The sequence below is a fragment of the Schistocerca gregaria genome, chromosome 1 (genome assembly GCF_023897955.1).
Source record: "Schistocerca gregaria isolate iqSchGreg1 chromosome 1, iqSchGreg1.2, whole genome shotgun sequence".
NCBI classification, from domain to species: domain Eukaryota; kingdom Metazoa; phylum Arthropoda; class Insecta; order Orthoptera; family Acrididae; genus Schistocerca; species Schistocerca gregaria.
This window is the reverse complement of record NC_064920.1, coordinates 833,305,929-833,366,876: the sequence shown is the minus strand read 5'-3', so window position 1 is coordinate 833,366,876 and position 60,948 is coordinate 833,305,929. Positions and strand designations below refer to the sequence as shown.

At 38.4% G+C, this 60,948-nt stretch overlaps 1 protein-coding gene across 2 annotated transcripts; it reads right to left on the bottom strand.

Moving 5' to 3' along the window:
- Window positions 1-16,720: 16,720 nt before the first annotated feature.
- Window positions 16,721-43,289, bottom strand: LOC126272160 (probable nuclear transport factor 2). 2 transcript variants are annotated; one of them, XM_049974805.1, is made up of 5 exons: window positions 42,905-43,289; window positions 36,591-36,662; window positions 28,659-28,757; window positions 28,041-28,188; window positions 17,791-17,877 (listed from the first exon to the last, which is right to left on the bottom strand). In XM_049974805.1, the coding sequence occupies exons 1-4, from the start codon at window positions 43,010-43,012 to the stop codon at window positions 28,075-28,077; spliced, it is 393 nt and encodes a 130-aa protein (XP_049830762.1). In that variant the 5' UTR covers window positions 43,013-43,289; the 3' UTR covers window positions 17,791-17,877; window positions 28,041-28,074. The 2 variants fall into 2 exon arrangements, with proteins under 2 accessions (XP_049830754.1, XP_049830762.1); XM_049974797.1 differs by lacking the exon at window positions 28,041-28,188 and having other exon boundaries at window positions 16,721-17,877.
- Window positions 43,290-60,948: the final 17,659 nt, after the last annotated feature.

The following is a 60,948-nucleotide window of genomic DNA, read 5'->3' as shown; positions in this document are numbered from 1 at the left end:
TCGTCTTTGTGACATGAAGCTAAAGACCCATTGGGACATATACCTGCCATAGCAGGAAACATATCTATAGTCTGGGCCATATTATGCAGAGGTATAGTAACCCAAAAATAATTGCAGCCAGCAGGGTGTACACGTGAACAATGAAAAAAAATCGCGGATTTTTCCTGGAATTATACACTTTTTCGATGTTAAGTGAGTGTATGCTTTTCCTCGGAGCTGTAAACGTTATCAGTCTTTTAAATGGTTATGGTTTTATACACCGGCGTAGAATTTCCCAGCACTTTAAAAGAAACTCAGGAAACAAAACACGTTTTGGGAAGATGTCTGACGTGCAGCAACATGTACACTGTATTTTCGTATTACGAAATTATAATTTCGAATTCCACCAAACACCCAATGTTACCTTCCGAAGCATTGATATTCAGATTGCGATGCACTTTTGTTAGCCAGTCATAGCTCAAGTCCTTCGACCACAGATACTTATGGTCGAAGTTGCCAGCCGACAACAGTGGATATACAGAACATAGGACACGTGATGTAGTCTGCTAATAGCAACATCGCTTAAGTAGTGCAAACACACAAATAGGAAAAGTTAATGGTATAAATTAATACACTTAGTTTTGCTACAAGAGAAGAAAAGCTTTTACATACAATGTTGCTCCTTTTTGCACCTGTTACTCTTTCAGATATAACACACAAATGTGCTAGTAAAATTTTTAAGAACAACATAAATGTCAGATCTTCTAGGCTCGAAATTGTTCTTAATCATCGTAATCAAAGAGCTGATTTTTATGAGAGTCAAACGCTCTGTGATTTAAGAGATTCACTGTACATTCTCACACATAGTTCATCTTGACTAAAAGGAAATTTACTTTGAAAGTAGCGCTTTCCAAACTGCCATTCGCAATATTTCCCAGACCTGTTGGGAATAGGTTCGTTTCAGCAGTTGCCAAATTACAAGTGTCACCGTGCTTGCGCAGTTATGATGATGCAGGAAGCCCATATGTTCGCATGTGTACAGCATTAAAAGATCTTACATTATTTCATAAAAGAAACAAGACATTAGAGCACGGGAATTTTGTGAACTATACTAAAACGCATAATTCGGCTTAAAGTGCACATTCGTATGTAAATTTTCTTGGTGTACCAATACTGTATTATCTCATGTTTGGTTCTTTATTATGGCATAATGCCATGCATGCTAGAAGATGAAAACATGCACTTGAAATGCAGCGAACAGTTGCAACTAGCCTTCTTCTTCTTCCGTATCCAGATGCACCAATTATATCTTCCCTTCCCAGTAATTAGCAACGTAGTTTGCTTTGCCATTGACTTTCAAAATATCATCTTTAGTGCATGTTATAGACATATCTGGGCAAATCAGTAGGTGGTCCAAGTCCTGTATTGCTCCGCATTCACACCTATCGCTATCACTGTAACCCCATTTAAATAGGTTTGATTTGCACCCAGTTACTCCAGTACGCAGCCAGTTTAATGACCTCCAAGTTGTAAAAGGTAGTTGAAATCCTGCAGATCCCTCCTCAAGTAGTTCCATTGTGGAGTGTGGCACCATTTCTTCCCAAAGAGATAGCCGCCTTGCGACGGGCTTGGTAGTGAGCTCTTCAGTAGTTTCAATGAAACTCCTGTGGGATTTCAGCTGGACACGTTGTTTTCGGTGCATATGCAACGGGTGTCGAGGATCATTCATTTGTTTTGATCTTTCGATCTCTGCGGCTACTTGTCTGCGGATAGTGGGTGGTGCTATGCCTATGATGGGATAAATGATGTCTGTGGGAGTTGGTTTGAGGCATCCTGTGGCAATACGTACAGTTTCGTTTACGGCGACGTCAACTTGCTTACTGTGAGCAGAGTTCCTCCAAACTGGCGCAGCAAATTCCGCTGCTGAGATACTCAGCACCAGACCCGTGGTGCGCAAAACATGTGGTTGTGCTCCCCACGATGAACCTGTTAGCTTCCGCAGTATGTTGTTCTGGCACAGACCTTTTTTTCGTGTTGTGACAGTGCTGCTTAAAAGTAAGTGCTCTGTCCAATGTTACTCCCAGGTATTTTGGGCTTTTTGTATGTTTCAGCTCTTCCCCTTGCCACATGACTTGGAGTTTCCGTTTGGCTTGTTTGTTCCTAAGATGGAAAGCGGATAATTGAGATTTACTAGGGTTTGGTTTGGGATTATTGCCGTCGTAATAGGTAGCAAGTTCTGTTAAGGCTCCTGTCAGATTCTCCTCCACTTGTTTTATCCTGTGTGGCCACTGCTGCATCATCATCTACATCTACATGACTACTCTGCAATTCACATTTAAGTGCTTGGCAGGGGGTTCATCGAACCACAATCATACTATCTCTCTACTATTCCACTCCCGAACAGCGCGCGGGAAAAAGGAACACCTAAACCATTCTGTTCGAGCTCTGATTTCTCTTATTTTATTTTGATGATCATTCCTACCTATGTAGGTTGGGCTCAACAAAATATTTTCGCATTCGGAAGAGAAAGTTGGTGACTAAAATTTCGTAAAAAGGACTCGCTGCGACGAAAAACGTCTTTGCTGTAATGACTTCCATCCCAACTCGTGTATCATATCTGCCACACTCTCTCCCCTATTACGTGATAATACAAAACGAGCTGCCCTTTTTTGCACCCTTTCGATGTCCTCCGTCAATCCCACCTGGTAAGGATCCCACACCGCGCAGCAATATTCTAACAGAGGACGAACGAGTGTAGTGTAAGCTGTCTTGTTGCATCTTCTAAGTGTCCTGCCAATGAAACGCAACCTTTGGCTCGCCTTCCCCACAATATTATCTATGTGGTCCTTCCAACTGAAGTTGTTCGTACCTTTAAAACCCAGGTACTTAGTTGCATTGACAGCCTTGAGAATTGTACTATTTATCGAGTAATCGAATTCCAACGGATTTCTTTTGGAACTTATGTGGATCATCTCACACTTTTCGTTATTTAGCGTCAACTGCCACCTGACACACCATACAGCAATCTTTTCTAAATCGCTTTGCAACTGATACTGGTCTTCGGATGACCTTACTAGACGGTAAATTACAGCATCATCTGCGAACAATCAAGAGAACTGCTCAGATTGTCACCCAGGTCATTTATATAGATCAGGAACAGCAGAGGTCCCAGGACGCTTCCCTGGGGAACACCTGATATCACTTCAGTTTTACTCGATGATTTGCCGTCTATTACTACGAACTGCGACCTTCCTGACAGGAAATCACGAATCCAGTTGCACAACGAGACGATACCCCATAGCTCCGCAGCTTGATTAGAAGTCGCTTGTGAGGAACGGTGTCAAAAGCTTTCCGGAAATCTAGAAATACGGAATCAACTTGAGATCCCCTGTCGATAGCGGCCATTACTTCGTGCGAATAAAGAGCTAGCTGCGTTGCACAAGAGCGATGTTTTCTGAAGCCATTCCGATTACGTGTCAATAGATCGTTCCCTTCGAGGTGATTCATAATGTTTGAATACAGTATATGCTCCAAAACCCTACTGCAAACCGACGACAATGATATAGGTCTGTAGTTAAATGGATTACTCCTACTACCCTTCTTAAACACTGGTGCGACCTGCGCAATTTTCCAATCTGTAGGTACAGATCTATCGGTGAGCGACTGGTTGTATATGAGTGCTAAGTAGGGAGCTATAGTATCAGCGTAATCTGAAAGGAACCTAATCGGTATACAATCTGGACCTGAAGACTTGCCCGTATCAAGCGATTTGAGTTGCTTCGCAACCCCTAAGGTATCTACTTCTAAGAAACTCATGCTAGCAGATGTTCGTGTTTCAAATTCTGGAATACTCCGTTCGTCTTCCCTGGTGAAGGAATTTAGGAAAACTGCGTTCAATAACTCCGCTTTAGCGGCACAGTCGTTTGTAACAGTACCATCGGCACTGCGCAGCGAAGGTATTGACTGCGTCTTGCCGCATACGACCAGAATTTCTACCATATTTCGAGACAATGTTTCGTTGTGGAACTTTTTAAAGGCATCTCGCATCGAAGTCCGTGCCAAATTTCGCGCGTCTGTAAATTTTAGCCCATCTTCGGGATTTCGCGTTCTTCTGAACTTCGCATGCTTTTTCCGTTGCCTCTGCAACAGCGTTCGGACCTTTTTTGTGTACCACGGGGGATCCGTTCCATCTCTTACCAATTTATGAGGTATGAATCTCTCGATTGCTGTTGCTACTATATCTTTGAATTTGAGCCACATCTCGTCTACATTTGCATAGTCAGCTCGGAAGGAATGGAAATTGTCTTTTAGGAAGGCTTCTAGTGACACTTTATCCGCTTTTTTAAATAAAATTATAAATAAATTTTTAAATAAAATTATAAAATCAGCATATATGAACATTCGTGTCTGGTGGCTGATGGGAAGATCATTGGTATAGATGTTAAATAATATTGGAGCCAAGACAGTACCCTGTGCAATTCCATTTTTCTGTGTCCTCCATCGGCTGTTTTTAGATTGTAAGGTTACATAGTAGCGTCTGTTCTGTAGCATGTATTTCACAAACATAGAAAGGGTGTAGTCCTTAGTGACATTATACACTTTCTGGGTAAGCAACTTATGGTTAACTGTGTCATATGCACCACTGAGATCCAGGAATGCGACCCCAGTTACTTCTCCTCTCTGATAGCCGTCTTCGACGTACTGTATGAGATTAAGGATTTGGCCACAGCATGATTTTCCTGGTTGAAATCCAGCTTGTTCGTTAATGAGGGCCTTGTCCACATAATCAGCTGTGCGTTTGAGGATCATTCGCTCCCACACTTTAAATCAATGACAAAGCAGTGAGACAGGTCGAAAATTTTTAGCTTCAGCTGGGTCTTTCCCTGGTTTTAGTAACGCAATAACCCAAGCTTTCCTCCACAGTTTAGGAATTTGCATTGTTGTAATAGAGTGATTCATTAGCTCTAGGATCCATGCTTGTACTCCTGGTCCAAAATGTTTAATTTGCTCAGGTCTCAGATCATCGAGGCCAGCGGCCTTACTGTTTTTCAGATCGTTCCTGAATGAAGAACGGGCGAGCTAGGAAGCTAATCTCCTCATTCAGTTTTCTTTTAATTTTGCCATTCCTGATCTTCCTTTTAGTTTTTCCGTTCATGAGTAGTTGGTGAGCTATCTGATCAGGTGTAACTTCACTGTAATTTGGTTGTGGTTCTCTTGGGTCGTTGTTGAGACTTTTGACCAGTTTCCATGTCTTCCTACTGCTGTGCTTCATGTCCGTCTCTTGTAGGAGGTTACACCACTTTTCCTTTCTCGCTTTGGAGATACCAGACATCAGTTCCTCACCTGCCTGGATCATTTCCTCTGAGAAGGGGTCCTTATTGTACAGTTCTTCATACTTTTTCAGAGCCAATAGTGTTGAATTAAACGCCCTGTTTCAAATACATTGGCTGGCTCAGCGGAAAAGTTATAAAGCAAAATTTCTTTAGCAATTCGATAAAAATAACTTCATTGTTCTCCAAGGCGATTAATGCTTGACTGTCAGAAAGGCACATAAAAAAAAATCTGAAACTAATAACGTATTTAGACTTCCGTAATTATGTAAACGTATTTTAACTGCCTTGATAGCTCCCGGCCACAGAAATCCGTTTTGTTTCCATTTGTTGTGAGAGCAATAAACAACGAGGAAACAACAAAATCAATAAACGTAAATACGGGTCTAGTGGAGACTGCCCACCTTCCAACTGTTCTGTGTATCAGTGCCGGATCTACGATATTTCCGAACCGGGGCAATACTAGATAGTGCCCCCCTCCCTCCCTCCAGCGTTCGAGGTACAAGGCCAAAAATTTAATCAACTTTCCAAAAAACGTTCATTTTGTAGCGCACATGTTTCTGAAGAGACTGATATGTAAAACATATGTCTTTGAGGAAATGTAAGACATTTTATTTGGTCTCAAGTGTGCCAAAGTGCAGTGCCATGCCTCTTCACTGTATTTCGCTCTATCGAATTCAAATGTGTATACTTTGTAATGGATACCATAAAACAGGACAGTAGACATTAAAATGTCCTGAGGTGCCTCTCCTGCTCCAAGTCGGTTGTTTTGACATCTTTTCCCTCTCAAAAAAAGAAACTTGCAATTAACACTGGATGGGACTACTTGTAACCAGGAGAACAAGAACTCTTCAGAAAATCTGCACTCTTTATTGCCTATTAGCTAATAAGTTACTGTTTTGTGTAACATAAAATTAAACATCGGATACATAAAACCAGTAAAGGCAAGAGACAAGCAAGACAGTACACATTTCTTCAATCTACAATTCCTAGAAAATTTTTGTCCCTAATCTTGCTACAGCTTTACATAGCATGCTTTCCTTTCTGCGAAAGATTCTGTTACTTCATGAAAGTTCGTCACGTTTTGCTGCACGAAAAAACGAATTGTCGTCTAATACTGAAAAAGCTGTTGATACAAATAGCACTCAAGACTGGTATGGTTTCTCGATCTGATTACGTGTATTTTGTCACTGTGTGCTAGATAAAACGAAATAAGTATGTCTAATATTGCAGAAGTTGTAATACACACCAAATAAACAAGACTGTTTTGGTATAAATGGTCATTTTTATTGGACGACAGGACATGATTTACGAATATCAAATGCCTATTAGACCTACTACAAGCAAAAAGCTTTATGTTAGGGAAAAGTTTGACATTTCATTTATACGCACCAACTACTCAAGCATGAGATCGAAAAGTGGTACTACAAAATTTTTACATAAATTTGGAATCATCATATTCTTCTATAATTTGTGCGATGTCCCCATTTCTTCTCCTTCCTTGTTCTAACAATCAATCTTGTCATCACTAATTCCAAAAACTATTCCTGCCAGTGTCAAAACGTATTCTCTGGTTAACTTCACTGACACTGCCTTGACCACCGGTTTAGTTATTCAGCGTTTATTCTCCGGTTAGGCGTTATTACGTGTTCATACAACTTAAGCGCCTCCTAGCTGGGACTGTAAAACTGGCCCTTACAAGTGTAGCTGTCTGGCTAAAAACTTTGTCTAAATTTCATTTTCTTGGATACACCGAGAAGATACCAAGTAATCTTTCTTCCCTGTTGGTCGTTTATTTCCACTCTGGTAGTTTGAATCTATGGCTTTCGCTAGTAATTATAACAACGCTGATCATTCGCAGACCCAGTCAACCACATAAACACCGATTTATTCCGCTCAGCTCGTATAGCCTCGTGGCCTTTTGTCTGCAGGGAAGTTTATTTCTAGATGTGACGGGGATTCCCCCTGGCAGACATCACGTACACTGTGCACGCATTCAAAAATCAACTTAGAATGTGTTCAGAAACTAACAGGGATGTGTTCCGGGGTAGATACCTCGGTTTGCCTCTGCCCCTTAGAACCGAGCCTGTTGAGCATGCGTGACTTTGACAGGTTGGACGCGCCAGTAAAATTTTTCCGGGTAGCATCTGGCCGCTTGCTGCTATTGCTTATATAGCTAACAATCACATTTCTGTAGCCAGAAGTGGGAGAAGGTACTACACATACGCCACTCAACTGCGCATGCGCAAGAGCCCGCTTGCAACTACTCAAACGAATCTACTGTAAACAGTTGTGACATCACGCTCATTGGAGGCAATTTGTTGTTCCCAAGCATTGCATAGTCTTCCTAAAGCCTTTGACACAGTTTGCTGTTGGCAGACGCTTGTGTGAGCACTGTGTTTTGTTGCTGTATATGGTGCATTTCCTTGCTAACTTAGTTTTATTTTCGTTTTTTTTTCTCTCTCTTTCATGTTTTATTGCTGCAGTATTATTCTGCAGTTGCGAGATACAGTAATGTCCTTTGTTAGAGTGTTGTTCTTACCAGTCAATGTTACAAAAATTTAACTGAAAACCAAAACAATGAAAAATTCCCAGAATTCTAAAAAATTCCCAGAATTCTAAAAAATTCCCGGGTTTTTCCCGCATGTCCCTGCTCGTATACACCCTGAGCCAGACATGTGCTAAGGCTTTGTTGGCCTTACCTATGGTCGGCCATGGCACAGTGAGCAATTAAAGGCAACTAATTAAATCACGTATGTAGCCATTTGAAGGCCTTAGAATCTCATAACATGATGTTCCACTTCATGAAGTTATTCTTTTGGAAGCGGTTCTGTCTAGTACGCGACCCACGGATCGTCATCAGTGGGAAGTAAAGATGTCTGGGTTGACATTGACTACATTAAATCAACTGATAGGTTTTTTGGAAACAAAATACCAGGCCTTTGAAGTGATCATTTTTAGGGATAACACCTTAACGGATCTGCGAGGAAATGCCAATAATTCAAATCAAATGAGACATGTAAGGAGGGTTCATACGGCTAATGCTGATACTGAGGAGTCGTGCAATTTTTGTAGTGAACCTCATGTTATCACCAAATGCAATGGATTTCAATCACCAAATATTGATGAGGGGTGGGCATATGTAACAAAAAATAGCTTTTTTTTTTGTGCATCCGCTCTGGTCATTTCTCAATTAAATGCAAGATTTATCCTTGTAAGACCTGTAAGGAAGGACACAACATACTGCTCCACAAGCCTGCTGATCCAAGGAATGGGCAGAATAGTGAATCCAAAGACCATTCCTTGGCCCATCAAGTTACGAAGGGGAATGCAAACATCCACTGAAATGTTTTGTTGGCAACAGCTGTTGTCAACATTAAGGACAGCACGGGTAGACAGCAAGTTTGCAGAGTTCTGCTAGATAGTGCGAGTCAGCTATCCTTTAAATATAAGGGCATGGCAGAGAAATTAAAGCTGGAACTAAGTAGACATTTGTTTCCTGTGAAGGACATAAACAACACCTTTGCAGCCTCAGTGAACTGTCATCTAGGCTCAACGACTTTCATGTTAGAACTACCTGTACTATCATAGACAACGTCACCAGTAACCTACCAGCGAGTCCTGGAGTGTCCCATGTAATCTTCCACTCGCTGATCAAGAATTCAATGAGCCTGCCACAGTAGATTTAATTCTTGGCGCTGGGGTTTTCTTCGATGTTGTCCAAGGAAAGGCTGTGAAACCAATTCATCCTTCAATGATGAAACCAAGACAGTGACACGGTGCTTTTTTAGAGGTGACAATTTAGGTGCCAAACTGCAAAAGCTTCGGGAGGTAGAGAAACTGTCTACGAAAACAATAAATAAGCAGGATAAAATATGTGAGGCTCACCTTCAGCGCCACACAACACGAGATGAAGGGAGATCTGTGTTCAACTGCAAAACCTGACTGTAAATCCTTAGATGAATCATGACAACAAGCCTCTCAGAGACTGGAGCATCTTGAGGGGAGATTCAAAAGGCAACTGAAACTGCAGAAGGAATACACCACATTCATGCATAGATATGTTGAACTGGGACACATGGAGCTGTCTAATTCTCAAGGTACTGTTGGTCCAAGGTGTTACCTTCCACATCACACTGTCTTCAAGGAATGCAGCTACACTAAGTTGAGGGTAGTATTTGATGGTTCTGCTGCCACTTCTAATGGAGTACCTATCAATGATATTTTGTCTCATGGTCCAACCAGATTTATTTTCCATTGTTATAAAATTTCGCTCGTTTAATGTGGCTCTGTCAGCTGATATAGCAAAAATGTATCCTCAAGTGTCTCTCCGTCCTGATGATAGGAACTTCCAGAGAATTCTGTGGAGGGTGTTCCAACAGTCACAACAATTCCTTTGCAGGACAGTGAAATGTCTTTGCGTTGTCATCTTTCTGGTGAACAAGCCACAAAAAAGTTTAGAATATTATGGCACCCTGGCTCTGACACATTCCAGTGCCATGTGCAGCTGAAATCATCAGCTCTCTTTAAGTTACCAAGTTCAGAGTCCTGTCTACAAATCAATTTATGACCCACTGTGGTTTCTAAGTCCAGCAGTCATAAGATGTAAATTGTTCTTGCAGCACTTGTGGCAACTAAGCATTGATTGGGATGAAATTCTTCCATTCAACCTGACTGACAAATGGAATCCTATTTGTGTGAAACTGCCTTCCCTATATGGTATTCTGGTTAGCAGGAAGATCATTCCTTGCTCACAGTATGTTAAATTAGAAATTCATGGTTTTTGTGATGCTTCACAGTTGGCATATGGTGAGTGTGTATACATCAGATGTGTTCTTCCTGATAACAATGTGTTAGTCTCATTGGCTGCAGCCAAATCTCGGGTTGCCTCTGTAAACCAAGTCTCTTCCACAACTGGAATTATGTTGTGCTCTACTTCTTGCTCAAGCTGGCCAACACCTTAGACATCACTGGTAGTGGTGACAATCATTTGTGGATGGACTCCACAATAGTTCTCTGTTGGCTGCTGTGTAGTCGTGGTCATTGGAAAACTTTTGCTGCTAACAGAGTCTCTGAACTGAGTTCAGTAGCCAAGTGGAGACATGTCAAATCAAAGGATAATCCTGCTGATAACTTATCACATGGCATTAATACAGCTGCTTTGAGTTCACTTGTTCATTGGTGGTCTGGCCCATCACATCTATCCACTTGTGATCTTGACTGCAACACCTGTACTTCAGTTAGTGTAGGAGATGCACCCAACAGAAGGTGTATACAAGTATCCTTGGTGTCAGTCATTAAACTTTATGATTAGCTACTGTGCAAATATTCATCATTCAAGAAAACTTATAGTTTTGGCCTATGCACTGGGGTTTGCTAATAATACTAGGCCTGAGCAATCAGACAGGATAATGGGGCCACTCACTCCACAGGAATGCCAAAAGCGCTATCAAAAGGGCCATAGGCACAGCTCAAGACACTGGATATGGTAGTGAGATCGCTTTGTTGAGGGCCAGTTCCACTATTCCACATAATAGCAAATTAAGGGATTTGCACCTGTTTGTTAACAAGTGTGAGGGAGATTAATGAATGCTGATGTACCATACGATGAGCACCATCCTACTACCGTACCATATAAGAATCATTTGACAAAATTTCTCATAATATATGAACATGAAATCTGTTGCACACTGGGTCACAACTTTTTTGGCTATGTTGCATAGGAGGTTTTGGATCTCCAATGGGCATAACACAGTCAAAGGAGTTGTCAGGAAATGTTTAAAATGCTTTAGGCTTAAGTCTAAGACCATAGTCCACCTAATGAGTCAGCTACCTGCAGCTAGAGTAAACCAGTCTCGTTGATACCAACACTGGAGTACGCTATGCAGGCCCTACTGCTGTAAAGCATGGTGGCACACAGTGTAAGGTTACCACCAAGACTTATATTGCCTTATTCACTTGCACGGCAAACAACGTCATTCAAGTAGAATTAGTTACTTGGTACCTTTGGCCACCCTCAGGAGATTCTTTGCAAGGAGAGGAAAAACTTCTCAAATGTACAGTGACAATGGAACCACATTTGTAGGTGCAAACAATGAACTTAAAGGTGTTTTTCTCTAATGATGCTACTGTTGAAGGTGTGGTGAATTTTTCGACCTCTGAGGCAATCAGTTGGAGGTTCACTCCACCTCATGCCCTTACTTTGGTGGACTCTGGGAGGTAGGAAAAAATGTATGAATTCACATTTCAAATACATCATTGACAATGCGGTACTGACATTTGAAGAACTGACTACTGTGTTAATTCAGACTGAAGCATGCTTGAATTCAAGGCCATTGTGTCTGCTCCTTGCCGCTCTCACTGCTGGTCATTTCCTAATTGGACAGGCCCTTTGTGCTCATCCTGAACAGTCTGTCCTTGAGGTTCACACCAACAGGTTGCACAGGTGGTAATTTGTACAGCAGTTGCATCAGTCCTTTTGGAACATGTGGTCCACAGAGTACATGCATGATCAGCAGGAAATGGACGTGCAAGGATAACTTGCTTCTCCCTGTTGTGGAAGCTGGGTGTCACTGACCAGCTGTTTCCTGGTACTGATATGTGTCTGCGTGTGGTGGTGGTGGTGAAAACTGCTAATGGGCAGATTAAGAGCCCTATAGCAAAATTGTGTCCTCTGCCTAAGCAGTGAATTAGTTCAAGTGTTCATCAGGTCAGTGTAATGGTACATGATACAGACCCACTGCCAAATTGCCATTTACAGGAATAACTTATCAATTCATAAAATCAGCTTGAGAAGCTGTGGATGTTTCCTTGTGGACTAACTGCTGATAGTACTGATTTTTATGTCTTTTGCATTATGACATTAATATTTTATTTTTGTGTCCATCGTGTTTCACATGCAATGTGACAGTGGTGTTTTGGTGGTGCGGGCATCGCAGATGTTAGTGTATTAATGTTTTATGACATTGATATTGTGTCTAGTTATATGTTTATTGTTTTCCTTGTTTTGGATTTGTTTTTTGTTAATATAATGGTTATTTGTAAACTGAGAAGACTCATTTTAGAGTGGGAGTATGTTTGGACTCTGCAACTCACTTCAACCGCCATCTAGTGGCAGCTTCCTAATTGGGTAGGTAGACTGTCCAGTACAATCAGCTCCCTGTCGGCAGACCTTGTAATCTATATGCAGAAGTGGATCTCCTGTGTCCTTTGTGTGCACAGGTAAAATTAGCACCATTGTAATGGCCGAGCAGGTAGCTTCAAGACCCCATTGTGGACGTACGTGTGTGTGTGTGTGTGTCACAGCTAAGCCAGGAGCCGCAGTTGGCATGCTGCCTGTGCACATTGTAAAGGTTATTACAATAAACATTTATACTAAATTTTGTGTTCCATCAAATTATCGTGAGTGGAAATAAGGGGAGGACAGTGAGTCCTCTTGCACTATACACTCAAACTCAAATGCACCAACATGGGAGGAAGATCCCATGTGTAGAATGGGAGTAGGATTTGTTATGAATAGGAAGGTAGGGAAGAAAGTCTGTTACTGTGAACAGTTCAGTGATCCGGTTGCTCTTGTAAGAATCAACAGCAAACCAACACCGACAATGATATTTCAGATGCATATGCCGATGCCACATGCTGAAGATGAAGAGAGAGACTAAGTATATGAGAATATTGAAAGGGTAACACACTATGTAAAGGAAGATGAAAATCTAACAGTCATGGTGAACTGGAATGCAGTTGCAAGGGAAAGAATAGAAGTGGGACAAGGAATGACAGAGGAGAAAGATAATCGAGTTCTGTAATAAATTTCAGCAGGTAATAGCGAATACTCTGTTCAAGAATCATAAGAGGAGACAGTATACTAGGAAATGACCGGGTGATATGGGAAGATTTCAGTTGGATTATATCATGGTCAGACAGAGATTCTGAAATCAGATACTGGATTGTAAGGCATAGCCAGGAGCAGATATAGACTCAGATCACATTGTAGTAATGATGATGATTAGGCTAATGTTCAAGAGGCTAGTCAAGGAGAGTCAATACACAAAGAAGTGTCATACAGAAGTATGAAGAGATGGCAAGATACCCTTTAAGTACTCTAAGGCTATAGATACAGCAATAAGGAATAGCTCAGTAGGCAGTACGTTTGAAGATGTATGCACACTTCTAAAAAGGGCAATCATATAAGCTGGAAAGAAAAACATACATATAAATATGGCAACTGCAAAGAAACCATGAGTAACAGAAGAAATACTTCAGTTGATCGATGAAAGAAGGAAGTATAAAAATGTTAAGAGAAATTCAGAAATACAAGCCGCTGAGGAATGAAATAAATGGGGAGTTGAGGAAAGCTAAGGCAAAATGGCACCATGAAAAATGTGAAGAAACTGGAAAAGAAATTCTCAGAAAGTCTGACTCAGCATTTAGGAAAGTCAAAGTAACCTTCAGTGAAGTTAAAAGTGAGGGTGGTAACATTGAGAGTGCAACGGGAATTCCACTGTTAAATGTAGAGAAGAGAGTGGATACATGGAAAGGGTACATTGAAGGCCTCTACAAAGAGTAAGATTTGTCTGATGGGATAGAAGAAGAGGCAGGAGTCGATTTAGAAGAGATAGGGGATCCAGTATTAGAATCAGAATTTATGAGAGCTATGGAGGACTTAAAGAGACAGATAACATCCCATCAGAATTTCTAAATTTATTGGGGGAAGTGGCAACAAAACAATTGCACACATTGGTATGTAGAATGGAACAGTCTAGCAACATACCTGCACCATCTGATTTTCAGAAAAATATCATCCACACAATTCTGAAGGGTGTAAGAGCTAACAAGTGCAAGAATTATCACACAATCAGCTTAACAGCTCATTCATCCCAGTTGCTGACGAGAATAATGTACAGACGAATGGAAAAGAAAATTGAGGATGTACTAGATGACTATCATTTTGGCTTTAGAAGAGGCAAAGGCACCAGAGAGGCAATTCTGACGTTGCAGTTGATAATGGAAGAAAACAAACCAAGACACACTCACAGGTTTCGTTGGCATGGGAAAAGCATTCGACAATGTAAAATAATGTAACATGTTCGAAATTCTGGAAAAAATAGGGATAAGCTACAGTGGGAGATGGGTAACATACGATATGTACAGAAGCCAAGAGGGAATAATAAGAGTGCACGGATTAGAAAGGGTGTAAGACAGGGATGTAGCCTTTTGTCCCTACTGTTCAATCTCTACATTGAAGAATCAATGATGAAAATAAAAGAAAGGTTCAAGAGTGGAATTAAAAATCAATATCAAATCATATCAATGATACGATTCACTGATGACACTGCTATCCTGAGTGAAAGTGAAGAAGGATTACATGAAATGCTGGATGGAATGGAGTACAGAATATGGACTGAGAGTAAATCTAGGAAAAAGTAATGAGAAGCAGCAGAAATGAGAACAGCAAGAAACTTAACATCAGTATTGATAGTCGCAAAGTAGATGAAGTTAAGGAATTTTACTGCCTAGGAGCAAAGTAACCAATAACAGACAGAGCAAGGACATCAAAAAGCAGACTAACACTGGCAAAAAGGGCATTCCTGGCCAAGAGAAGTGTGCTAGTACCAAACATTGGCCTTAATGTGCAGAAGAAATTTCTGAGAGTGTACACCTGGAGCATAGCACTGTATGGGTATGAAACAGAGCGTTGGGAAAACCAGAACAGAAGAGAATCAAAGCATTTGATATGATGTGCTAAAGGCGAATTTGAAAATTAGGTGGACTGTAAAGGTGTGCAGAATTGGAGAGGAAAGGACTGTGCAGAAAATACTGACAAAGAGAAAGGACAGGGTGATATTTGTTAAGACATCAGGTAATTACTTTCATGGTACTAGTGGGAGCTGTAGAGGGCAAAAACTGTTGAGGAAGACAGGGATTGGAATAAATCCAGCAAATAATTGGGGACGTAGGTTGGAAGTGCTACTGTGAGATAAAGAGGTTGGCATAGGAGATGAATTCGTGGTGGGTTGCATCAAACCAGTCAGAAGGCTGATGACAAACATGAAGGTGGTGACACGTCTACTTTCCCTAATATTGAAAATTTCACGGAACCATTTAAATGTACCTCCATGCAAAAATTCTTTACATCTGTGATACCATTTGCACAAGGAGAGATCCCAGTGATGAGATCAAGTTGCACAGTGGTGTAGGTTAGGGCCCCTTGATCACACCCTACAACCATTTATCAAAATGGATCCTCTTGGCCAGTAATCAACAAAGAGTTTTAAATGTTGCTCAAGAGCTTTATAATAAATATAGTTATTACAAGTGGTAGCGAAGCAATGGATTAAAGTACGTCTTGTGCTTTCCCATGAGATTTTAATAAATTTTATGCATTAAGTGGTTTAATTTCTTCCTCCTTATCATATTTATATTTTTGTCCACATTATTTCAATCACTATCATCCATTTCAGTCATGCAACATATTTTCAATGTATGTGAAATATATGATAAGCTTCAGAGTGCACACTAATTACTTAAAAATATATACAAAATTGCTAAACGTGAAGCTGCACTACAAATCCATTCAATTATTTATGTTCTGTGTGCACCACTGTTAGGAATATTATATGGTGTGCCTGATTTGGATCGAAGTGAGGAAATGAAAAGACAATATTTTTTAATCTTAAAAAGTGTGCTTCTCTCTGAATTTGATAAAAAGAAAACAATGTGAATGTAGAAAGACAGTATTTATATTTTGTCTGTGGTGTGACAATTTATGCCTAAGTGTTTGTAGGACAATTACCATCTGAAGAAACATAGATCTCACAATGAAAAATAAACTTTTGTGGCTGTCGCACAGCCATTATAAATATTGGTATATTATTTCGTCTTTCATTGCTGCTTTTATACTATTAAATATTACAACAGAAAATATACAATATCACATGGACACAGATTCCAAATGAAGACAGAGTTATAGAGAAAAAAATAACAGCTCCTAAACAGAGCCTTTAACTATGAGCTGCACCTGATATTTCCCTAAAGAGCATAGTATGAAAACAAATTTAAACATAATGTTAACAATGAAGCCAGACTGGAAGTCACAAATTTTTTAAGAACTGAAATCCGTATTATAGTAACAAGGCCTTTTTTACCAGAAATATCCAAATGATCTGGAAACAGCTCAAAATCCTTAAGCGTAAGCCTGATGAATTAGATACACCAACAAACAAAAAATGCCCTGATCACAAAACCAATTTTTCAAAATACTACCATATTTGTAAAATAATGACTGAAAGAATTAGATTATGAAAATGCTGTTATATAAAACCACACATAGCAGGAAATAAATGGAAATAATCACATTCTGTTAACCAATTTAGCTGGCACATTGTACAACAATTTTACTGCTCCAGTTACTGGTGTGTGTGTGTGTGTGTGTGTGTGTGTGTGTGTAAAACGACCAAATGGAACAGGTCGTTCTGTACTGCTTCCTTTCATTAATTCACTCTTGATTATATGCAACAGAGGACCTTCTGGTCCAAATCTTACGAATAGATAAATGTAAAAATTCAAAAAATGTTCAGGTTGGAACACACTGACACACAAACTAGTCCGACACTCAAGATTTAAACAGTGGTTAAACACAAATAAAAAATTAGTTACAAGTATCACAGTACGTATTTATTCAGTCCAAATGAGGCAAAGTGCTATAGCTCAATATAATGAAGTGCTAAATGTACTTTCACAGCCATGGGAGCTGTCTGGCGTATCTCGTCTCTACAAATTACAAATCTTCCAATGTTATGCATAAGCACTATGCAAAAGGATACTCCACTGTTTTTAAATATTTTAAATGACATACTGAAGAATGATTAAACTAAAGGTGAATACACTATTAAAATCACTAAGCAGATATCTGAAGCTACAAACAAATAACTTCCCCCAAATATTAAAATGGTTGAGAATGATAATTACAATATAAAAACACAACAGAAAGCACTTCCTCTTTTCTTTTAATTTGAGGATTGAATACAGTAACACAGTCTCTTAATTTCTGAACACAAAAAAGTGAAAAATAAAGGCTGGGTCCAATTAAGTTTCAGAGTGTCATTAAGCACAATTTATATTTAAAATTTGCGGATTACAAACTTACGTGTTGCATACAATCTTTATCAATTAACATGAGTTACACAGAAAATTTCAACATTAATGAAATTAACAGACTGAGGAAAACAAAGCGGATAACCATGTGGTTCCGGACACAGTTAAGCTGCAAAAGCATGACTCGCTGAAGTAAACTTAACAATGTTTTTCATAAATTTTTAACGGCCGAGTAACAGGTGACACGTAACTTATTCGAAACCACGTGGTCAATGTCCAGATACAAATGTCTGTATCACATCCCATACCGGCAGTGCGGCACAGGTTTGGCATGTTGCTGTCCCACATTTGGCAGTGTCCATCAGGCGCTGTCATGGATGCTCAGACGGAATATGTCATGTTGGCAGTAAAAAGAATTTCCCACTGGCTTCAGCACAAACACTTGTGAATAGGCGTGAGGCGGGTCTTCGTCACACTGGTTACAAATGGAAGGGAGTCAGGAAAATTGTGTGTAACAGATTTGTTTATTTGCATACAAATTCCATCAAAATAAATGCTTAAACAATTTAGTGAAAATCTGCAATGGCCTTAAAGAGGTATCAAATAAAAATGAAATTAGTTCTTTCACTTTGTTATTAATGAAGTAAATCTTTCTTTTAATGAATCAGTAAGTAATGAAATGCTAATGAGAACAAAACTATACCTGTCTATGAACAACATACTTATGTAGAAGTTTAAACTGCTCTACCTATTTTTAGTTTTAATTATTTGGCCAAGACATATGCTTAAGTGTTATTTAACATTGTAATCTTAAAATTGCTTAACACTTTTGAATTCTTGAAATTTTAGGATGACGGCTCTTAAGTACAGAGGTTGAGATAGAGTAATAGAGATAAAAGTTATTTACAGATGTCAATGTAATTTGATAATATACTGTCTCTTCTCCTGCCTTCTGCTTATCTTTTCAACTCTATGTGTATACAGTACAAAACACTGTCAATAATCTACATTGTATATGTACATCTTTGCCTATCATTTCTACATTTACTCCTTCCAATGACATGTCACTTACGCACACTAGAACTACACACTGATGGTAAAAAAAAATGTTTAGAGGGTTTAACACTGCATGAAAATTGATATCATTATAGCCTGGTATTTGATTTGACAGTTAGCAGAATAGACCACCAACATAACAATGACAGCCTAGCAGTGTCGGTTTCCACTGTGTTGGCACTTTTGTTGTGCAAAGCATAGTACCCGCCAATTCTCTGTAAGCCATTGCAGTAGCAGATTTGTGCGTTTGGTTTCACGTGCTTTATGTGTAATGAAATGACTTTAAAGAGGTCTGTACAGTACATGAAAGTCCTTTTAACCAAATCTTGTTAATCCATCCTGGCAACATAGTACCATAGGTGTGGAGAGGGAGAGACCTCAAAAATAAAATTCCAAGAGGTTACTGGAAATATAAATGTCAGTTTAATGCTAACATATGTTGGATCCTCATGGTTTCGCAACTTAATGATTTCCTTTTTCCAGTTGACGTTTCAGGTGTAAGTATTTTAATCACATAGGTTCCAGTTCACTACCGAATATTATACATATATGGTAGTGAACTGAAACATACACTTATATTCACACACACCTCATAGTCTTATCCGTGGAATCTACAGTGATAAACCTATGCCCTTTCTTCTTGGTTCCCAAGTGCTCAAATACCCTCTCTGAAATTTAAGGATCAGTATTATTTAACATTGCTGCTGGGCCAATCAAAGCATAGCTTCCCTAGGCATGGTTATTTTATGAACATCTATGAAAAATGTAGCTTACATTTTTACTGTTCTTTCATGTAGGTGTGCATACACATCAGTGCAATTACATAGTACAACTTTAGAGGCAGTTTGTTTGTGAGGGGACCCAAGGGTGCACAACTGTCCTCAACTGGAAATTTGCAGGAACTAGGTCCAATGAGCACACTTTCACAGTTACATCCTTATATCTGCATAATTGGCCTGAAAGATGCCCTGTTTGCATGCCAGGCTGCATTTTATCATGTAGCTTTTGAAGTCTCGCACTGTGCGTACCAATGTATATAACGACACACTAGTACAAACGCACTGAGTGCCCAATGGTGGTGTTCCTGCATGCATACTAGTCTCTGAACCCCATGACATGCAGTGGACAGAGATACGCAGGCGAGACAGTAACTTCTCTACCCTGTAATGAGGAGGTGACAAGTGATATGGCTGTTCACTAGTTGTTGGTTCCAGCACTGACTACATGCTGCGACAATAAATGCTAATTAATGGCAACAGTATCATGAACATATTGTTGGCCACAAAAGTTGTATAGTGGTAGAAATTTCACCCAAACAAAGTTGCTCATAGCAGATCCTTGCTGGAGTGGCATGTGGAAAGCCCAGTGCTTGCATGAGTAGGAGATGAGTGTCTCCTGTAATGAGCACACATCAACCGGTTATCAATTTAGGCATTATTGCCTGTCCTACAATATCATGCTAACCGCCAGTACAAGGTCTGAAGACATTCAAGTAGTATAATACACACAAGTAGTCAATTAATGCTGCAGGGGTTTAAAAAAAAAAAAAAAAAAAAAAACATAATACACAGCACAATTTTCACAATTAACTTCAAGGTACCGTCTCCGCTATGGCCATCTTTTGAGACAAATATGACACTGAGTGCACAATCGGAAATAAAAAACACACCTCAGTTCCATTCTACACAAATTGAACAACAGTATATTAATATTTGAAACTGTATATTTTTATTCTCAGTTTTTGTCTGTTTTTATTATTTATTTTACCCAATTACTTGTTGAAATTCAAAGCTGGATATTGCTCTGTCATACAGATCACCATGCATGGAAAAATGTGGGAATAATAATTTTATTCATTTAAGCAGAGGCAACTCAAATAATGTGTTTGATGGGATAACAGCTGAGTATATAACAGACTGCAGACATTGTGTGCTTCACACTTTTGCCCATTTAATATTATCTTATGACTTCCCCCAACTCCAAACACCTTTATATCCTTACATTATTAAGAAGGAAAATGCAGTTGCAAAAATTAATATACTGTCATTTCATTTCTATAATGTCAAGTTAAAGTTAATCTCACTGAAAGGAAGCTATATTTAGAGTTCAAAAAATCAATAATTTTGTCTTGATTAGCAGGAAAGGTATAGCAAATACAACAACTGTTGATAGTTAATAACATTAGAATTCAAAGTGTTTAAAGAAGTGTTACACTACCCTGAATGTATTTATTTCACATTTATAGCAACACAAAACATACTATCACTCTGACAAGTACTGATGTTTGGACTATTGGTAGATAAAAAGCTGGGCAAACACAAAAAGGCATACCATTAATTACAGCATCCATGCAACTGTCTGAAACACTATTCTTTTTTAAATTTAACTGCAAATATGGCATACTGCAACTCCAAAAACCACAAAATATGTAAAGCTTTTCACAGGAATAATATACCAACCAGCTGTTGAAACTACATGCTGCACAATAACATGCAACTGCTATGTGAACATTACATGCTTTGGGAAATCATTCAGGAAAGTGTAACAAACATGTGCCAGAAACACACTGAGTGTTTTCTGCTGCTGTTCTTACATGAAGCACCAACAGAACTTGTCAAAATTTGGATCAATATACCAAACCCTCCACTTAAAACAGTGTCCCTAGACAGGCAGTTGATCAAATTTAAAACCCTGTAAGTTTTATTTCTTTATATTTACACTGAGACAATCACTCACATCCCTCCTAAATAACTATTTTTGTATTGTGAAAACTGCAACACTGAAGGACTCCTCATAAAAAATGTATTAATGGCACATACTCTTAACAGTGAAATAATGTACTTAAATTTAATATTAACAAAAATCCCCTACCAGCATAAAATAAGTTTTATGAAGCCAACATAATCTGCAGTAAGCATAAACATGTTGTATCAATGTACAACAAAAGAAAATGGCTTTAGCATTCTAATAGTAGCAAACTGACTGTACTTCAGATGGGTGTGGCTAAATGAATTCAAAATGCTACCTGCTTTGCCTTAGCCACTGGTGTCATATATACACATTAGCCGAATGTGTTTCAGACATGACACTCCAAGCTGGTCTCTCAGCTAACCAGTAACCATGAAGTATTGCAGTGTCAGGTACCATACCACATTCAGTAACCACGATTATTGGATGCTCTCAGTGGGCACTATTAGCTCAGAGAAAATGTGTATTTTCCTAGAGCTCACATAATTCTATGATGAGAATGACCACATACCACTCAAAATTTTCAAGCTACCTTCACAGTGCAAACTCTTTTTTGGTCCAAATTCTAGGCATTAAATACCAAATGATCAGAAATATAAGGTGAATCATAAATGTGGAAAAAATTTCCCAGGTATAAAATAATACTATGTCAATAGTATAACTGAGAAGAAATGTGAAGAGTGCTTTTGAGAGTTCCTGTGCACCTGCGGAAGACAGGAGGAAGGAGCAATAGGACTCCACAACCTGTGTATGTTGCCGTAAATTATAAGGCAAAGCGTATAGCGTCATGCAGCTGGGCAACTAAATGTGAGCAAAGTTGGTGTCCACTATGTTTTCTTCTGATAGCACTACGCATCATGGTTAGTTGGTATGGGGAAGCATCATGGGGAACAACAGTATTAATGCGTATACATATATTAGCTGTAGTTATTTTAGATTAACAAGTAGACCTACAAATACTCAGAATACCACAAATATTGACTTAGGTCCAAGCAACAGGCCCAGCCATATCTTCCAATAATTCTGGCAAAAAAGCATTCGAGCGATGCAAACCTTGCTCAACTGTCAGTCTTAGTTGTAGTACATGTGGTTCTATGAGATAATGGTAAAGATTTAATGTATTACCAGATCTAGACACCCAATATTTGTTGACAGCCTCTTACTTGCGTGCTGGGGAGATTTTTTTTTTCTGTCCACTCGTATATACTATATATGAGGTGTGTGTGTGTGTGTGTGTGTGTGTGTGTGTGTGTGTGTGTGTGTGTGTGTGTGTGTGTGTGTGCACATCCTCACTAAGTAACTTTCACTAGTCAAAAAGTGATTTTCTTTAATTAATAATGTTGGTCTTGTATTTGCTGACATACTATGAAGTTGCCGAAGTCCAAAATTTGTCTGTCAGCAACAATACCTGCACCTTCTGGAAGTAAGAAAGAAATGGAAGAGTAACTGTGTAGTTTGCCCACAATGGGGCTTTGTGACATTTCTAGTGAAGTGCTTCAAGATCTTGCACTTACTCTTTGGTTCTATACAACAGTTTATAGCAAATTCTGTCATCCACAACATACACTCTCACTCAGCTCTGGTCACTAAATACTAGAGATGGCAAAAAAGCACTGTACACATCAATTTTCACTCACTGAGTTACATTTTTTTTCCTGATTGGAGGTAAATCCTGGGGACTTTTACCTCGTACAATTGTCTTACAATTCCTGATCTTTCTTATGCAAGCTCACAGGCCAGGTGCTTGTTGTTGTACTGCAAATTTGTGAAATTTGCCACAGAAGCATGACTGTGAGTCATTCATCTTAAGCTGCTGGGTTAGAGCACATATGGGAAAAAAAAAGCGGAATGCTATAGTAAACAGAATTCTTCTTGAGCCAACTGTTGCTCTCTCTATTTCCAGCTCAACCTTCATGAAACAAAGACTGTTGATCTTTCATGTTGGCAGCAAGTAATGCTGTAAATGACTACTCATACTCTATGATCAATTGAGCTTTCTCCAGTTTCTTTCCAATGATGACTTTTGGTACGTCCTGTGAAAAGATATGCAATTAAAAAAAAAAGGTAAATAAGTCCACAATACAAGAAGTGGCAACTGCTCTTTACTTCTTGCACCACATGGCACCATGAGGTCTTCATTTTTCATTATTTATGACTAATCAGATACATATCACTGCCAACATCTTTCCCTCACAATAGTTTTAAATGAATGAAAACTAGTTTTAGGGCAGAAACATTGCTTTAGTAGAAAGTAAGCAGAAGTTAATGGGGTTTTGACAAAATGAACAGTGCATAATTATTTTTTATGTTAATACACTAACTCGTTCCGAGTATTCACAAATGTAAGAGAATTACATATTAGATATGACAGACTGAAGTAGTGAGTTTGTTAAAACAAGAACCCCAGACTTGGGTGTGTGGAAGCTTATGTTCTGTCCAGTTATCCTGATTTAGGTTTCACATGGTTTTACTTAATCACTTCATATAAATGCTGGAATGGTTCAATCAACAAGGCTAGTTCTTGGCCATATATGAGATAAAGGGGAGGCTTACCAACAACAAAGTGCAAAACTGGGGCACAGACAAACATTAAACAAAGGGGTCATTTCTCCAGCTATCACAAGTTCTGAGTGGGAGAATCTATAGCAGAACATAGATATACCCATCGGTATGAAATTCAGCACTCTGGACTGAGACAAAATACTTTCAATTTTTTCTTTCGCCTGAGGTCTACTTTTCAAGGATCTGGTGCATGTTTCCCTTGTTTTCTCTCTTCCTGCTGTAAAAGGAAATGTTTAGAAGATCAAAAACCTAGACATATGTATCCAGTTTGTGTATCGACTATGCATACACTGTGTGCTTTGACACTGCACTATTACCTGGATAGTGTTAGCACAGGGTGTATACGTGGACAAGGAAAAAAAATTCCCGGATTTCAGCTGGGTTTCCAAGTTAAAAATACACTTTCTTCTGGATGAAAACTCTCTTTCCATGTTAAGTGACTGTATACTTTTCCTCGGAACTGCAAAACTTATCGATACATTGAATCATTATAGTTTTAGATACTGGCACATAGAATTTACAAGCACTTTACAAAACGAAACTTAGGTGTGGGTGGAGGGTGGGGGTGACCACCATGTTTTGGAAAGATCTATGATGTGCAGCAACATGTGCACAGCATCTTTTCGTATTATGAAAGTATATAAATTCGAATTCCACAAAACACTGCATGTTACTTTCTGAAGCATTGAAATAGAGATTGCGATGCGCTTTCGTAAGCCAGTCATAGCTAATGTCACGTGATATAGCCAACCGATGACGGCAGATATTCAGAGTATAGGACATGTGATATAGTCAGCCAATAGCAACATCACTGTCAAGTACTGTGACCAAGAAAATAGGAAAAGTTAATGGTTTAAATTAATATACATAGTGCTGTTATAAGAAAAGCAAAGCTTTCACACATAATGTTGATCTTTTTTAAGAGTGTTACACTTTAAGATACATCACACAAATGTGCCAGTAAAGTTTTTGATGATGACATAAATCTGTGATCACCTTGGCTTGAAATTCTTCTAAAAGTCGTCCTCAAAGAGTTGGTTTTTAAATGAGAGTCAAGCACTCTGTGGTTTAAGAAATTCATCATACATTCTCACACATAGTTCATCTTGCAAAAAAGGAAATTTACTTTGAAAGTAACACTTTTCAAAGGACCATTCATAATAATTTTCTGCAACCTGTTAGAAAAATCTTTGTTTCAGCAAGTGCCAGAGAGTGCCAGTTAACAGGTGTCACTGTGCCTGCGCAGTTATGATGAAGCAGGAAGCCTGTATGTTTGTATGTATAAAACATTAAAAGATCTTACATTATGTCATAAAAGAAACAAGACATCAGAGGACACTCCACGAGCATCAGAATTTCATGAACCATATTAAAATGCGCGATTCGGCTTAAAGTGCACACTCGTATGTCCAGATTCAGATGTAAATTCCCTCGGAGTACCAGTACTGTATTATCTCATGTTTGGTTCTTTATTATGGAATAATGCCATACATGCTAGAAGATGAAAACATGCATCTGAAAAGCAACGAACAGTTTAAACGAGCCAATAGTGTGGAATTAAATGCTTTGTTTCAAATAAATGAACAGCCCTCAGCAGAAAAGGTTAATACAAGCCAAAATTCTTTTGCAAACCGACAAAAATAACTTCATTGTTCTGCAAGGCAATTAATGCTTGACTGTCAGAAAGCTGGAAATAAAATAAAATCAAACTAATAACATATTTTAACCTTCTGTAATTACGTGAATCTATTTTAATTCACTTGATAGCTGCCGGCTACAGAAAGCCTTGTTTTCATTTGACACAAGAGCAATAAACAAAGAGGAAACAGCAAAATCACTATACGTAAGCACGGGTGAAGATTACCCACCTCCCCACTACAACTCTGACTGCTATGTGTATCAACCCCGGATCTATATTTCCAAACCGAGGCAATACTAGATAGTGGCACCCCCCACTCCCCCCCCCCCCCCAGCGTCTGAGGTAGGATGCCAAAAATTAAATTAACTTTTCAAAAAATGTTCATTGTAGTGCACATCTTTCTGAAGAGTCTCATACATAAAATATATATCTTCCAGGAATGTAAACCACATTATTTGGTCTTAAAGTGTTCCAAAGTGCAGTGCCATGGCTCTTCACACAGCACTGTTCTATTGCATGTCCCTGTATTTCACTCTGTTGAATTCAAATGTGTGTATTTTGTAACGGATGCCATCCAACTACACTCGGGACAATGGAAATTAGAATGTCCCATGAAGCCTCTCCTGCTCCCAGTCAGTCGGTTTGAAATCCTGCCACTCTTAAAATAAACTCGCAATTATTACTGGATGGGATTATTTGCAACCAAGAAAACAACACATCCACAGAAAATTAGCACTATTTATTGCCTATTAGCTAATAACTTTCTCTTTTGTGAGACATTAAATATAGGATACATAAAATCAGTAAAGGCAAGAGACAAGCGAGACAGTGCACATTTCTCCAATCCTTTAGTCCTAGCATTTTTTCTCTCTAAACTTGATAAGGCTTTTCAGGAGTGCTTCCCCTTCCTGCGAAATAATCTATTACCTCATCAAAGTTTGTCAAACGTTTTGCTGCATGGAAACACGAAATGTCGTTATCTAATACTGAAAAAGCTGCTAATACAAATAGTACCCAAGACTGGTGTGGTTTCTTGAGCTTATTACGTGTATTTTATCACTGTCTGCTAGATAAAACGAAATAGGCCAGTCTAATATTGCAGTAATTGTAATACACACCAAATAAACGAGACTGTTTTGGAACAAATCATCAAATAATTCATGAAGTAAGAATATCAAATGCTGAGGCCTACTACAAGCAAAAAGCTTTATGTTAGGAAATAGGTTCACATTTCATTCATAGGCACCAGCTTCTCAAGCACGAGATCGAAAAGCAGTGGTACGAAATTTTTGTATAAATTTGAAATTGTCATATTCTTCCACAATTTGTGTGATATCCCCATTTCTTCGTCTTCCTCGTTAGTGTCAAAACTTATTCTCCGGTTAACTTCACTAACCCTGCCACAATCACCGGTTTATTTATCCTACGTTTTGGTTAGGCATTATTACGTGTTCATACAACGCGTTTTCCACGCTACTCCCACAATAAAACTTACGTGCCTGTTAGCTGGGGACTATACAACTGGCCCTTACTAGTGTTGTGATCTGGCCAAATATCTGTAAAAATTTCATTTTTTTGGATACACAGGGAAGATAACACGTAATTTTTCTTATCTGTCATTCCTGTTAGTCATTTATTTTCACTCTGGTAGGCTGAATCTATGGCTTTCGCTAGTAATTATAACAACACTGATCATTCACTAACCCAGTCAACCACTTAAATAAACTGCGATTGGCATTTACTCGTTCAGCTTTATTCCGCTTAGATTGTACAGTCCTGTCCCCTTTTGTTTGCAGGAAAATTTCTTTCTAGATGCGATGGGGATTCTCCTGGCAGAGGCATCATGTACAGTATGCATGCATTCAAAAATCAACTTATGTTATATTCAGAAATCAACGTAGACAGTGTTCAAAAACCAACAGGGATGCGTTTCAAAATCATGAGAATAGACCAATGTGCGCTGGATGCTCGGCACTTTGTGAAAGGTTTTTCCTCGAGAATATGAATTTGGCAGTGGGAAACTAAAGTTCCACTGCTTTACTCTCCTATCCTACGTGCATTAATCAAGTTTTCAATGTGTTGAACATTCTTTGCTTCTACTGGTGTAAGGATATGAGATTAACAGCCACTTGAATTATTTGTACCCCATTGAATCTGAACATGTTCACCGAGGGATAGTACTGAACCCAAATGAAAAATTAGGTGTTGGGTACATATGCGTTTCAGAACCTCAAAGTATCACTGGAGAGCTAAATTAAGACTTCATTCATGTAATATTTTGTATTAAAAACTACATCTGGATTTATTGACTTCCAAGACTATGAAACCCACCTCCAATCAACACGAATCTGTGCATGCCAGTAATGTGGGACAAATTCTGAAGGTAATGTCCACACGATTCACATTTTACCTAGAAAGCACATACATGTTGGACATAAAGGATATTAATTAACAAGTGATGCACGAAATAGGGCTGCTTGGATGTTAATAGTTTGTGAATTATTTCATCATACTGCTTTTATTACAAGCAGGGCATTGCACAATGCAGTAGCAAACTTATGTTACTGTTGTGAAGAAATTACAGAACAAAAGCTAAAGAACTGATTCCAAGCTAAATGTCAGTAATGTCTTGCCTGCAACATGAGGGATGTGCTGCCACATTCACGTCTACACAGTGTCGTGCAGAGCAAGTCGGAACAAGTCATGTTGCACGAAAAAACTTGTTCCTATAGGCTTCAGTACAAATGTCTGGAGATAAGCATGTGGCGGATCTTCATCTGTCTGCACAGAATACAATATTCCTCCATCTTAAATTTAACAAAAATGTACGAATAATACATTTCCAATGATAGTGACAATTCTGAATGAATATAAACAGTGGCTGAAATTACAGACCATCTCACTCTTCAAATATTGTAATGATAGCAGATGGGTAGATAAAACACATTAAGAATGACTGCTAAGCTAACATTCAGTCTTCACAGCAGGAATTTTAGACACATGCCACTGTCAAAACAATGTGCTTAACTTTCTTGCTGTTAAGAAATGAAAAACATTGTAGTTCAACAATTATTCACCTCTAAATTTTATCTGCCTGCTCATCATCTAACAGTGTCTTATCATAGAAAAACCAATAATCCATTCTCTGAAAACTTCATACGATTCTGTGTGTGTGTCTCTTGTACACATACAGGCAGGAGACGCTGCAGAAAAATATTTTGTGGGGAAGACAGAATCTTAGAATATCTTACCTGCAATCTTCCCAAGACATTTATTAATACACCACCATCAAACATTGGTTGAGAGTCAACAGCTGTAATAATTCGGTTTATCTTTTGGAATGCCAAACTCTGAAACACATACAAAATAATAAATGTAAAATTTATTCTTAGTACAAGGTCCATTCATATATTCATACTATATAACATTATTTTTTTAAAAAATACTAATATACTGTCACTAACATTACAATTACCAATATTAGTAGCAGCTGCTGCTACCACCATCACCGTCATAATTAAACAAGTAAAGGTATTCATTAATGAGCTGGAAATAACCGAAGGTTCATTACTAAGTGACCTGAAAGTACACTGTCCAGCTTCACAATACTCCTACTAAACCTCAATCAAATTAATGAAATTATGGAAGGGACGGTGATGTCACTTCATGTTTGTCTACAAACACACAATATGGCTGTGACAGCAGTAGCTGTATGTTTCTGTTCTGGATATACTCACATGCTGTTCATAAACATGCAGTACTGGGTTTGCTTAGTAGGGTGGTAACTCTTCACATTTCTGTGTACTTTCACAACTAGTTAAGGATATAAACATGATGAACTGAAGAACACTGCAAATGAAAGTGAATCACAAATGCTAAAATAACAGCCACAAGCATCGTCTGCAACTGAGTGTGGTAACTGGCACCTGAGGTAAAGTAATGTGGGACAGAGTAATAAGTGTGACCAAGAACATTTGTGACTGGTTGTACAGCTATCCAGTAGACAACTGCCTCTCAACCATCTTGTTAGTCTGATCCAAGACTACATCCAGTAACTAGAAAAACCCAATCTCACCATATTGCTCTCCTTCCCTTGTTGCCAACTTTATCTGACTGTCACTTAATGCTGTCACAGCCTCCAAACAAAAATTTTTATTTTTCCATCATTTACTTCTACTCCACTTCATTACTATACTTTCCATTTCATATCTAAATGTGCATGAACTTCATTGTACCTGCAGATGCCTTTTGATTACTCAGCTCTCATCTACTACCTAACCATTGTCTGATTGCCATCATTAATAAACTAGACTCTTGCTAAATCAGCTATTCCTCGCACATATGGGTACCAGATTAGCGGAAGTGCCAGACTGTTGAGTGTCTAAAATTTAGTATAAACACATAGGAATTGTACTTTATCAAATCAAACAATAAGTTCTTTCCGCTCCCGGGATTGGAATGAATCCTTACCCTCTCCCTTAAAACCCACATCCTTTCGTCTTTCCCTCTCGTTCCCTCTTTCCTGAAGAAGCAACCATTGGTTGCGAAAGCTAGTAATTCTGTGTGTGTGTTTGTGTGTTTTGTTCATTGTGCCTGTCTGCCGGCGCTTTACCGCTTGGTAAGTCTTGGAATCTTTGTTTTTAATATATTTTTCCCATGTGGAAGTTTCTTTCTATTTTAACAATAAGTTCATTTTTATAACAACAACAAAAAAATAGTCTTCAAGTGTGTACATGCATATTAATATCACTCGACATTTGCTGTGAAACATGTCCCAAAGTTTAAACTCATATCTACTGTGGTGTGTGTGTATAGATTATATTGATTCAGGAATCTGCATGTTTCCCTATTACAGCTGGTTTCACCGTGTTTTTTCATTTCTATTACTCTTACTTCTTTTATAGCTCATACAGTTACGTTACAGGAAAGTAGAGTTCTGTTTGGGGAGAAAATAAGATGCACCTTAAGACCTTCAGACTCACACTAGCAGTAAAACAAGGGAAATACAATAAATAGGAACAAGGTACAGTTAATAATTACAAAAAATAATGAAACACAGAATCAACACCTTGAATTGAGCTACGCAGCCAAAGTAGACAGATCGACACCAAACAGATAAATCTTAAATGAAGTCTTATCACATTCTGGAGGAGTGTGTGTATGTGTGTGTGTGGGGGGGGGGGGGCGCAAATATTTGTTACAACCACAATTATTAATATGATAGCTGCTCGTTTCACTCATTCTCCAATGTGCTCTTAGGTTCCTGCCTAGCCACATCCTCAGAAATTGTGACAAATTCAGATTAAATAGCATAGTTTACACCAGTTACCAAGAAAATCACATAACAGGTTGCTCACAGCTAAAACTCATGACGTCACACATATATCATGGCTCAAAGCCAAGAATTGAAATCACAGACTAGATATGACCCAAAAATACTGTTCTACCTCTGACAGTTCCCAAGTAATATTCTTCTTTTATCTTTTAATTCTTTAATCAAACCTTAGAATCTCTTCTCTAGCTCGGATTCCAAGAGTCACTATCGTTTATTATTCTGAACTAAATAATTATTTTAACCATGACATTATAAACCATTTACGTGTACTGCAAATCCGTTTCAATGCTGCAACGATATTAGGAAAAGGATAGATTGCAACTCACTGTGAAGATGTCCAGTTGAGTTGCAGACAAGCACAAAGAAAAGACTGTTACACACTATAGCTTTTGATCAAAGCTTTCTCCAGCAAATAAAACACACACATTCACACAAGCAAGCACACCTCATGCACACATGATCATTATCACCAGCAACTTTAACCACAATGTGACTACCATGTGAATAGCAATCTGGAGTGGGGCAGGGAAGAGGGAGGGTAGCATGGTGTGGATTTGCGGGAAGAGGGGTGAGAAGAATACTGTCTGATGAGGCATCCATGGACTAGAGACTGCTAGGCACAATGTTGGGAGGGGGATGTGGAGAAAAAAATAAATAAATGGGGACTAAAAAAGGACAGAAGCAGGGAAGGAGAAAGGACAGGTAAGTACATCGGCAGATGGCAGCACACAAAAAGGGTGTGAATGTGAAAAACAAGGAGTTGATAAGATGAGGGGGCGGAAACTGTTGGGCAGATGGTGTGGGGACAGTAGGTTATTGCAGGACTAGACTGGGACAATTTCGGGAGTGGAGAATTTGTTGTAAGGTTAACCCTCAACTGTGCAGTTCATCAAAGCTGGTGGTGAAGGAGGACGATCCACATGACTCAGGTTGTGAAGCGGCCACAAAATCAAGCATGTTGTGCTCAGCTGCACCTTATGCCACAGCATTGTCTACTTTGATCTTGGTCACAGTTTGACAGTGACCATTCATCTTGGTAGACAGCTGATTGGTAGTCACATCAATATAAGAGCTACACAATGGTTGCAGCAGAGCTGATATACAGCATGGCTGCCTTCACAGATGGAAGACCAAGGCCCAAGACATCTAACCACCTAGCACTTCCCATTCCAGACATGTCACAGACTTATCTTACCCAATCAAAGGTCTAGCCACCTGTGAAAGCAGCATGTTGTATACTAGTTCAGCTGCAAGCACTGCACAGCTTTTTATATTGATGCAACTACCAACCATCTGTCCACTAGGACAAATGGCCACAACCAAACTGCGGCCACAACAAAGTAAAACACCCTGTGGCACAAAATGCAGCTGAACACAATATGCTTGAAATCAATGGCTGCTTCACAAACCAGGCCATCTGGATCCTCCCTTCCACCACCAGCTTTTCTGAACTGCACAGATGGAAGTTATACTTACAACACATTCTCCACTCCCGAAAGCATCCTGGCCTCAGCCTATGGTAACCTCCTGTCCATACACCCACCCACCCAACAGTTTCAGCCCTCTCGTCCTATTACCTCCTCCCTTTGAAATTCCCTCGCCTTCTTTATATGCTGCTCTCTGATAATATACCTACTCATCCTCTTCCCTTCCCTACTCCTCTCCTCTTCACACTGCACCAGACAGTCTCTAGTCCTTGCACATCCTTCCAGACAGCACTCTTCTCTCCCATCACCTGTACCCTGTTATCCGCACTCTTCCCCAACCCACTGCAGATTGCTATTCACACAACAGTCGCATTCTGACAGGAGCTGCTTGTGGTAGCAGTCCTGTGTGCATGAGGAGTGCTTCCTTGTGTGTGAATGTGTGTGTGCTGAAGAATGTTTAACAGTCTCTTAGATGTGCCTGTCCCCAACTCAACAGGTCATGTTTATGGTGAATACCAATTTATCCTTCTCCTACTATTATTTATATTCCAAGCTGGTGTTTCCAATGTGTTATTTTAACACTGCATTTAACAAACAACATTTTGCACCCTATTATGTCATACAACACTTCAGATATACTAATATTGCTCTCAATTATAACTAAAATATATATTTACTTGTATGCCCACACAACTTAACTAATAACCATGTAGCAGCAAAGATTACACTTATCATTGATATTGCCGTAGTGGACTTCTGCCTGAAGACTCTCTTCATGCAATTCTCCACCCTTGACTGTCATCTGTAAGCCTTTTTTCTCTGCATAATTACGGTAACCTGCATCACTTTGAACACACTTATTGTTGTCGAGATTTGTCTCCTATTACATTCATCCATCAGCCTCCTATTATGTTTATCCATCAGCCTTCTCTCCACACAATGACAATACCTCGCTGCTTCAGGACACGCCCTTTCAATCAGTCCCTTCTTTTAGGGAAATTGCGCCATCAATTTTTCTCTCCAATTCAAACCAGTATCTCTTTACTAGATATCCAATCTGTCCATCCAGTCTTCAAGCAGTACCACGTTTCAAAACTTTTATTCTCTTCCTGTCTGAACATACTGGGCAACACTCATTTTTATAACAACAACAAAAAAATAGTCTTCAAGTGTGTACATGCATATTAATATCACTCGACATTTGCTGTGAAACATGTCCCAAAGTTTAAACTCATATCTACTGTGGTGTGTGTGTATAGATTATATTGATTCAGGAATCTGCATGTTTCCCTATTACAGCTGGTTTCACCGTGTTTTTTCATTTCTATTACTCTTACTTCTTTTATAGCTCATACAGTTACGTTACAGGAAAGTAGAGTTCTGTTTGGGGAGAAAATAAGATGCACCTTAAGACCTTCAGACTCACACTAGCAGTAAAACAAGGGAAATACAATAAATAGGAACAAGGTACAGTTAATAATTACAAAAAATAATGAAACACAGAATCAACACCTTGAATTGAGCTACGCAGCCAAAGTAGACAGATCGACACCAAACAGATAAATCTTAAATGAAGTCTTATCACATTCTGGAGGAGTGTGTGTATGTGTGTGTGTGTGTGGGGGGGGGGGGGGGGCGCAAATATTTGTTACAACCACAATTATTAATATGATAGCTGCTCGTTTCACTCATTCTCCAATGTGCTCTTAGGTTCCTGCCTAGCCACATCCTCAGAAATTGTGACAAATTCAGATTAAATAGCATAGTTTACACCAGTTACCAAGAAAATCACATAACAGGTTGCTCACAGCTAAAACTCATGACGTCACACATATATCATGGCTCAAAGCCAAGAATTGAAATCACAGACTAGATATGACCCAAAAATACTGTTCTACCTCTGACAGTTCCCAAGTAATATTCTTCTTTTATCTTTTAATTCTTTAATCAAACCTTAGAATCTCTTCTCTAGCTCGGATTCCAAGAGTCACTATCGTTTATTATTCTGAACTAAATAATTATTTTAACCATGACATTATAAACCATTTACGTGTACTGCAAATCCGTTTCAATGCTGCAACGATATTAGGAAAAGGATAGATTGCAACTCACTGTGAAGATGTCCAGTTGAGTTGCAGACAAGCACAAAGAAAAGACTGTTACACACTATAGCTTTTGATCAAAGCTTTCTCCAGCAAATAAAACACACACATTCACACAAGCAAGCACACCTCATGCACACATGATCATTATCACCAGCAACTTTAACCACAATGTGACTACCATGTGAATAGCAATCTGGAGTGGGGCAGGGAAGAGGGAGGGTAGCATGGTGTGGATTTGCGGGAAGAGGGGTGAGAAGAATACTGTCTGATGAGGCATCCATGGACTAGAGACTGCTAGGCACAATGTTGGGAGGGGGATGTGGAGAAAAAAATAAATAAATGGGGACTAAAAAAGGACAGAAGCAGGGAAGGAGAAAGGACAGGTAAGTACATCGGCAGATGGCAGCACACAAAAAGGGTGTGAATGTGAAAAACAAGGAGTTGATAAGATGAGGTGGCGGAAACTGTTGGGCAGATGGTGTGGGGACAGTAGGTTATTGCAGGACTAGACTGGGACAATTTCGGGAGTGGAGAATTTGTTGTAAGGTTAACCCTCAACTGTGCAGTTCATCAAAGCTGGTGGTGAAGGAGGATGATCCACATGACTCAGGTTGTGAAGCGGCCACAAAATCAAGCATGTTGTGCTCAGCTGCACCTTATGCCACAGCATTGTCTACTTTGATCTTGGTCACAGTTTGACAGTGACCATTCATCTTGGTAGACAGCTGATTGGTAGTCACATCAATATAAGAGCTACACAATGGTTGCAGCAGAGCTGATATACAGCATGGCTGCCTTCACAGATGGAAGACCAAGGCCCAAGACATCTAACCACCTAGCACTTCCCATTCCAGACATGTCACAGACTTATCTTACCCAATCAAAGGTCTAGCCACCTGTGAAAGCAGCATGTTGTATACTAGTTCAGCTGCAAGCACTGCACAGCTTTTTATATTGATGCAACTACCAACCATCTGTCCACTAGGACAAATGGCCACAACCAAACTGCGGCCACAACAAAGTAAAACACCCTGTGGCACAAAATGCAGCTGAACACAATATGCTTGAAATCAATGGCTGCTTCACAAACCAGGCCATCTGGATCCTCCCTTCCACCACCAGCTTTTCTGAACTGCACAGATGGAAGTTATACTTACAACACATTCTCCACTCCCGAAAGCATCCTGGCCTCAGCCTATGGTAACCTCCTGTCCATACACCCACCCACCCAACAGTTTCAGCCCTCTCGTCCTATTACCTCCTCCCTTTGAAATTCCCTCGCCTTCTTTATATGCTGCTCTCTGATAATATACCTACTCATCCTCTTCCCTTCCCTACTCCTCTCCTCTTCACACTGCACCAGACAGTCTCTAGTCCTTGCACATCCTTCCAGACAGCACTCTTCTCTCCCATCACCTGTACCCTGTTATCCGCACTCTTCCCCAACCCACTGCAGATTGCTATTCACACAACAGTCGCATTCTGACAGGAGCTGCTTGTGGTAGCAGTCCTGTGTGCATGAGGAGTGCTTCCTTGTGTGTGAATGTGTGTGTGCTGAAGAATGTTTAACAGTCTCTTAGATGTGCCTGTCCCCAACTCAACAGGTCATGTTTATGGTGAATACCAATTTATCCTTCTCCTACTATTATTTATATTCCAAGCTGGTGTTTCCAATGTGTTATTTTAACACTGCATTTAACAAACAACATTTTGCACCCTATTATGTCATACAACACTTCAGATATACTAATATTGCTCTCAATTATAACTAAAATATATATTTACTTGTATGCCCACACAACTTAACTAATAACCATGTAGCAGCAAAGATTACACTTATCATTGATATTGCCGTAGTGGACTTCTGCCTGAAGACTCTCTTCATGCAATTCTCCACCCTTGACTGTCATCTGTAAGCCTTTTTTCTCTGCATAATTACGGTAACCTGCATCACTTTGAACACACTTATTGTTGTCGAGATTTGTCTCCTATTACATTCATCCATCAGCCTCCTATTATGTTTATCCATCAGCCTTCTCTCCACACAATGACAATACCTCGCTGCTTCAGGACACGCCCTTTCAATCAGTCCCTTCTTTTAGGGAAATTGCGCCATCAATTTTTCTCTCCAATTCAAACCAGTATCTCTTTACTAGATATCCAATCTGTCCATCCAGTCTTCAAGCAGTACCACGTTTCAAAACTTTTATTCTCTTCCTGTCTGAACATACTGGGCAACACTCATGACAAATAACTACAGACTAGACTTCCTAACACTTAAATTTATATTGAAAGTATTTTAAGAGTTGAACTTACTGTTAGCTTTTCCATTATTTTGACAGCACCTTGTATTTGCAGCCCTTCGAAAGTCATGAAAGATGTCTCAGTCTGTAAAAGAGTATAGATATTTATCAACATTAAACATACTGCATATGTCCGCATTATTTATCTTTCCTATTAATTCAAATGATACTAATACTACACAATAACAGTGTGGCAAACCAGGCAAGAAAATTATTTACAAACTGTCAATCTTCCTTGAACATCTGACATTAAAACATGAAATCACAAGAGATTAAAAAAATGAACAAAATGCATATAAATACAAAAACAAAAGAAAACTGCGGATGAAAGATATGATAATGCACATAATACATTAGCAGGAAGAAAAAAATTACTACTATGATGAAATGCCAAATATCTGCTTGCACTGTCTAGTTTGGCTCACAAATATATGATTATTATCCCTTGACATACTGGCTCCCTCCTTTTCTACCAGCATAGGCTATTTACTACAGCTGACATTTAAAACAACTTGCTGCAATCTTTCTTTCTATAAATATTATCTCCTTGTTCACTCCTTTGTCAAACCAATTCTCCAAATTTCTTGAAAGCTGTTCCATCATCTCATACATGTAACAGTACTTTGTCATAGACATTTGACACAGGATTTACATATTGCCTCCCCCTTGCACTTAATTCAGAGTTGTTAAATGGTGCATGTACATAAGTAACAATAGTTTAGATTTATACATTACATAATATGATATTTCTGAATTTACTGTAGAGTTTGAGTCATTTACAAAGAGACGTGCATTAAATATTGAGCGATGTTGGCTATGATGGAGTCATACTGAAATTAGAAAAACCAATCACAAGAGGCTTCAAATTTCTCTCCCATTTCACGAATCTGCAACCTATAAATTTGTGCAATTTATTGTGCAACCCAAATTTAACAGTGTTTTTAATACCCTCACAAAGAACCTAACTTCTTTTTTGTTCAGGGACAACTGTGGCTTTTTTTTTTTTTACACCATGCAGTTATCTTGTCTAAATCTCTGCAATTTGTTTTGCTCCTCTAATGACTTTACTAGATGCATCATCTACAAACAATCCAAGAGAGCTATTCACACTGCCTCATCTAAAGATTCAAAATGTAGCAATTATTCTATGTGAATAACAATTCTGCTTAATCTTCTTCGCTCTAACAGTTGACAAACATGATATTCCAACTTACCACTTGCTTAGTTTCCTCCACTTTTGTTATAACCTGATTAAAATAACTTAGTCACTGACAGATTGCTGTGGCAGGGGGACAGCATTGGCAGTGTGCAGTCCATCTCATTAGACAAGGTTCTGCATATATCTACAAAAACAGGCAACACTGCAACCACATGTCACTCAAAAAAAAGTTATAACTGGTTGGTGGCTGGGCCAAATCATTTAGCTAGCTGAAATGTCAATCACAAAGTTATTTTAATGAGAATAGAACTTGTACAATATGTTTCTCTGATTTGTAATCACTATCAATGCAGCCTCCTTTTTACCTTGCTAGACATTACTTGCTTACAAAACCTGCATACAGCTTCAGCATCGGTTAACTCTTTCCCCTTGTTTCACCCTTCCAGCTCTGTCACCTTGCTTTACAAGTTGTTTTCTGATACTCTTTAATAAAAGACAAGAGAACATTGTTTTACAGAAACTTTCCTTTGTTTGCCACTATTTCGCAAATGCTAAAACACATTCCTTTCCTAGAACGATATTTTAAAACTGACAGTTTAGCACCATCTACTTCAACAGTACAGTATGCTACCAAAGTCCAAAATGTGGCTTGTTCAATTAAATGTAATTAAGGTCCTGTATTTGTTGGTGTACATAATATATTTCGACATACAATATCACATTTTTTCATCTAAGTCCAAAAATCTTTACATCTCGCCCAATTTACACAACAGGCAATCATATTGCTGTATTCCACAATACTTCTCATTATTTATAATTTCATTCAGCCATGTTTTGCTTCTTAGCCACTGTAGCTGTTAAGCATCCTTTTATATCTAGTGTGTACAACATAGGTATTGGCAAGACATGACAGTAATATTAAACTACTTACAGTTATAGAAAGATTATGCTCCTTAACTTTAATAACCGATTTATCTGGGGATATGTACCAATCTTTCATTACATATTATAGAACGCCCTCTTGCAGAAATCCTGAAATAAGTTTCATAATTTGCAATCTTTATTTGTAGAATATATTGTTGTTGTCTTCCGTCCAAACACTGGTTGGATTCAGCTCTCCACACTACTCTATCCTGTGCAAATTTCTTCAACTCCAAGTAACTACCTACACCCCCCCCCCCCCCCCGCCCCCAAAAACTGCTTACTATATTCATGCCTTGGTCTCCCTTTACAATTTTTACCTCCATGTGTCTCTCCAGTGCTAAACTGGCGATACCTTAACACCTCAGAACATGTCCTAGCAACTCATCCCTTCTTTTAGTCACATTGTACCACAAATTTCTCTTCTCCCCAATTCTACTACGTATCTCCTCATTAGCTACGTTATCTACCCATCTAATCTTCAGAATTCTTCTGTAGCACCACATTTCAAAAGCTGTTTCTCTCTCCTTCTCTAAACTGTTTATCGTCCACATTTCACTTCCATACAGATACTTTCAGAAAGGACTTACCCATACTTAAATATGTACTCGACGTGAACAAATTTCTCTTCTTCTGAAGCACTTTTCTTGCCGTAGCCAGTCTACATTTTATATCCTCCCTACTTCAACCATCATCCATTCTTTTGCTTCCCAAACTGCAAAACTTGTTTACTACTTTAAGTGTCTCATTTCCTAATCTAATTTCCTTACAACATAATAGTAACAGCATTTTGCTTTTATTTACATACAACTTATCCTCCTTTCAGGACACTGTCTATTCTGTTCAACTGTTCTTCCAATTCCATTGCTGTCTCTAACAGAATTACAACAACACTGAAAACTGGCTACAACCCTGTCTCAATTCCTTCTCAACCACTGCATCCTTTTGTGCCCCATGACTTATGACTGCTATCTAATTTGTGTACAAATTGTATACAGCCTTTCACTCCCTGTGCTTTATCCCCGTCACCTTCAGAATTTCAAAGAGTTTCCAGTTGACACTGTCAAAAGCTTTCTCTAAGTCTACAAATGCTATAAACATAGTTTGCCTTTCCTTAACCTATCTTCTATGAGAAGTCTTAGGGTCAGTATTGCCTCGCGTGTTCCTAAATTTCTCTGGAATCCACAAAAATCTTCCTCAAGATCGGCTGCTACCAGCTTTTTCATTCTTCTGTAAAGGATTTGTGTTAGTATTTTGCAGCCATCACTTATTAAACTGATAGTTCGGTAATTTTTCCATCTGTCAGCACCTGCTTTCTTTGGAATCATGATTATTATATTCTTCTTGAAGTCTGAGGGTCATACAAGACAGATACCCTGGAGCATCAAATGGAAGAATTTTGTCATGGCTGGCTCTCCCAAGGCTATCAGCAGCTGTAACACAATGTAGTCTACTGCAAGGGCCTTATTTCTACTTAGGTCCTTCAGTGCTCTGTGTCAAATTCTTCACACAGTATCACATCTCCCATCTCATCTTCATCTACGGCCTCTTCCATTTCCATAATTTTGCCCTCACGTAGACCCTGTATATTCTCCTTCCACCTTCCTGCTTTCCCTCCTTTGCTTAGGACTCTTACCACCTGAGTTCTTGATATTCATATAGTATCTATCTTACAGCTAGTGATGCTTCTACATTCTTACATTTCTCATCTCGCCATTCCTGCTTAGTCATTTTGCACTTCCTGCCGATCTCATTCTTTTGTATTCCCTTTCACCCGCTTCATTTAATGAATTTTTATATTTTCTCCTTTCATTGATTAAATTCTTGTGTTACCCACGGATTTCTACTAGCCCTCGTTTTTTTTTACCATTTGATCCTTTGCTGAGTCTATTTCATCTCTCAAAGCTATTCATTTTTCTTCTTTATTACTTTCCCCTGTTCTTGTCAATCATTATCTACTGCTCCCTCTAAAATCCTCTAGGTCTTTCAGTTTATACATGTCCGATCTCCTTAAATTCCTGTCTTTCTTTAGTTTTAATCTGCAGTCCATAACTCTGGACTGCAAATGTCTTACAATTTAAAATTTCATTCCTAAATCTCTGTCTAACCATTATATAACCAATTTGAAACCTTCCAGTGTCTCCGGGTCTCTTCCATGTAGACAACTTTCCCTCATGATCCTTAAACCAAGTGTTACCTATTTTTAAATTATGCTCTGTGCAAAATTCTACTAGGTGAATTCCTCTTTCATTCCTTTTCCAACTATCAAATTCGTTCTCCATGACAAATTTTCAGCTCCCTTAACTAATCTAATAATTTCTCTCATCATTGATTTCCTCCGCATCTGTGGAGCCAGTTGGCACACTTTTAACTATTGTGGTGGGTGTGGGCTTTGTGTGTATCTTGGCTACAATAAAGTGTTCACTATGCTGTTCATAGTAGCTCATCCATCTTCCTATGTTTTTACTCATTATTAAACCTACTCCGGCATTACCTCTATTCAATTGTGTGTTTTTAGTCTTTTATTCACATGACCAGAGGTCCTGTTTCTCCTGCCACTGAGCTTCACCAAATCCCACTATATCTCACTTTAATCTATCCACTTCAGTTTTTTAAGTTGCTGACCTACCTGCCTGATTAATGAATCTGACATTCCACACCCCGATCCATAGAACGCCAGTTTTGTTTCTCCTGATAACAATGTCCTCCTGACTAGTTCCCACCCGGAGGTCTGAATGGGGGATTATTTTACTCAAGGGAATGCCATCATCATTTAACCACACAATACAGCTGCATACCCTCGGGAAAAAATGTGGCTGTAGTTTCCCCTTGCTTTCAGCCATTCGCAATACCACCACAGCAATGATGCTTTGATTAATGTTACAAGGCCATATCATTCAATCATCCAGACTTGCCCTACAACTACTGAAAAGGCTGCTGCCCCTCTTTAGGAACCATACGTCTAGCTGGTCTCTTAACAGATACCCCACCAATGTGGTTGCACCTATGGTATGGCAGTGTGTATTGCTCAGACACGAAAGCCTCCCCACCAGTGGCAAGGTCCATTGTTTATAGGGAGGGAAGCCGGGGTTTGTAGCATTTAAGTAGGCCTAATGAGTGTGAAATAATTTTTTATTCATGTTGTGAAATGCACTAGCAATATTTCAATTATAATCTTTCACAAAATTTAGGATGGTCAGGTGATGGTATTAGAGAATGAAAGCAGTACTCCTTGGGCAAAATGAAAATACAACAGACTCAAGCAATCAACTTCTTCCCCCGATTGGGCTAGCAGTTGCTCAATTGTCAAAATGTTGGAGATATGTTACTGTGTTTCATTTTCAGCAGACACACTGCACACACGATTATTTTTCTTATCACACTAGGAAAGCCCTTGTAGATGACTCACTGAAGATATAAACAAGGGCACAAATGTTACAACTTAACTACTCAGCCAGGTGTTATTGCATGGTGGTCACCATATTTGCTATAACAGTTTGACCTCATGATGAAATAAAGGTAGGCTAAATTATTTAATCACCATGAAATGCAGTTGACAGGAGGGCAAAAGAAACAAAAAAAAAAAAAAACCAACTACTTGGTTTTTTTTTCTTCTTTTACCTAGTATGTATTTTCAAAGACTATCCTATCCAGAATGTTCCAAACCAGACTTAGCGACCTTCAGATCATGGCTCATTTACCTGGTTTCGAACTGTCAGGTAAACATCACAATACACAAGTGATTTTTACTTTGGTAAACGACAATAATGGTCTAATTTATATCTTCACATTCCCACAGCAAGAAGTGTTCACAACATCTGTATCAATATTATCACATGCGACTTTGTAAGTTTTGAAATATGCCTTTATTAGGACGAGCAAAGTGATCATAAGATTTGAACAGTTGTTGCTCAATAACTTATAAATATGGTAGTTTTTGTAATAGTGTGTTTACTAACATAGTACTTCGGCAATGTAAACGAAAGCCAGAATAATTAACAATGTATCAGTTAAGCCCACTAAGATAAAATGAATAATCGTTTTACAGTTAAGTTTGTATAAGTACGACCTCAAATATGCAAAAAGTACCGGCTTGTTGCTATGAATAACAAGTGCTGATATTCATCAATTAACGTTTTCAAATTGTGCTCCACAAAACATCAAGTCCTTCTCAAACTACAGATCCGATACACCAATGTTTAAAAACCACTTCACACACATATCAAGGATTTTTTCTGTATACGTACGTTGTACATGTTAATCAGATTTGGCCGCTGAGCTGGGTCATCGAAAAGAGCATAGTACTGGGCAACAAAACCCTTCCCGATCGCTTCGTATGCAGGATTTAATGCCATTTTGATCACAGCAATTAACCACACACAAAAAAAGACGATCAAGAAACCTGAACGTAAACGCACAGAGTCTCTACACGAAGATAGCTTTTTAGTTATTCCTTAACTTTCTGAAACACTACACAAACATGTGTGCCATTAGATGGCAGCAGCAGTTGTGAAACTCAAAGATTTTCTTTTCAAATATTGGTTCAAAGATTTCCGTTACTAGAGCCTACTCCATAACATAAACCCTCAAAAACAATATACTATGAGGTCGTACTCGTCGTAGAGCTTGTGAAGATACGATAGTATGTCTGAGATTTGTTGTGTTATTTCATAATTTCACTGTCGCAGCGCACTGACAGCAGTAAAGTGTCAGCTCTGCTCTCAGCCGTACAGATATTGGAAGTTGGAAATAAGAATATAGATAGGTCATTTACATGTTTTTCCTTAACCTAGTAATCGAATATATATATATATATATATATATATATATATATATATATATATATATATATATATATATATATATATATATATATAATGTATAGAAAACTTGCACTGAAAGTTGTAAGGGTTGATTCAAATTTGACGGAACGTCACGTCCAAACGTTCGACAATGCGGTTTATAATTTATAAAAAACAGCTACCAGCCACATGTATTATATATATATACATGTGGCTGGTAGCTGTTTTTTTTATAAATTATAAACCTTATAGTACAACAGCCACGTTTTTCAACATGTCGACTTTCGACAAAATAGCGTTCGACAATGCATTTCAAATAGCGACATTCCCACAGGCCGTCAACGACACGGAACAGCAATTTACGTCAACGTTTCTGAAAAAAAAAAGTTTGCCGTTGGTGCGGGAAAATATGTCGCCCTTCGCTAAAATCGGAAGCCAACCTATTATCGCCACCCTCACCCATAGTATAGCAATAAATGATGAAATTATTGCTTTGTCTCTTGCATGACAATTTCTGAACATAGAAAATTAAATCGAACTCGTTCAAGGGGTTTCGTCAAAATATCTGCCAACTGGTTGTGTCCATCAATGTGTTCCAAGAAAATCTCACTGTTCAGATATCTTTCACGAACATAGAAATGTCAGACCTCTATATGTTTCGAACGTCGATGACATTCTGGATTTTTTGCCAAATTCAATGCACTAACATTGTCAATGTATAGAACTGGAGGCTGCCCCGACATTTCCAATAATTCTGATAGCAGATGACATAACCAAACTAACTCTTTTGCTCCTTCACTAGCTGCAATTATTTCCGCCTTGGTTGTGGATGTGGCCACTACTTTCTGCAACTGAATTGTCCATGACACTGCACCACTTTCCAAGAATTCCAGTTGTTGAGCGCCTTGTCTGGTTATCACCTGCGAAATCTGCGTCAGCGTAAATCTTTAACTCTTCTTTTTTATTATATACAATTCCAAAATGTAAGGTCCCTTTCAAATACCGCAAAATGCACTTTACTCTATTCCAGTCTTCAGTGGTTGGTTTCTCCATAGCTCGAGCAGCTGCTAATAGTCAATTTTGTGACGGCTGTGCAGTTAGAAAGATGCATAGGCTGCCTTTCAAAACACAAACAATACACTCTACCAGTACTGATGAATTAATCCACGTGGATGTCAATGGACCAATGACCATGAAATCTTTTGGAGGCAAGCATTATTTTGTATGTATCAAAGACGATTTTAGTAAATTTCGTCGAATTTTCTTTTTAAGACACAAAAGTAAAGTGTGTACTGTGCTTAAGCAGTTTTTAAATGAAGCACGAACTAATGGACATGTTGTCAAACAATTTAGATGTGATGGTGGCAAAGAATTTAACAATAATAATGTCAGTGAACTGCTTGCAGACAGGGGAATAGAGCTACTGATTCCTCCTCCTTACACTCCTGAACAAAATTGTGTGGCTGAACGGAAAAATAGGACCATTGTTGAAGCTGCCCGGTCAATGTCGAATCCGAGTAAATTACCTAAAGGGTTGTGGGCAGAGGCATGTAACACAGCAGTCTACCTAATAAATCGTACTGGAAAATCTTCACCTGAAAATAAAACCCCATTGAACTATGGTTTAATCGACCAGTAGGACGACTTGATCGTCTCAGAATTTTTGGCACAGGCTGCGGTGTTCACATTAACAAACAATTCCGTTCCAAGTTTGATGATAAGGCAGTTTTTGAACGACTGGTTGGATATGTTAATGACAAAGATGGGTTTAGAGTTTGGATTCCATCTAAAAGAAAAGTGGTGTTGAGTCACTATGTGAAATTTAAGCCAGAAATTGTTTGTGATTTACATAGTGATCATGCTGAATTTGAAGTCCCTCAGGAAGAATTTAATGACCTGAATTCATCTAAAGATGACCAATGTAAATCTCCTAGGCTGTACACTTCTGGAGGAAGCCAAACTCAAGAAAAAATTGGCACGCTCGATTCTAGAGAAAGTCAAGAGTCGAGTGAATCTGATGAAAATAAAGAATTAACAGAATTTCTCAAAGCAGAAGCTGCTGAATCTTCTAATGAAGAGAAACAGAAGAATAAAAGACAACGAAGAAAACCAACCTGGTTGGAAAGTGGTGAATTTTGTATGGCAACAAAAGCTGATGCACTTGAATACAAAGATCCCAACTTTTTTTCAGACATATTGCAGTCAAACAAGAAAGAAATTGCTGTTTTTATGGATATTTTGCAACATGAATTCGAAATAACAACTGGCAGTCTTGACAATTTTCTTGGCATAAAAATAAAGCAATATGAAGATGGAGCAATAATGATGAGTCAAGAGAAATATACAGAAGAAATTCTGCGAAGATTTCGAATGGCAGAATGCAATACAATCTCAACTCCTATTGGACGTGAGGACAATAATCAAAACGAAGAGGTTTCGTCATCTCTACCCTACCATGGAGCAATTGGTTGTCTCAAGTACCTTTCAACAGCTACTCATCCAGACATCACTTTTGCAGTCAATAAAGCTGCTCGAGCTATGGAGAAACCGACCACTGAAGACTGGAATCGAGTAAAGCGCATTTTCCAGTATTTGAAAGGGACCTTCTTGGAACACATTGATGGACACAACCAGTTGGCAGATATTTTGACGAAATCCCTTGAACGAGTTCGATTTAATTTTCTATGTTCAGGAATTGGCATGCAAGAGACAAAGCAATAATTTCATGATTTTTTCTTTTGGAGGAGGTGTTAAAAGAAAAGAAAAAATCCTTGATGTCTATATTTATGTGCTGCTCCATGACTCTTCTTTCAATATCTTTATTCTTGGCTTGTGTGTAACTTCTGTGTTTTCTTTCAGTAAATGTGTTTTTTCATGTTTTGCTAATTCATCGTTCAGGTCCACAAATAACTTTTGCAGTTTGACCACATGTGCACTAATATCTTCCGTTTCATCACGTTTAATACGGAAAAATGTTACAATCAACATATTCAAACGCTGAGTACTGCTACGTTCAAATTGGGCGCGTAATTTGTCCCAGATTTTTTTTTAGTATTCTTGCATGTTAAGACAAGTTCTGCAACAGGTTTACTTAGTGCACTTGCCATAAGACTTGCTGCCTTTGCGTCGTCCTTGTGACATTCCACATACGCTTCTTTTTGTGCACTTGTCGCATCTTGCGGCAACCCTACACGTTCATGACTACCGTTAATAATACCTTCAATTTCATATGAACGCTGCACCATAGAAATATGCCATTTCCATTTGGCCTAGTCGTCAGGTCCTTCAAGCTTATCAATGCTGAGCTTATAATCGCCGCTAGCAGTCATGTTTCTTTACAGACATAGGCTCATTTCAATTATTGTTTTAATTAGACTATGTTGTTTGCCTTTACACGTGTACTGGGCCCATAACCTGATGAAAAATGTTATTTTAAAGGCAAGAAAATATTTTTTAACTTTATAATTACACCCTGGATACGAAAAAAAAAACACATTTACTGAAAGAAAACACAGAAGTTACATACAAGCCAAGAATAAAGATATTGACAGTAGAGTCATGGAGCAGCACATAAATATAAACGTCAAGGAATTTTTTCTTTTCTTTTAAAAATGTAATAGTTTTTGTTGGTGAACTCATCATTTACAACAGGAAAAATGTAACAGGATTTATTTAAATGCAAATATCAATAACAATTGAATACAGATTACTTTACAAAATTTAAAATTTCTATTTCAGAAATGGCATTAAACATCCAAAATCACTTTCTACAGTGACAATGAAAATTGTATTCTCTTCTCTCACTATAACTAAGGCACATACACCAAAGTGGAACTGCAATGAAATCAGAAAGTTTATTGAAACCAAATAACACAAATATACACTGTAAAGACCAAATGTGAATTTAATTTTACATTAACATACATTCTTCACCACTACTGTCAGAGGACTTCAACCGAAAAACGAGATTCAGAATTCACAGTCGTTACCCAATGAGAGAAATCAGTGAATTATAAGGCAGAGACGGTAATGCCTGGGGAGTAAAAATACGTAGTCATCACAAACATTTTAATGTCTGTTCAGCATCTACGTCCCTTGGAAGCCACACTATTATTTAATGAATTACGCAGTAATTCTACCTGAGTCCCTGTTGTTGATTCATGAATTCATGCAGCACCTGTGTTAAATGAACTTCCTATTTCAGAGCACTTAAAAAGTTGCACATTTCAGTAGCCTCATCAGCCATTTCTATTTATGTCTGCATTTCAAATCCCTTAGATGTCTTACAATTCTGAGTGAACTGAAACATTAATGTAATCCTAGTAATACAGATGCAAAACTAAACTTGAACTATGCTAATAAGAAACTGTACTTGTGAGAAAACAAATACATTATTTACATGCTGAAAAGTTCTATAGGATCATAAGTTTCTACATTATAGTGTTCAGATGTGATTCTGATACGTGTTCTTGATTGCTTTTTTTTTGGGCATTAAATGTGTTAGAAAGTTAAGCTATAATGGCACTACTTCTGATATGAGATGTCTTCTCGAAGTTCCAGGCATCTTTCTAAGAAGAGATGTCCACACAAAAAAATAGCTCCTTATAGGCATATAGCCTTTTCATTTACATGGTGTGACCTTTCGCTTTAGCAGGTGATATTGTTTGCTGAGGAAATCTGTTTGAAACATAACAAACACTATAACTTGCAAGAAAATAAGTTTATGAGATTCTAGCCACTTATTGAAAATGGGGAAAGTGAAATCACTTTCATTGCTTCACTGATTCGTACAGTTCTATATAGAGGAGGAAATATACCAGTTTACACTCACAACATACCAACGCTTCATTAAAAGCAGTTAGATTTTCTATCCCACCAACTGGAAGCAGGGTGCAATACATGCTTTTACCACAAGGTGCAGGGGAAGGGAGGATTTCCTAGTCGGCTTGAACACACACACACACACACACACACACACACACACACACACACACACACACACACAAAATGTGGTAACTACATTACACACCTTTGCTTGTGTATAAAGCTATTAGTTATCTACATATAATTTGTGATAACCTTCCCGATTTATCTCAAAAACACATTATAGGTAAAGCTTATTCACAAAATCATACTACAATATCTATTTGTCATTTCAGCGTACAGAGTTTTATTGAACAGATGAGATGAATGAGAGTGCTCCTGAAGATTCGAGGATATTCCGTTTTTTTTTGTCAAGAGTATCCATCTTGTTGCAAATTTTTCGGCATTAGAGCACTGCAGTGAACATCTATTTCTCGGAATAAAAAGTTTGTAACTGTTACAATTTGGGAATGAATTCTTTGATTAGTCAGCGTTATATTCAATGCAGTAAATCCATGTTCACATTCAGCCATAGGTACAGGTATAGTTTCGACTGCTTTCACAAATTCTTTCACAGAAGTGAGAATGTGTTGAGGACTTTTTCATGCACACAAAAATCTTTAACTGGTGATGCACACATGATTTTACATAATTTAAAATTGACCTTGTTACATAAATGAGGAACTGACAAGTCACTGTGTGGTGTGCATACTATAAGACCTTCGGTACACACACCATCAGATTATTTGACTTGTCGCACTAACGAAGTAGGCGAGTGTCAGCAATGTGTCTCGTGGTCTTATCATGGCGTGTTTATCTTCTGCCGTTAGGTCAGACGATAGAAATGCCACTTGCACCCTTAGAGTAGCAGATTGACGGTGACCAACTTTAAACAGAACTTGATTAATTTTCACACACATTTATTAAAATAATAAAAAGCATAGAAATAACTTAACTTGGTTCTGGATGCTATTTACAATTGACAATCTGAAGTTCCTTTGGCCTTGGTACATTAATCTTATTCTCACATATCTCTGATACTTGACAAAGTGTCTATTCATTTATCTTCATGGCTATGTACAGGAATATGATAATCTTATTAGGAGCAGACTGAAACTTGACTACAGACTGGTACAGACAAATGCAAACTAATGCAGACTGATGCAGACAAAGTCAGACTGACTAATCGGAGGTCTGTACACTCGTTATAATACCTCGAGCATTCAGATATCACTGCACAAGTGTGATCCGCGAGGAGTAAACGTTCTATGTTAGCAGCAATCTCATTGGCTGCATTACATATTAATACGTGGATCGGCGCCAGCAGAATTTGGTCCGTCTCTAAGACAGCGCCATCTCGTAATGCAGAGATGAACGAGCGCTTCGCCTGCACTGTTGTGCTTAGCGGAGCACACTCTAGTGTATGCGCTGACTACGCAGAACTATGTACACAACACACTGTAAAACACACATTTATTTTTGTCTGTAGGGCATGTGTATGAATTTAATATAACAGCATCCGAAATTAAATCCAAGTCTTCTTTTTTTACTGTCTACCAAAGACTGAAGAAATTCGTCCAATATTAGTTATGTTCACCGCAAGATGGTTCTTTAATTACAACACCTTTGAATGTGCCCTTTTCCTCAAATTCATGTACTATCAACCTAATTCGTGTTGTCATTTGTTTTCTGTGTTTCAATTGTTTTTACAGCCTTGTCAGTTTCTTGTTTTGCTATAAGGGCTGAAAAATTTCTGTTTTCCATGAAGAATTGTTACTTGCAGAACGTCTACAATTTCAGAAATCAACCAGTTTCATTAAAGCAGACACTTCATGAGATATTTTAGCAACCCTTCAAATTTAGATCTCTCACGAGTTGATCAGGAACCAATGTGTCTCAATTTTCAAAAAGATGGTGAAGAAAACTGTGACTTTCAAGAAGAGTTTGAACAGCATTAAATGCAGAAGTTACACAACTAACACGAAAAATAAGGCCTAATGTAATAGTTGAGATGATAACTCTTGTGAAACGCTCTGTAATAGCCTTTAAGATCTGGTACTTCGAGAAAACACAAAATATAGGGGATCTAAAGAAGTCTTCATATGGTACACAACTGCCACATTATTCCTAACATCGTAGACAGTTAGTAACAGTTTGCAATTCATCCAAAGTATGACAATTAAGTCCTTTTGTAAATGATTATGAACTAGAGCAGCTGTTGTTGTTGTGGTCTTCAATCCTGAGACTGGTTTGATGCAGCTCTCCATGATACTCTATCCGGTGCAAGTTTCTTCATCTCCCAATATGTACTGCAGCCTACATCCTTCTGAATCTGTTTAGTATATTCATCTCTTGGTCTCCCTCTACGATTTTTACCCTCCACGCTGCCCTCCAATACTAAACTGGTGATCCCTTGATGCCTCAGAACATGTCCTACCAACCGATCCCCTCTTCTTGTGAAGTGGTGCCACAAACTCCTCTTCTCCCCGATCCTATTCAATACCTCCTCATTAGTTATGTGATCTACACATTTAATCTTCAGCATTCTTCTGTAGCACCACATTTCGAAAGCTTCTATTCTCTTCTTCCATACTTGCATACACTCCATACAAATACTTTCAGAAATGACTTCCTGACACTTAAATCTATGTTTGATGTTAACAAATTTCTCTTCTTCAGAAACGCTTTACTTCCCTTTGCCAGTCTACATTTTATATCCTCTCTACTTCGACCATCATCAGTTATTTTGCTCCCCAAATAGCAAAACACCTTTACTACTTTAAGTGTCTCATTTCCTAATCTAATTCCCTCAGCAGCACCCGACTTAATTCGACTACATTCCATTATCCTTTTTGCTTTTGTTGATGTTCATCTTATATCCTCCCTTCAAGACATTATCCATTCCGTTTAAGTGCTCTTCCAAGTCCTTTCCTGTCTCTGACAGAATTACAATGTCATCGGCGAATCTCAAAGTTTTTATTTCTTCTCCATGGATTTTAATACCTACTCCGAATTTTTCTTTTGTTTCCTTTATTGCTTGCTCAATATACAGATTGAATAACATCGGGGGGAGGCTACAACCCTGTCTCACTACCTTCCCAACCACTGCTTCCCTTTCATGTCCCACGACTCTTATAACTGCCATCTGGTTTCTGTACAAATTGTAAATAGCCTTTCGCTCCCTGTATTTTACCCCTGCCACCTTCAGAATTTGAAAGAGAGTATTCCAGTCAACATTGTCAAAAACTTTTTCCAAGTCTACAAATGCTAGAAACGTAGGTTTGCCTTTTCTTAATCTAGCTTCTAAGATAAGTCATAGGGTCAGTATTGCCTCACGTGTTCCCATGTTTCTACGGAATCCAGACTGATCTTCCCCAAGGTCGGCTTCTACCAGTTTTTCCATTCGTCTGTAAAGAATTCGCATTAGTACCTTGCAGCTGTGACTTATTAAGCTGATAGTTCGGTAATTTTCACATCTGTCAACACCTGCTTTCTTTGAGATCGGAATTATGATATTCTTCTTGAAGTCTGGGGGTATTTCGCCTGTCTCATACATTTTGCTCACCAGATGGTAGAGTTTTGTCAGGACTGGCTCTCCCAAGGCTGTTAGTAGTTCTAATGGAATGTTGTCTACTCCTGGGGCCTTGTTTCGACTTAGATCTTTCAGTGCTCTATCAAATTCTTCACGCAGTATCATATCTCCCATTTCATCTTCATCTACATCCTCTTCCCTTTCTATTACATTGCCCTCAAGTACATCACCCTTGTATAGTCCCTCTATATACTCCTTCCACTTTTCTGCCTTCTCTTCTTTTTACCTATTTGATCCTCTGCTGCCTTTACTACTTCATCCCTCAAAGCTACCCATTCTTCTTCTACTGTATTTATTTCACCCATTCTTGTCAATTGTTCCCTTATGCTCTTCCTGAAAGTCTGTGCAACCTCTGGTTTAGTCAATTTATCCAGGTCCCATCTCCTTAAATTCCCACCTTTTTCCAGTTTCTTCAGTTTTAATCTATATCTCATTACCAATAGATTGTGGTCAGAGTCCACATCTGTCTTTCAGTTTAAAACCTGTTTCCTAAATCTCTGTCTTACCATTATATAATCTATCTGAAACCTGTCAGTATATCCAGGCTTCTTCCATGTATACAACATCCTTTTATGATTCTTCAACCATGTGTTAGCTGTGATTAAGTTGTGCTCTGTGCAAAATTCTACCAGGAGGCTTCCTCTTTCATTTCTTCCCCCCAATCCATATTCACCTACTACGTTTCCTACTCTTCCTTTTCCTACTATCGAATTCCAGTCACCCACGACTATTAAATTTTCGTCTCCTTTCACTATCTGAATAATTTATTTTATCTCATCGTACATTTGTTCAATTTCTTCGTCATCTGCAGAGCTAGTTGGCATATAAATTGTACTACTGTCATAGGTCTGGGCTTCGTGTCTATCTTGACCACAATAATGCGTTCACTATGTTGTTTCTAGTAGCTTACCCGAACTCCTATTTCTTTATTCATTATTAAACCTACTCCTGCATTACCCCTATTTGATTTTGCATTATAACCCTATATTCACCTGACCAAATGTCTTGTTCCTCCTGCCACCGAGGTCTCGCGGTTAAGGCTCTCAGTCCAGAACCACGTGACTGCTACGGTCGCAGGTTCGAATCCTACCTCGGGCATGGATGTGTGTGATGTCCGTAGGTTAGTTAGGTTTAACAAGTTCTAAGTTCTAGGGGACTGATGACCACAGATGTTAAGTCCCATAGTGCTCAGAGACATTTGAACCTCCTTCCACCGAACTTCGCTAATTCCCACTATATCTAACTTTAGCCTATCCATTTCCCTTTTTAAATTTTCTAATCTACCTGCCCGATTAAGGGATCTGACATTCCATCCTCCAATCCGTAGAACGCCAGTTTTCTTGCTACTGATAACGACATCCTCCAGGGTAGTCCCTGCCCGGAGATCCGAATGGGGGACTATTTTACCTCCCGAATGTTTTACCCAAGAGGACGCCATCATCATTTATCCATACAGTAAAGCTGCAGCTATGTCTAGCTAGAGCAACTATGTCTTTGTAGGGTACAAGCATTGTTGATGCACCATCTGTTGCAATGCCTGAAGATTTTTTTTTGGTAGATCATATTCAGTGTTATAACTTTCAAGGGCTGCTAGCAATGTACTGAAAATACCTTCAACCATCCTATGTTCTAGTTCAACAATATCGAAAAAATAGCTTCAAGCAACTTCCTCAAAGGAAAAACATACATATGCTATTAAACAGGTTTTATTAGAAATCATAGCACTTTCATCCATTATGATACTAAACCTTGTATCTGATTCTATAAGGAAGTGAGCAAGATTTTTTTAATTTTTTTCTCTTATAAACATAATGTTATTTGATATTCATGGTTATTATGACACACATTGCCAACTGACAATCGTTAGACCTCTGTAGTTCAATTACTGTGGGATATGGTTTGGATAATTATTTCTGTTGAGCTGTTACACATGTAGGTCTGAACACCTGTTGTGTTTAATTTTTCTTGATGTTGCTTTTCCCACAACTTTTCACTTTCATCAATGCATTTTTCTACACATTTTGTTTTTCTTTGTTACATATAATTTTTACAGATTTCATGTGTGATATGCGCTTTGCATGATCATCAATGTTATTATTTTGTTTTTTGGCGTGCACAAATTCCACGCATTCCAATGAAGTTCACAAACTTTTGAACACACTATGCATATTAACTCATTTTTGTCTTTTACAGAAGTCCAAAGTTTAGTCTTTCGCCAATTCTGAAATTGTGATAACGCAACACAATTTCCCACTTTAATTTCGAGCCTACAGTTACTCTTATTCCTACCTTTGATCGTCTCAGTCCCTTAAGATTCACAAAGCGCCATAATTACGGTTTTGTTTTTTAGATTCACCATATATTTTGACTTCTTTAGCAGCAGTCTTAGTATCCTGACTGTCAATGCTTGCATGTGTTTTCAGTAATGCAAATTGCTGAAGACATGAAGAAATTTTGCTTTGTCTGAAAGAGATTCTGAAATTCCATAGTTCTTATAGTTGAAACGTCCCCTTTGAAAAATTTATACATGACTGTGCTTAAACTGAAACACAATATTTGTTAGCGTAACGCAATCTGACTTCCAAAAATTCCTACGAAAGAATGGCCCTGACTAACATTAACCTATACGTTTCACAAATCACTTACCTCACAAAAATCTTTGTTACTCAAGCTACTGCAATACAGCAAGCGCCACTACTGCCAGCTAAATAAAAGATTCAAACTACTGAAGGCACTAACTACTGATAGGCATAGTTAGCAAACGAAAGATTTTAATACAGAACAAACAATGTATTTACCTTAATAGTCATAATATATATAGCAGTTCATGACATCCAAATTTCAAAACTCCGCCATCTCTCTCCCCACATCCACCACTGCTGGCGGCTCACCTCCAACTGTGCAACACTACGCGCTGTTAGCATCCAGCTGCCGCTGCCCAACACTACAATGGCAGACAACAATGCAAACCAGCCACAGACTGCACAAGGCACAGCCAGTGATTTCATACAGAGCGCTACGTGGCGGCGGCGTTACCAATAAAAAAACCTAAACAGCCTACTGACATAACCCCATGCTCCCCACAAAAAATTTACAAATTGTTTTGGGCAGTGGCCAATACAGATTTGATAAATTTTTTCATAATTACAATAACAAAGAAATGAAATGCATAAACATATCGATACAATGTTGGTCAAAAGCTAAAATTTTCTCACAGTCCATAAAGACAGTCCTGATCATTCATCAAAGTAAAATTGCAGTGTTTTTCTCAAAGTCTGAGTAGTAAAAGAAAATACTCACAGAAGTAGTGGATTTACATGCAGTCTTGAAGAAGTAGTGTTGTCCTTCCAACGGAAAGACAGTGCTGACTCTTGACATGCAGATAGGTAATGGGCCACAACAGAGCAAACCCACAGCAGAGTCAGTCGAAGTTTTAAAGAATATTGGTAGGTAGGTCGTCACAGAGTAGACCCATTGTAGTCCTGGTAGAGATTACAGTATTGGTGGGCCACCAGAGGTGCAGACCCACTGCAGTCCTTGTAGAAACAATGGTATTGGGGAGTCATCAAAGGTGTAGACCCACTGTAGTCCTTGTAGAGATAATGGTATTGGTGAGCCATCAAAGGTGTAGACCCACTGTAGTCCTTGTAGTCCGTTGCGACTGTGCAGGTACACAATCAACATTGAAGAGTCTTGCGGACAATATAGCAAGTCCATCAACCACCACTTGTGCATGCACAAAGTTTTTGGAATTGTCCTTAGAACCAGCAATGCTGTTATCCAGTCCCTTGCTGAATTATCAACACACTTGCAAACACTATCAGTCCCTACTTCTCACATATTGTGCATATACTATGACCAACAGAAATGTGTGCAGTGAAATGTAATTTACAAGTTACTTAATTTGATGAACTGGTGTCAATTACAATTTTATAACATAAGAATACAATAACAAAGGTACAAAATATATCATTAAAGAACATAACAATACAGATAACATTTGTAGTAATACAGGCTTTACAAAAGAATCGAAATAACAAATACATCAGTGTTACAGGAATTATGACATAAGTACATACATAAAAGATCAGAATAACTTTTGAAACATCAATTTCACACATGAGCATTAAAACAGAACAGATAAATAACGTCTAAACATCTTTACAAAGTAAATAACATATTATTAATGCAAATTATATTTGAGGATAACAGTATTCTTCATCATAGTAAATGTAGCTTAGTATTAGAAGAGAAAAAATTCTATGAAACTGTACACAGAGACAGGAAGAAAATAAATACACAAGGGTACACAAACACATAGTGGGATAACACAAAAGGAAAGGACAGGGTTTGTTTTCAGGGTAACATTTAGTACTGCAGTCCAATCCAAAACTTCATACCATAGATCGTCCCTCTTACTTCAGCATTTGCTCCTGCCAAAAAAAAAATCCTATCCAAGCATGCTTTCTGTATTCTGTTCACATCCTCTTTCAAAAATAGTTTTTCTCCACTGTACACTACTTTTTTGGCCAAACCATTTTCTTATAGCTTCTCAATGCTTTTCTTCCAATTCATCATAGTTAGTTTCTTATATAGTCTACCCCCTCTTAAGCTAACTTAAACCTACTGAGCTCAGATGCTAAACTAAGGGACGACGCAATGCAGCAGCATAAAACAATTTACACAAACACCAATGACAAAAAAATCCAAGTAAGCAAAGCAAGCAGCAATAAATGTAATAACTTATACCTAAACACGAGAAACCCACAAGCAGAAAAAAATATTACACTAAAGACAACAATGCAGATAAGGGAAATGTATATTCACATCTTAATGTCTATATGATGAAAGTGGTGCACCAAAACTTACTCTACCATAAAAATTACCAAGTACTTGAAAAGTAAATTATGTATGCAGTTACTGTTATTAGTCCCTTCTTACTGTTCTTTCCTTTCCAAGTGCTCCTTTTTTTGTTTTTTTGAAGAATGTGGATCATAAAATTATTATCTAACAGATCTGTTGACAGAAAGTGTTCACATTAGCAAATACATTTAATTTTATTTTATAAAAGAAATGATGCCACACAACTGGAAAACTGATTACAAATAAGATAAGCAACGATGTACAAAGTAAAGCATAAAATAGTCATTCAGTAGTCATGAGGCATTCCATAAGTTAGCAGAAATTCTCTCAATTCTTGTAGTAAGACACTTGTCATATTCAGGTGTGCAGAAGTACGAATATTTCCCATCAATTCAAAAGCATTTCAGTAAGTAGCACAAACTACGAGTAATCATATGTATTCAAGTAATGAGCGTGTCATATTTGTGATGCTCTCTACAAAGGAATGTCAATAGCGAGGTTAATGGTCTCTTTTTTTTTCTCCACCTGTGCCTCTGAAAGGCACACACAAATGGCTTTCTTTTGTCAGGTGGTTGTCGCGCAGCTGGGTGGCCACGACGCATTATGTGCAGGTGGTCACTTAACTGTCTCATTGAAATATTTACGACACCAGTTTACGCTACAGTGTCAGTCTCATATAAAAAAATTCACAGGTCAACAATTTGCGTTTAACATCTGTAGAAACAAAATCCTATTGATATAACAGTGTCCAAAAAATTTTCGTCTGCATTGTAATACATTCATGTATTTACATACATTTCATAACTCTTAAAGTACGATTCTTGGTTTCCAACCACCTTTTTCACAAATCAGAGTCCCTAACCACTACTCATTATTCCTTACCTTATTACACATATACATATTCGTCGACACTTCTTCAATATTTCATCATAACAAATAAGTAGCATAATCAAATTCCTCCTATAGCATCAGCTTATTGATCATAAACGTACCTCAGCAGCATAATACACATTGTCATCATAATAATAACATCATAACACCTCAGTCAACTCTCAAAATCATCGTAGCTTCCTCCAATAATTTCAAAACCTAAAAAAAATTCTCTGCTCATGTCAAAAGTGTCATCTACCTGAAACGTACTTTAAAAATCATTATCTCATACCAAATATGTCATTCAAAGCTCGCATAGTACTACAAATGTTCTGAAAAAATATGAACAGTTCACAAAGTACAGACAAAATACAATTTCGTAAGTGTGAAGTTATCCAACTGTGTAATTACGTAAACATCTGTCACTGGCGTAATAAAATAAATATTTGTCTCTCTCAGTTAAATGATCAGATAGCTGTGTAATTTATGTGTTAGACAAATATGGTACCGATGTGTAAAGTTGTATAAGCAAATACCATATTAGCTAGGGCTACTTGTGCTTGCTATACACATGGTACACAAAGTAAGCGTGTACCCCCTGAGGATTAATGTAATTATACCCTCAGGTGTTGCAAATTACAGGAATGGAATGAAATGTATCACGGAAAACCTTTGTATCATTGTACTTCAAATATCTTTAAAAATAAATGTTTTAAGTACAAAATTAATCACTCAACTACATGTACTGTAGCGCTAAACTATGCGTCTTGTTGTAAGACAATCTCTGTGGAAGTGTCGTAGTTATCGTCCTCCGAAAGCTAAGTTCTGCGGAAGTCGATGTACTTACCTCATGATAAACAAAAGTGAAATGCATTGCGTGTCGATATCGTGGTTACTACGCTTATTGCCTTGATGAAGTAAGTACTGTACTGTAACGTATTGTTGTGCTACAGAAAAGGCTGTCTCATTGTAGCTATACCACAAAAGTTGCTACTAAAATATGTTTTACTTTCCAGAATAATTCAGAAAAACTGTGCAGATATAAAACAGATACACCGCAAAAGCAATATTGTAAATTGTCACTCATTAGTAGCGTCGTGATAAAATCGTGTATTTGTCACATCAACTAACCACTGTGTCATCTCACAGAAAGTACCTTAAAACCAGAATGTATTTTCAAGTAAACCAAAATGTTGCATTAAAATCTCATTAGCAGTACCAGTATATGTCCTAAGTATGTAAGCCTGATAGTCGTTACGTAATCGTGCATCTAACAAGCAACAATGTACACTATAACAATGCATTCGTAGCTTCTGTTTAAAAATGTTCCCTAGGTTCTTGACTAGATATTTAAATTCAAACATTGTTGCATCTGAACAGATTCTAAGTCTGACAAAGCATACTAGTAATGTGAAGTGAACGGCTTTATGGCAAAGACAAAGGTAAAAAGCAGATTATCTTTCAATAAACGGTTTTACATCTGAAATGTAGTACAATCCTTTACTCTTCCTAGTGCACAGAGTTAACTTGAACGCAATTATCATTCGGTATACGTCGCTAAAGAATACTGGAATTTTTCTCAAGGTTAGCGTCTATGTTATTTTTCTCTGAGCCAGCCGGCGCACGTGGCTGCCTGCGGTGCGAGTCATTGTCTGTCTCTTTATTGGCGCGCGTCGTTATTGGGCTTAGGAGACCTAACTTCTACAAATTCACCTTGTCGAGAGGGCCCAGCTCTGTTTGAATCTCTCCAGTACTGATGAAATTCCGGTCTGTCGTTATGATTATATCGTCTGTCGTCATGTCGGTAGTTCCTGTAGTTTCTTTCTTGTCGGTTAAGTGGTGGAGAATTTCTCCCTGAATCGTAACTGCGCGCTGGACCGTTGCGTCTGACGTTATTCTGTCTCCCTTGATAATAACTGTTTTGGTTCCCATATTGTCTGTTTCTATGGTTATCTCTGTCATATTCATTACTACGGAAATGCGTTCTTTCTCTGCAACTATTATTCTTCCAACGGTTGTCATACGGGCGGTGTCTGTTTTGGTCACGATCTGTGTTGTGAGAATAACCTTGTCGTGTCCAGTTATTTCTTTCATCGCGGAATTGCGACGGATGTGACCTGTAATTGTTGTGCTCCTGTTTTCGCGTTCCGCGATTGTCAGTGTCAATTTCCAGTTCTTGTAACTGTCCCTGAAAAGCTTCAATGTCGTCTTTGCATCGTCCTGCTAAAACAATCTGTCGTAAATGTTCAGGTAATTTGATTAAGCAAATGCGGATGAGTTCTGAGGGGCTGTATGGGTTTGAAAGATACTGATTCTTATGTAACATGTCTTCAAAATATTTGACAAGACTGGAAAATTCAGATTGTTCGAAATGTTTCATCATTATGATGCTATGTTTTACTCGGTCTTGTGTAGCTGGAGACCAATATGCTGAGAGGAAGGCATGATAAAACTCTCCTTCACTATGACAGTCGTGAATGACCGATCGCATTCTTACAGCTGGTTCATTTTCCAAGTAGCCACACATAAATTCTAATCTGTGCTCTAATGACCAGTTGGGAGGAAAACAAAGAGAGAATTGATGGAGCCACGCTTGTGGATGAATGTCGTTGCCAGAATTCTTAAATGTTTTGAATTTACGTGCAGTAATGAACAGCTTATAGTCAAAATCATCGTGTCGGTGGGTAGCATATCGGTCATTGTTACGTCGTGTCGGCGGTTCCATCTCAAAATTCGGTGCACCTTGCCAATTTCTTTCATGATTTCCGAAATGCCCTGTGTTATTATTTTGTGGCTTTTCCGTATTTCTAAGTCCCTCTTCCCGTGTTGGTGCGCGGGTGTCCTCTGAAATACGTAATTCTTGTATTACCTGTGTCAGCTGATCTTGCACTTCCCAGATTTGTCTTTGGTGTTGTGTATTAATTTGATTCTGAATTTTTTGAATTTCCTGATTTGTTCGCACTCTTCTGTATCATTCAGATCATCATCTACCTTTGTAGATAAGTTAATGAACTGATCTGAAAGTTCAGCAACTTTTTCCGATATTGAACACATTTCCTCAGTGTGTTTTTCCGAACCAAGTTTCAGAGTGTCCATTTGTACTGAAATCGAATCTACTGTGTCCTTTAAGTTTTCCTGAGTTCTTGCAAGTTGCGTAACCGAATCGGTGGATGCAACTGAGTCCATTTTAGCTTGCAAGGTGTCGTGATTTTCACGAACAATAGTTTGCAGTTCTTTTATGGGTGCTTCATGATTCTGTAATGCATTTTCATGCCGGGAAAAAATAGGTTGAAAATGCTCA

Bases quoted from the DNA above. Each gene is read 5' to 3' on its own strand.
- LOC126272160 (XM_049974797.1), bottom strand. From the start codon at position 43,012: ATGGCATTAAATCCTGCATACGAAGCGATCGGGAAGGGTTTTGTTGCC. The intron at 36,663-42,904 runs GTACGTATACAG...ACTCTTTTACAG, and splicing joins ATCTGATTAACATGTACAAC to ACTGAGACATCTTTCATGAC. The intron at 17,878-28,658 runs GTAAGATATTCT...ATTTGTAACCAG, and splicing joins ATGTCTTGGGAAGATTGCAG to TGTGACGAAGACCCGCCTCA.